Genomic DNA, 72089 nt, shown 5'->3' on the forward strand with positions numbered 1-72089 from the left:
TGTTTTCATATACAATCCAGGACCACCTGTCTAGAGAAGGCACCACACACAGTGGGGTGAGCCTTCCTGCATCAATTGTTAATCAAGACGATATTCCATAGACTTGTCTTCAGGCAATCTTATGGAGGCATTTTCTCAATAAAGATCCTCTCTTCACAAATGCGTTTGGTTTGTGACAAGTTGACAAAAGCCAACTATCAAAAATACATATGCATACATAGAATGTAAGAATGTATATGTGTATATGTAAGTTTATGTGTGGGCATGTGTGTATGGCTAAGGTCCTGATTTCTGTCTTCATCCTATTTAGGTTCAGATCCTAGATCTGTCACTTACTAAGTGTATGACTTTAGGGAATTCGTTAGGTTCTCTAAACTTCTTTTATTTGTGAAATGGAGACAATGGTAATTCTTGTCTTATGAGGCTATTATATAATAAAATATTTCAAAATTGTAAACATGAGCATAACATAGTAATATCTAAAATTCATATCACTTCAGGGACCTCTAAATACTTTTCCAAGTATTTAACAAATTAGCACTCTTGACCCAGTCATCACATCTTTAGAAAATTCTAGGTATGGGTTTATGCTTTAGCTACTTAGACTTTAAACAATAAAACAGTCAGAGGCCTGGAGATGAGCCAAAATTATAAACACAGACAGACAGACTCACACACACACACACACACACACACACACACACACACACACACACACACATCCGGTTTCTTGAGACAGGGTTTCTCTGTGTATCTTTAGCTGTCCTTGTCTGTAGACCAGGTTGGCCTCAAACTCACAGAGATCCACTTGCCTCTGCCTCCTAGTGCTGGACCAAAGGCATGTGCCACCACTGCCCAGTGATAAATCATTGTTTGAGTAAGCTTATACAATAGCATGATTTCCTATGGCTTTCTCCAATTTTCTAATTCATCTTTTCATGTCATTGTCCTTCTTATGTTTATCTAATTACGTTTTGAGCTTCCTCATTACTGAGAAACCTTGCCTGTCCATTTTCTTTTTTGTTGGTTTTTTTTTTTTTGCCCTTTCTCTCATCTTCTACAAAATTCTTCCCCACTCCTTTTCCTTTCGTTTTCAGTTATTAACCTTACATCTCTTTTGTTTTCCCATCTGTGCCCCCTTCCTTCATCGAATTCCTTTGCTAGTTCCACATTTATTCTAAATAATTTTTAAATTCATAGCGCATTTCACATTAGCATCGTGATTTTCTATTTATTCTTATTGGTGACGGGTTGGTGGCTTTTAATTGGCTGTAAACTCATGTCTTAAATGGTTGGATGTTGCTGTTGTTTTAACAGTTCGGTTTTGACTCACCAAGTGGTAAGGATTCATCATGCTCTGAATAGGTATCTAGATAAGAATCCCAAGTATAACCAGATAAGAAAACCAAACCAGCGCATAAGCAGAGTGGAGTCCAGAAACACCAGAGGCACGAAGGGAAACAAAAGAACAACATAATTCCTCAATAAAGAAAAATGCGATGTCTCAGTTACTGAATTAAAAGATACCGAGGTAGGTAAGATACATGATGACTATTTCAAGCACTTACTAATAAAAATGATTGTTAACCTTAAAGAGGATATAAATACGCAGATGAATCTGCTACAAACCCCAGAGAGGAAAAGCAACAGCACAGGGGAGAGAATGAGCAAAGTGGACGAGCACGGCAACAACGTGGAATGAAATAGGCAAAGAATAATCTTGGTAAAGAAAACCAATGAAAATATAGGAAATAAAAAGTCTAATGAACCAAAACCCAACCAATTAAACAAAATAAATCCACAGTGGAAAACACCATCGCTTAACTTGGCCAAGCAGTTGAAAGATGACCAGGGACCGAACACAAAGAAAATGTAAACAGCAATAAGGAAAAAATAGGATTAGAACCTGCTGGAACTCTGGGATACAATCAAGAAGCCACGAGGACTGAGCTGAGATGAAAAAAAAAAGGCCAAATAATACATTCAAGATGCCAAAGATACAAACCAAGGAAAGATTATTAAAAGTTGTTTGAGCAAAAAGTGCCAACTCATCCACACAGGCGAGCACGTCACAATGGAACAAGAGTTTACCCTGCCAACCCTAACATCCAAAAAAGCATAGAATGACATAGATCAAGGACTGAAAGAAAACAATTGCAAACCAAGATTGCTGAGTCCAAAAATCGTTCTTCCAATAGTTGTCAACATGAGCAGAGACTCAGTTCGTGGCGACCAAACCAACGTGGCAGGAGAGAGTGAAAGCAATTCTACAAAGAGTGTAGGAAAGACAGTCGAGGTCACGAGTCCTGATAGAAACTCTACAGAGAGTGCAGGAAGACAGTCGCGATCACAAGTCCTGATAGAAAGATACAACAGAGAGGTGAGAAGAAACTCGTCATCCTCAACAGTTAATAAGGAAAGCCCCAAACTGAACGAGGGAAGAACAAGGAACGATCCAACCAACCAGAAAAGTAATCAGTAGACGTCACAGACATTAAAACATCTCTTTATAATAATTGTGGTGGTTTGGATGAAGATGCACCCTTCCACTGGCTGATACATTTGAATGCATGTTCACTAGTTGGTAGAAATGTTTGAGAAGGATAAGGCAGTATAGCCTTCTTGGTGGAGTGTGGCCTTGTTGAAGAAGGTGTGTTACTGGGGATGGACTTTGAGGTTTTAAAAGCCTATGCCATTCCTTGTTCTCTGCCTCCTCCCCTTTCCCCTTCCTCCCCCTCTCCCTCTCCACCTCTCTCTCATGCTTGTGGATCAGATGTAAGCTTTCAACTACTGCTCCAGTAACACTCCATTCTGCCTGCCGCCATGCTCCCTACCACGATGATCACAGACTCTAAGCCTCTAGAAGTCTGGGTCCCAAATTAAGTGCTTCCTTTTATAAGTTGTATTGGCCATGGTGTTTTGTCATGGCAGTAGACAGTAAGAAAGTCAATAATCTTCGATATACATGGCATCAAATAATCAACAAATAGATGTATAGCAGTTGACTCAATTCAAGAATTAGATACAACTATCGGGTCCATAAGAAAAGCATGATGTTGACAACGGCACCTCTAGACTGGGATTTATCAATGGATGAAAGTCAATCTATGAAGCAAACAGAAGCCAAAATAAGCTGGGTTAGCTCCTTTCCTGTCTCATAAACTGGTATTCAACCCATAATTAGTTCAAAAAGATGAAGAAAGCTACATTTATTAATAAAGAAAAAAGATTAACTAAAGGATATAAAGACTATAAATATATATGCATCCGATGTTAGGGCTCCCGATTTATAAAACAAATATGAATGAGTATAAAAGGATCAGATGGTTCCTGGTTCAATGACCATGGGTAATTGCAATACCCCACTCACAGTTTTAAATAGGCTGTTTAAACAAACAAAAAAAAATCAAGGAAGAAACATCGGGTTTTAACTACACTACAGTTCAAATAAACCAAAGAGATGCCTAAGTTTACCCCATCCACCAGATACTTTTAGACCATCCCATCCGACAGATATAGAATATACATTCTTCTCGCCAAGTTTATGACCCCTTCTCTAAAACACATACATTCTAAATCACAGAGAAAACCTTAGTAGTTCAAAATAATTTAACCTATTTCTTACATTTTATTGAATAATAGAATAATATTAGAAAGCGATAGCAAGAGAAAGTAAAAAAATTATGCAAAGAGCAGAGACTGAACAATATATTCTTAAATGACCAGGGAATTACTGAAGAAATCAATAAAGAGATTAAGTGAACCCCAGAAGCAGATGAAACCAAAACACGCCTTACCAGCATCTGACCAGAAATCCCAGTAACACAAGGATTAGCTCCAAGGATTGACAAATGGGATCGCATGGAATTTAAAGCTTCTATGCAGAAAAAGATACTATCAGCAAAATGAACAGCTTACCCAATGGGGGAAATTCTTGGCAGATACACATTAGACAAAAGGGTCATATCTAAAATATATAGATAACTATAAAATTATACACCACTACCAGCCAATTAATGGGCTAGCGAACCCAACTGACAAATCTCAAAAGAGGAGACATAAACAGCCGATAAAAATTGTAAAGTGTTCACTATCCTCAGCCACCAGAAAAAATGCGAATTAAAACTACATCGAGACTCCATATCACAGCAGTCATCAAGACAACAAACAGTGCTTTTTCTGTCATCTCTCTCTGCCATCACCGTGGTGCGCATGAACGCCCTGGCCAGCTCTCAAGAGCTTCCGCAATGCCGGGAAGTAAAGCAAATGCCAGTCCCTCATCAGGCCACGCTCCAAATCCGTCGCTCCATTCCTGCGATGATGAAGCATGATCACACTGGAGAATTTGAAATCATTGACGATCACCCAGCTGGGAAGATCGTTGTGAACCTCACAGGCGGGCTGAACAACGGTGGGAAGATAGCACTACATTTGACGCGCTACCCAAACACCTAGAAAATTTGGCAGAAGAATCTGCACCCAGCCTGTCGGTTTGGCTTCGTTGTACTGACAACCTCAGCTGGACCATGAAGAAGCAAGATGAAAATATACAGGAGGGAAAATACTGGGGCTCTTTTTCTAGAGATGTAAAGACACATGTGTAATAGATACATGTGGCAAGGGGGGAGGGGACAGATGGTCACAAAGGCTGAAGAGGATGTGGGTCAGGAGGAAAACTTATTCACTGTGATTGGGAGTGGGAACTGGTGCAGACACTGTGGAAAGCAGTGTACAGTCTCCTCTGAAACTAAAAGCAGTTCTACCATATGACCCGGCTGTTACGGAGTTTGAGACCACTAGAAGATCACCAAACTGGATCCAGATTATAATCACCCAAAATTTATATTAAAACTGCAGCAGGGTTACAGTCTCTAAGCCAAATCAGAGACATACCCACACCAAAGTGTGTGGAAAAAGGCTTTCAAAGTCAAAAAAAGCATTTACTCCACTTCTGTGGAATTTACAGCTTTGGAACTGCCCCACTCCCCTCTGTACAGAGTAAAAAGTGCGTTTACAGAGGCCAGAGCAAGGAGGTTAATCATTTCACAACAGTTACACAGTTCTGGGGATGAGGAAGGGGTTAGTGGGTTCAAGAATTTAGGTCACAGGCCAACAGCTACTAAAGTGGGTGCCTGGTACAAAATGGAGTTTCTTTAGCCATCATACCGGCTGTGGTGTTTTGAAAGAAAATGGCCCCATAGGCTTATGGGAAGTGATACTATCAGGAGAAATGACCCTACTATAGTAGGTTTGGCCTTGTTGGAGGAAATGTGTGTCAGTCTCCTGCTCCCTGCTGATTGGGATGTAGAACTCTCAGTTCCTTCTCAGTACCATGTCTGCATCACACCACCATGTTTCCCACCATAACGGTCCCGCCATGGACTAAACCTCTGAACTGCATGCCGGCCCCAATTAATGTCATGGTGTGTCTTCACAGCAATAGAAACTAAATAAGACAGCAGCGACACCACTCTTAGACATTACCCAAGGGACTCTATCCTACTGAGGAGGTGTTTGCACATCTGTACTTCCTGCCGCAAAGACAGAATCAGTCTGGATGCTCATCAGCTAATGACTGGGTAATGAAAACACGGGCCATAGACACAATAGAATATTGTTCATGCACAACAAAAAAAACGAAGGTATGAAAAGTTCGGAAACATGGATGGAAGTGAGTGCTGTGGTTTGAATGTGAAGTGCTCTGCGTAGCCTGGTTTGTCTGAACACTGGTTCACAGTCAATGGGCACGCCAGGGAAGGCTAGGGAACTTAGAAGGCGGGCCTCTGGAGGAAATGCGTCACCTGGTTGAAGGCTTGAGGTTATAGCCTTGTTACACTTGTTCTCCCCTCCCCCTCCCTTTCCGTCTTCTTTTGTCTTCCTCCCTTTCTCCTTCCTGTGTGTGGATGAAATGTTACCTCTCTGCTTCCTGTTCCTGCTGCTATGCTGCTCCTCTCTTACTGTAGGCTTCTTACTCTAACCCCCTGGAAATATAAAAATAAATAAACTTCCATAAGTTGTTTTAGATATAGTGTTTTAGCACAGCACCAGAAAAGTGACTTAACACAGAGATCTGACTCAAAATAAAGTGTGTACCATGTATTCATTTTTAAGGATCCTCGAAAAATACATCAGGGTTTCACAGGACTGAATCTTCTTAAAAGTTAAAAGACAGAATTTCCAAATCCAGAAAAGTACAAACCAATTAAAAACTGTTCAAAACCTAAAAATTGAATAAAATACAGCTTTGTTTTATATTATTAACATTTCTTCTGCCAAGCAAAAAGGTCACTGAGAGGCCTAATTGCTACTAAACTCATGTTTTTTGAAAAGATGGGGATTTTTTTTCTATAGCCCAAGAGAATGGAGACTCGTGTAGAAATTCAGAGAATTAAGTGCATGGCATCCATTACTGCCTTCTCTTATGCAGAGGAAAATAACATTAACCATTCCAAACGCAGAGATTCCCTTTCTCATGCAGAGAGGAAAACAGAAACAAAACCCGATTGTCTTAACTGAACGTAGTTCTCCTTTCCTGAGGAAGTTCGATATCATTTTCTCCTATTGAAAAAAAAAAGCATTCATTTCTTCTTCTTTTGCCAGGGAAATTCCATCTCATTAATCTAAGTGGGAATTTATGTCCTAATAATTTTCAAAATTAAAACAGAGAAAAAAATCTCATTCAGAAAAATAGGCTGATGTTAACTAAGCAAGGAGTGAGTGCAGTTCCAGGAGACGCTGGGGCACAAGATGCCCCCCTTTGACAGCACCGCAGAGGCAGCTGGGTCCCACCTCTCTACCCTACCATAGTCACAGAAGAAGAGCACAGACTCCAGTCCAGTGGTCGAACAACCCTTTCCCAGGGGTCCCATATCGAATATTTACATTACAACTCATACCTGAAGTAAAATGACAGGAAGTAGCAATGAAAATAACTTTATGGTGGGGGTAGCCACAAGAGGAACTGTGTTAGGGGTGTCACTGCATCAGCGAGGCTGGGAACCGCTGCCTTAACAACTCATACTATGCAGCCTTTTGTCAACATCCTGGGTGTTAAGAAGATTCAGTCCTGCGATCTTTTATTAGTACATTAATTCTCAGGAAATGGACTATTTTGTGATTTATCATTCATCAGATATGTATTTTTAAGTGTGTGTGTGTGTGTGTGTGTGTGTGTGTGAGTGTGTGTGTGTGTGTGCGCACATATGTGCCTGCTTATGTGTTCATGGAGGTCAGAGATCAACTCCAAGTATCTTCCCTTAGGGCTTCTCACAGTACGTTTTTAGAGACAGCATGTCTCACTGAACCTGGTACTCAATATTAGGCTCACCTGCCTGGCCCAAAAGCCCTTTGAGGCCTGCCTCTCTCACACTGCTCTTGGTACTCAGGTTACAGATTTCTGGCACTGTATCTGGTTTTTATGAGAATTCTGGGGCTTTGAACTCAGGACCTAATGCTTACACAGCGAGCACTCTTCCCATGTATTAGTTCATGTATTAGGGTACTCCAGAGAACTAGATCTGAGAAGGCTAGGCTAACTCCATGACAGGCTTCAAACTGGCAGTTCAGGAAACTAGGCCTAAGAACTGAGCAAGTTCAGGCAAGCCCAGGCAAGCCAATTACTATAACACACACACACACACACACACACACACACACACACACACACACACACACACAGGCTTCAGGCAGCTAGTCAGAAATTGCCCTGCCATCAGAAGCTACCCCACCACCTGGTCTTAAGCAAGGACAATGTGTCAACAACAGTTTCCAAACCTCCCCAGTGACAGTTTCCAGCCCCTATGTCCCGCTGATGGTTCTGGAATGTTCCCTAGAGATGGAGCAAGATAAATGTCACTTACCCCAGAATTCCCCTAATGTGCTTTAAATCAGGCCTGCGACCTCACTTCTCCATCTTGGAATGAGCGATCCCAGCATTCTGGACTTCTGCAGAACGCAACACTCTTCGCATTTACATACTATGTGAGTCCAGGGTATCATTCTTCAGTGAACCATGGACCCTTACAGATCAATATGCGAGATGTACAGCCATGCACTGTATAGTGGCTGCATCTCATGGTGGTTCCACAAGATTATGCTGTTGTTAAATCATAGGCTACTTAACATACACAAATGGAGTTTATTAGTGGAACTGACTCACACGGTCAGGGAGGCTAGGAAGTCCCCTGGCAAGGCTGCCAGTCAGCTGGAGCCCTTGGATGCTAGCAGTTTGGCTCAGTGTCACACCAAAGGTCTCCAAACCAAGAAAGCTAATGATATGATTCTCAGTCTGAAGCCAAAAGCCCGGGACTCCAGAAATGAGGCTACTAGAGTAAGCGTCAGTGTCCAAAAACCAGAATCCTTGGTTCTAAAATCCAAAGATGCACTTTGAGAAATACCCCTCAGATGACAGAAATCCTTACACACCTTCAACAGGAAGCGAATACTAAAATAGTCACAGCAGCACTGCTTTTAACAGTAAAAGCTGCAAGCCACACAAAGAACCATGGACATGAGGCTGCCTACGTAAGTTGTGTTGCATTTGCACAATGGAATAGTTACTGCACAATGGAACGGAGATGTGGCTTAGTGGGTAAGAGCGCTTGCTGTGTAAGCTTGAGGATCTGAGCTCAATTCCTCGGCACCCACATAAAAAGTCAGATATGGCTGCAAGCACCTGTCCCCTTGGCATGGGGGAAAGACACAGGTAGAAACCCATTGGCTAGTCCATCAAGTGTCAGGACTCTGTAAGAGACTGTCTCAAGGGAATAAGGTGGAGTGTGGATACTAAAGGACAATATCTGATATTGTCCTCCAGCCTCCGCATGTGCTTGTGTGGACGTGTCCACCTGCACACTCACATGTATGCATGTACAAAACATGCTTGCACACAGATGTCGAGTGCTGAATGTTCCTGTGTCCTCATGAGTGAATGTCTAACACATAATGCTGATGAATGTAATAAAAATTACATAAACTTCATTTCTACATCTATAAAATACAAAATCACATAAAAAAATACCTGTAAACACCTCCCTTCCAAGTACTAACTAGACCCACTTAGCTTCTGAAATCCCACTAGAGCCATTGTGTTCAGAGTAGGAGGACCATAGATAAAACCCATAAATGTATTACTTAGGGGTTAGGGATACATTTAAAAAAAATTAAAGTCCTACCCCAGGTGAGATGGCTCAGCCAGTAGGAGCACTTGCTGTCATGATTGACAACCGGAGCTCCATCTGAAAACCCTACAGGGTGGAAAGAGAGAACTGACTCATGCAAACTCTCCTCTGACCTCCACAGGCGCGCCATGGCTGACAGGCGCTTCTGAAATAAATAAATACGTGTAAAAATGAGTTAAATCCTTACACGTAATTGAAGACAGTGGTTACTGGGGCTAAAGAAAGCAGAACGCAAGGAGACAAATGGTGATACTAAGTCAGGTGTATGGGAGAGGACGTCAGCAATATGGTAGAGTTCTATTTTTTTTAACATTTCATTTTACTGTAGTAAGAACTTTATTGTGCTTTGATAAGACTTTTTGCTCTTATTTCAAAAAGTGAACACAAGCAGGTTTATTTTAATTTTTACCTATGCTGAATATGATTGTGCATTCGTGTGTGCATGTATGCATGCGTGCATGCGCATGTGTGTGTGTTCTGTTGACAAAGTCAGAATTAAGTTCGCTGTTGCTGTGTGTCATAGACGTTAAGCGAATTACTACATATCTGGCTTACATCCCGATTGGACAGTGGGCCTGCATACCTGTTCTGTCCAGGTGCTGACCTGCTCTAGTCACTGGAAAGACAGTACTGGCCTGGTTCCAGCCACCATATGTGAGAAGAAATCTGTTCTTGATGTCTCTATCTTCATTTATACAAAATTTAACCCAGATTGCACGGAGTTAGCTGTCAACAGGGAATGTAGAAAGCTGGGATCTGCCTGCAGAAATTGAAGGCTGACACTGTGAGTTAATTGGGAGAGTTCCATTCTGCTTCCGGTTGTGTGCTAATGCCTTACATGTGTACAATTTCGGAATGGCATTGAAAAAAATACTCCCTTCTCTTTGTTTACCCCCACTCTCCCCACATTAATTAGCTTTAGGAACATATGGCATTTCCAAGAACAAGCCAAGTGAATATCTGAGACATTAATATGCCATACTGCTATCATGACAAGAATAAAGAAAACCGGGAACTCGGCAATCTCCTAACACAACAACTGTTGCTGCCAATTCCCGTATCCAGTACAGATCATCACTTCGGAGAAGGAGGGCCTCTCAGTGACTAAGCAGACAGATGGCAGGTGCGAGTCAAAACACTCTGGGGCGCTGGTTCCATTCAAAGCATTCTGCCTTACTCACTGCTGGAGAGACCGTATGTACAAAGTCCCATCACCAATTGAACAAGGAGATAAGACCAGAAACCCGGAGTTGGGGATTTAGCTCAGTGGTAGAGCGCTTGCCTAGGAAGCGCAAGGCCCTGGGTTCGGTCCCCAGCTCCGAAAAAAAAAAAAAAAAAAAAAAAGACCAGAAACCCATCTAATCAAAGTGTAAATGGAAGACACCGGAAGTTAAGAACCAAATTCTGTAGGGCCGATCTTCGATCTTTCTCTGGTCCATCTGGTTTAGCCTCTCCCACGACTGATCCACTGAGACACACAGGAGGCGATTGGTTTTTGCACTTTACTGCCCCCTGAGCGGCGACCACCCGTTTTGAAGGTCACCTGGCTGCATTCCTGCATAGCAGTGATCCAAGGCAAAGAACTGAGGCATTAACCACATCCTTACCTGGCGAGCAAGCTGCCCTGGTTTACCACCTCACCGTTCAGTCCCTAGGAGGGAATGACGGAATCTAATTTTTACATGCTAGACAGTAACTGGGGGAGGGGGAGAGAAGATCCACTCCTGAGTGTTCTCCTATTTGCATAACTGCTTTACGTATTGCAATCAAACAGACTGAAATCACTGCGATGAATACGCGTGTAATTGTAGAGACGGGCCCTAGGTGGAGCCTTAGCACTGGTGGCGATCAATTGTTGAACAAATTGAAAAGAAATCAAGTCCTCCGAAATTTTCATAAGCAATCGTAGCATCTTACAGAGTGATCTGTTTGTCATTGCTCCAGCGCAGGGGACAGTGAGCTATAGAACAAGTGCTTTGTTTGTTAGGGATGATTCTCAAGAGAGCATGCTCCGTTGTTGCCGATGAAGAAACGTGATGCCATTCCGACCGTCTTTGATGCTTTTTTTTTTTTTTAAACCATGCAGTGTGAATGGGTGAGAATGGCCCTAAGCATCTCTCTTTCCTATGGGGACATGCACTGATTTATTTATTAGCATATAGAGTATGTCCCCTCACAAAAGAGATAATCAGAATGATTTTAAAATTACTTATCTGTATTAATCATAAACACAGTGACCCTTAGTAAAATTTTCTTTTCCCATTCCTATTATGTTTCATTAGTCATCACCGACAAAAATGTCAATTTTTTTCACTTATATTGGGATAGAATTCACAAGCAAAAATTACGTATACTCAAGAAGTATGACAATATGGTTTAGGATAAATTGATACCTGTAGACACGGTGAAATTATTACCAACATCAAACTAATTAGGATAGCCATCTGTAGACACCATGTTTTTGTCATTGTATGCCTTAGATTTTTGAAACTTCATTTTAAGAAATTTATATTTCTTAAATCTATTTATATTTTAAGATATATATAAGATATATAATATATTTGAGTTATATTTTAACATATATAAGAGAAATATATGATATATATTAAAATATAAATCTTATATAATAATACACAAACATATGTAATAACAAAAACTTAATTATATCCATTGTCCTGTGTAAGCATAAAATTAAGACTCTGATGACTTTGCACAAACAATGCTCAATGGGAAGGAGGAAGAGTGAGAAGGTCTTACAGAATCTGGAGCAGTTCCGGATCCTTTGAGTGTGAAGTTAGACTCCAAGGCATTCATATGGAGTTTTAATTTAGTTATTTTGCCTTTTCTGTCACATATTACTTTTCCCTTTTATTTTAGAAAAATACTATGGTGTTAAAATATTATGGTGTCCGAGTGTGGTGGTGCAAGCCTACAGTTCCAGCTCGTCAGGAAACTGAACCAGAGGATCACGAGAGCTTAAGAGTTCAGAACCAGCCTGGGAAGCATAGTATATGCTGTTTCAAATAAGAACAAACCATTATTGACGTTAACAAATTTTGAGCGTTTCTCGAAGTTTGCTCTTAAAGTGGCTGCTTCAGTCACCCAAGCCTGTCCTCTCTACTGGCTGCGATTGCCTCTATTTGGAACAGCATTTGCTCCAACTTCGAATTTAGGTAACGAACTACAACAGTCTAAGTATCACATCGGCTTTTCCTATGGTGGTCATTAGCTGTTCCTTGTGCCGATATGAGAAATTAATTGCTTTCTCATGATGTATGGCAAACACAGAGAAACATCACTTACATAAATCACTACTTCCTAACTTAATTATTCTGTCTGCAATATACCTGTTTCAAATTTGTTGAATGATTTGTAGTACGGTTCAATGTAGTTGGTTTCTGTGATACTCACTCTTACATGACTCATTTCATTCACTTAAATGCATCAATCCCAGCATAGATGTCCACAGCATCACACTCTGCTGAGTGGTCCATAGTGCAGAGAGATAACCATTGTGGGATAAGTGCCCTCACTCCTGATCTCCTGCTCAGGAGAACCAAAATCAAATCAAGACATAGTGACACTCACAAAAAGTACTTAGACAGGTAAATATTAAGTTTACTTATCACTATACCCAAAGATAAGACTAGCTTTCATCCCTTGTCTTTTTACAGGAAATAGAGACGATTACAGAAATTCACAACTAGTCATAACTTGTAGAACAACTGACGGTGGATTCCCAGGCCTGGCTGGTACGTCTACGGCATAGCCCTATACGTAAGGCTCAAGACCATTGCAGAGGAAGCAGAAGATTGAAAAAGTCAGAAGACCAGGGTGTCTGCCATGAAATAGTGTCTTCTACGTATGATGGGGAACCTGCACCCAGAAAATCTCAAAAGCAATATGTGTACACACACACACACACACACACACACACACACACACACACACTACATATATAAAGTGAGATAAGCTATTTCTTCCTTTAAGATGTAGTTTATTATTATTATTATTATTATTATTATATAATTACCATTGCTCTTGGTTGCCCACCAGAAATTAAGACCTTATTGCTGAACACACATCACATGTCAGTAAAAAGAATTGGATAACTCAAGCTGCAGCTGAGCTAGAAGCTCTCTTCCTACCCATTAGCCTTCATGGTGCCAGAGGGTGCTATGTAGGATGCTGGAGGACAAAAGTCACCAATAGTCTTACCTAGTTATGGATTCAGTGACCTATGTAATGACTTGCCAGGCAAATGTACCCTCTAGTGTATGTAGTAATAGCATGACCGTCCTGAGGGAGCCAACCCTTTTTGATTGGACTTGAGGTCCACTCTATAAGAGGAAATTCATTCCTGGTTCTGTGAACCTGATCGAGAGCCTATGGCTAGGGAGGCCATAGGCCCTCTTGGAGAACCTACTATTATCGCTTTGTTAAATGTTCATGGTGTCAAACTATCATCAAAACATTTTTACCTGCAGATTAATGCTGTGCCAAACCTTCATTAGCCAAGTTTCCTACTGTAGAGGGTGGTGTGGTTAATGCAGAAATCTCTATCTGGCCAAAATCACCAGCCTCTATTATAGTAGAGAGCTCAGCCGTAAGTAGGACAGCAGTCTCACTCCTCACCCCCCACCAAGGCTCAGGAACCATGGCAGGGGAGGGTGGGGAGAGCCAGAGGATGGGGATGGGGAGATGTGCGGCAAAGGATGTCGTCTGGGCAGACATAGCTGACGCGCTCCTGAACTCACTCCAGATGTGCTCCTCTACACAAGACTGAGTCATGATGAGGCCCCTCGACACCCAGTGCCCATCTACAGAGGTGTCACACTGTCCCGTTCGTTCACATCATCCATGGTCTTACTATGTCTGACTGATCCATCCATTCTCGTGGGAAGTGTGTCCCAGATTATGTGGGTGTGCTTATTATATTTTCTTATAATTGTGTCATTTGTATAATGTATTTTTAAGCTAAAAAGATAGGTTTGAAGTCAGGTGGGAGACAGGAAAATTATGACTTCATGGAAAGCTAAGAGGAAGAGAGGGAAGGAAGGAGGGGCCATAGATGCTTGTGTATTTAGAATGCTCGACTTTTCCGTGCAGTGTACTTCTTTATGTTGCATGATATGCAGTCGTGAGTTGTTCTTTACCCACTTTAGCTTTAGATGTATTTATTTGCATTTTTATATATGAATGTTTTGTCTGTATGTCTACCTGTGCACCACATGCCATGCCCAGTGCCCTCAGAGGCCAGAAGAAGCCATCGGACCCCTTGAACTGGAGTTATAGACAGTTGTGAGGCACCATGTGGGTTTTGGGAACCAAACCCAAGTCCTCTGCAAGAGCAGATAGTGCTCTTAACTGCTGAGCTGTCTCTCCAGCCCCTTCCCACGTTGTTCCTGGTTTCCTGGGGCAGGGGTGGGAGATTAATGCTGATCTTCCTCACCCTCAAATATGTTTCTTAGAGAAGAAATCATTTGGAGATTCTTCAGATCATGCCTTTTTACTTGAAACTACCCTTTTGTATATTATCAATACAAATTTAACAGCTATGTTTTGCATTTTTTTATTTCATTATAACTTGACCCTTTGTTTCAGAAAATACCCATGTAGCTGAATTGTTAACGGTTTTCTTATATGTATTCCCAACGTGCCTGTGTGTAATTGGACTACGTTCATTTGCAATCATTCTGTGACTGTGTTTGGATTCCTCTCCAGGATCTTCCACTTCACTCAGCCCACATTTACACAGCCGATTTTTAATTTTTTCAGATCTCTCAAATATTTATATTTCTACCTAAGGGAATAAAAATTCTATTTCTTCCTTCCTAGGTTGAAGCACAACTACGTAACAGAGCTAAGACTAATCCAGCAGCATGACAGCCTCTCCTCTGAACAATGCAGGGCTTCTAATATCTTAGCTCCGAGCACCTTTTACTGCAAGCTATCTTTGTCTAGCTTGGGATTACATTTAAAAACACTTTCCATATTGGTCATCGGAAATGGTTTTGTTTTATGAGTCATTTGTTGAGGTTTGAACACAGTCGAACACCCTTTTGGAATGTAAATCTTTCTGACTCTCACTGAGTTTCTCTGAATCCAGTTCCCTTCTTCCCACCATACATCTTTTAGATGTGCATCCATGAGAATTTTTTTTTGTCAACGCTCTTAGATTTTGCTCACAATCACTGCTGTTCTTGGTAGCGGAGGTGAGCAGACATGTTTCTATGCGTGGCCCTTCTTCACACTTGAAGGATGGTTTATTTGACATCTGGCTTCGTTAGTTGCTATGGAAACATCAGCTCCAGGTCCAATCAATGTCTACTTTCTTCACCCGTTTTAAAGACATTTTATTTATTCACTTTTCATTTTTGTTTTGTTTTTTATTAAACCAATTTTATTGAGGTCAAATGTGCATATAGCAACATGTCCTCATGCAAAGTATGTATGTTGACAAGCTTCGAAAATTCATAAGTCCATGAAGCTATCACCACAACTGTAGTCTATAATCTGCTCATAATCCAGATGTTTATCTATTGTTCTTTCTAACGCATCTCACACTCCAAACCTCATTTCTCCCTCTACAAACCTGAACACTTTCCTAGACTTTTCCATAAGCTTATGTAATTGTTAAATGTGTCTTTAAGTTCTTTTACTGGGCACAGAATATATTTGAGAGTCATTCTTGTTATTGCATATACCAAAGTACATTTTCTTGTAAAGTTTCTAATTTTATCTTTTATATTTCTGAGCATTTGATGTAACAGAATAATTTCTCTCTGTGTCTGTCTCTTTCTGTGTCTCTGTCATCTTCGTCTCCACTATTTGCCGCCTCTTATCTAGCATCATTGTAGAGAAAATCAAAAGCAAAATTATCTTGTTCCATTAAATTCCTTGGGAACTGACCATATAACTTTGTGGTTTTAGCATTCTATTCTACTCCACTGATTCATGTATTTAGTCCTAAGCCTTTTACTGTAGATTTATAGTAAATCTTCATCGGGAAGTATAGTTTCTTATCCCCACACATATCTTAGGGTTGCTGTTGCTATGACAAAACACCATGACCAAAGCAACTTGGGGAGGAAAAGGTTTAGTTACACTTCTACCTCACAGTTCACCATCAAAGGAAGCCAGGACAGGAACTAAAGCAGGTTGGAAACCTGAAGGCAGGTGTTGATGCAGAATCCACGGAGGAGTACTGCTTACTGGCTTGCTCCCCATGGCTTTCTCAACTTGCTTTCTTATAGAACCCAGGGCCACCAGCTCAGGGATGGCACCACCCACAATGGACTGGGCCTTCTCCCGTCAATCACCAATTAAGAAAATGCCCTGCCTACAGCCCAATCTTGTGGAGATATTTTCTTAACTAGGGTTCCTTCCTCTCAGTTGTCTCTAACGTGTGTCAAGTTGACATAAAACTATCCACCACAGCGAAAGGAGCACTTCCACAAAACTGTGACCAACCTTTCATTTCTGCCTTCTAAACGTCATCTAAGTTGGTGCATTAGATGGCCTCTAATTTGGTGGAGTGAATTTGCTTATAGAACTTTACCAAACACAGTGAATCATAACGACGTAGCTTAGCTCTCCAGTATTTTCAAGACAAGGGGAAAAGTGATAGAAATCCGGTGGTCAACCCCAGCATGGCCACTGATTGCCCTTTATGGAAGGTTTATTCAGTAAAAGTAGTGTAGATCAAGTTGTTTGATTAGTACAGTGAGAAAATGCTACCAGCCATCTCATGTCTTCAACAGAGGCAATGTCTACCTGGTGATACACAATTTTGCTGCTAGGGTAGGGTGTACCCTCCACTAAACATGGCTGTAGACAGAACGTGACATGGGCTTCTGTACAGACTTCACAGCTGCTGCTCATCCTTGCTTTTTCCAACGTAATAGCTCAGAAAGAACTCAGAGGCAGAGTTTGTGAGCTTGCTGTCTCAACTCTCTAAGAGCTGGTTTGTTTGTTTGTTTTTTCACATCTCAATAAACCCCTTAGTTGAAAGAAAATTACTTTCAAAGTCTTAAACTTGTATCATCTCAAATTAGGCTGACTTAGGTAGGATGTTAATTATTTTAACTCAAGCCAAAACCAGGTGCGAAATGATATCAGAAAGGTCTTTCGGAGGAGATGGCTTAGTGGCTAAAGTGTTTGCTGTGTAATCTAAATTGAGATCCTCATCGCCCATGTAAGGGTTGGGAGTGATAGTTCATGCCTGTAATCTCAGAATTTGGGTAGGTAGAAACAGGATCCCAAAGTTAGGTAGTCTTGTCGAACCAGTGAACTTTGAACTCTATGAAGAAGCCTGAGACAGTTAATTTGGTTGTCAATTTGAATACAGTTAGGCACAAGTGTGTGCAAATTTTCTTGGTAGGGTTATTTGAGGTTGAAGACACCCTAAATCAGGATCACTTGAGGTCAGAAGACCCACCCCCAAATCTGAGCCTCATTTGGTGGCAACCCATATAAAAAGATACAGAAAAAGGAAGTTTTTGGCTTTTTACCTGCTTTCCCATACTCTCATCCTCAGACATCCTCTTGCTGGTGTTAGAACCTACTTCTTCAGGATTCTATTGTAGACTGAAAACCAGCAGCTCTCTAGGACTTTCCTGGGACTGCAGTGACAACTTGGTGCTGGTGAGACATCCAGTCTCAGGGACTAAACAACTTTCAGGTCCTTGGCCTTTCTGTAAGGAGACAGCCATTGTAGAGAACTCTGACTAACACAGACATTGTCTCAAAAAATAAATCAGAGAGTGAGAGGAAGACACTCAGTGCTTATTTCTGATCTTCATATGTGAGTGAGTTCACATATACACTTAACACAAACATGAATGCACATACATCAGAGAGAGAGAGAGAGAGAGAGAGAGAGAGAGAGAGAGAGAGAGAGAGAGAGAGTCTGGACATTAGCCTTGCTCACTGGAGATTGGCAATTAGAACTTAGATGAACCTGACTAAACAAATTCCTGAGTAAACCTCATCATCTGGCAGCTTCTACTTCCCCATAGAATCTCACAGCACCATCATAGTTTTACCAGAGTTACAGACTAGAATTCTGACTCTGAGAGGTTCCAACAAGCAAGATTGTGTCACTTCCATTCTCAGGGCTCCAAAAAGACAGAAAGGGGATGGTAGTGTAGGACAGATATTTATCCATATAGCGACACCCAGGTGGAGCAGGATGACCGGCAGCATAATCCTGACTTCTAGCATACAGACTGGAGCTTGAGATGTTATAGGGGAAGGATGAAGGCACTTAGTCCCATTGTCTTGTAAAATTGTATCTAAAGTTTATAACACAGTGTTTGCTAACTCTGAAGGCTTATGGCCATGAGGACAAGGAGAAAGGCCAACTAGGTAGCAGGGAACTTTCTACAAAGCATCTCTCAAAGGTTCCTAGACCTGCCACCTTGACCAGAGAAGTCATGGAGACCCAAGGCTGGACTCCACTAGTGTACAATCAGCAAAGAAAGGAGTCGACACTCAAGGAAATGCCCTCCATGCTGCTAAGGGAAGCCCAGTCAGAAAGACCCTGAGTCATTCCAGTAGATGGTAGAAATGAGAAAAGGAAATCTAAAAGACGGGTCCCTCCCACATCCAAAGTCATTTCTGAAGACAACAGACTCAACTGAGCTTGGCAAGAAAAAGGAAAGGGTGTCCCTGGCATGGTCTTCAAAACCCAACAGGAAAGCAAAGCCAAAGATAAAATGACTTACAGTCTTTTAACAGCCTGAGGAATCATATTCCCCAGACTTTACACTTCAGTCCATCTAAAGTGTCACATGAAAAACCATTTCTCACCAATGACTTTTTTCCCTTGCAGTAAACTGCTGTCCAGATACAAAACACCATAACTTGGCTCAATTTCAATACTGTAGCACCTACATTGGGACCTACCTGGAGAGAGAGGTCAATTATTGGCCTAACTTGGAGATTAAATGCTGTTTAAATCTCTTCTTTTTTCTCATGTCTCTAGAACCCACCTGGGGATGTGTAGGACTGTAACAGCCCAGGGTTGTGAAGGAAGGGTCTCAAAGAGAGCCTCTACCCTGGATACCGCAAATGAGGGTGACAGGAGTTGGCTCCCTTCCCCTCCCAATCAGGCATCACTAAATTGACTGTCCCACCATCAACCTAGTAAAAATTTATGCTCCCTCAGGAGCCCTATATGCCGTGCTTTTGCCGCCATCTTGTCTCTAGAGATCACTGAGAAGTTCCAGCATATTTTGCAAGGACTCAACACCAACATGGACAGGCAGTGGAAAATAGCTTTGCCATCACTGCCATGAAGGGTGTGAGCGGATGAGGTGTTGAGGAAAGCAGACACTGACCTCACCAAGAGGGCTGGAGAACCCACGGAGGATGAGGTACAATATGATCACCATCGTGCAGGATCCATGACAGCACAAGATCCCAGACTGGCTCTTGAACACACAGAAGGATGCGAAGGATGAAAGTACAGCCAGGTTCTGGCCAAGGATCTAAACAACAAGCTGCGTGAGGACCTGGGGAGGCTGAAGAAGATTAGAGCCCAGAGAGGGTTGTGCCACTTTGGGGTCAGCACACCAAGACCAATGGCCACGAGGGTTGTACTGTGGGTGTATCCAAGAAGAAATGAGTCTCTGGTCCTTTGCTGTTAATAGTTTATATAGTTATAAACAGAATTTATTATCCTGACGTTTATTAGTCTTTACTCCTTGTTGACCTTCTAAGGTCATGTCATGCCCCCCCCATAGCTCTGAGTATGCAAATGAAGTATCTTCCAACCTCCCTACCCTGGCCAATCGTACACAGCCACACAAATTTTGCCCCAGAGATCCCGGCCCCCTCCTCAAGGGCACACACTCCTTTCTCCCAACTCCCATTAAACTGAACCAGTAGTTCAAAGCTGTTCCTGGGAGTATGTTCTTTGTTGATGCACTCACCTCGGACCAAGATCCTGCCTGCACCCACCCATGTCCCGCTAAGCCTCTCTCCTTCCAGTCCAGCCCAGTGTACAAGGGACCTGGCTATCCTAAAGGGGAGAAGCAGACACAGGCCAGCAGAGAGGGCCAACAGGAAGGAACTTCAAACACTGTGGTCCCAGCCACTTCACCAGCTCTCCCTGTGCCTGAAAGAAAACTCTGGGTTCATCACCCTCGGGACCAGACAAGGATAAATCTGGGGAGAAGACCAATAAGCCAGACACAGATGGATGCCCTTGTGAGACTACAGAGCAATTCTAAAGAGCTGGACATTTTTAAATGTTTTTTTCTTCTGGGTTCTCCTGTTTCTCAGCCCAGGGTTGTACTGCTAACCTTTTCTATGATCTCCTTTCTGCTCCTGGGAGGATGGACTCATTATCTCTGCCAAAGGGCTTGATTTCACTTCCCCTGCTTATTCTCAAGCTTTTAATCCTCCCACACATCTGTATCCAGGCAAAGACTGCATTCCCCACCACCACCCTTCGTCTGGCCTTTGTACAAATGGAACCACTGCAGCATTTCTGAGGTCCCTTAGATGGAACCAGTATATGTGTGTGTGTGTGTGTGTGTGTGTGTGTGTGTGTGTGTGTGTGTGTGTGATCCAACAACCACACCAGAATACCCAACTCAGCTCAAAGAAGCCAGATCAGCCATTGCACAATTCCATAAAGGTGGTAATGGATGGGGAGAATTGTAACAAGAGACAGCATCAGAACCAGGACCTGAAAAACAGACAGTTTTGATTCTCTGGCTAGAAATGTCAGAAACATTCCAGGCAGAGACCGTGATTTATATACGGGTTTTGGGTTTGCCCTGGACAGCGGTCAGACATGCCAGAAACGTTCCAGCCAGAGGCTCTATGTGTGCCACAGCCCATTGCTATCTTAAAGCACAGGGACACTTTGTCAGTGGGTTAGCATCCCTGGATAATTGACAGCCCAGAGTCACCTAGAAAGAGGGAAGCTCAACTGAAGAATCGCCTCCATCGAACTGGTGTGGCCCTGTCTGTAGGACGTCTTTCTTGATTGCTAATTTATGAAGTGGGGTCCAGATCATCATGAGAAGTGTCCTCCCAAAGCAGGTGGGTAGCTGAACTGAAGCAAGGAGCAAGCCAGAGAGCAGCTCTCCTCCATGACCTCTGCTTCTCCTGCCTCCAGGCTCCACTCTTGAGCTCCTGCCCTGGCTTCCCTAGACGATCGACTACAACCTTAGAGAAACTCTTTCCTCCCGTGTGGCTTTTGGTCATGGTGTTTATTACAGCAACAGAGAGCAAACTGACAGTGGGCCAATTGGAATGACTAGCTCACGCCATGCCTCAAACATTTCTACCGTAAGTCCTGTGAAAGGTTCTCCAGCTCTGAATCCTGCTTCTGCTATATTGGTGCCCCTCCCCTTCCCTCCCCCTTCCCCTCCCCCTCTCTCTGGCTCGCTCGCGTGTGTGTGCTCTCTCTCTCTCTGTCTCTCCCTCTCTGTCTCTCTCTCTCTCTCTGTCTCTCTCTCTGTCTCTCTCTCTGTCTCTCTCTGTCTCTCTCTCTCTGTCTCTCTCTCTGTCTCTCTCTCTGTCTCTCTCTCTGTCTCTCTCTCTGTCTCTCTCTCTCTCTGTCTCTCTCTCTCTGTCTCTCTCTCTGTCTCTCTCTCTGTCTCTCTCTCTCTGTCTCTCTCTCTCTCTGTCTCTCTCTCTCTCTCTCTCTCTCGTCCACACACTTTCTCACTCTTTCTCCCACTCACTCACAATCTTAACTTTCCATCAACAAACCTCTACTAAATTCCTTTCTAGAAGCTCACCCTCCCTGTGGTGCTTGAAATTCATTTGTCTGATTTGTGAGGCAAGACCTCAGAACAATGGGAAGTTTTGTGTGACCATGGGCTTTCAACACGCTACCTCCTCCTGAGTTAAGCCCATCTGAGGCTAGAAAGGTTCTGTGACTCGGACTGCATTTTTTCTCAGCGTTACTAGGGTGACCATGACCAGTCTGCACTGGAGCTTCTTGGACTTAGAGTTAGAAACACGGCAGAGCAGGTTAGAACCATCTTAATCAGACACAGTTCTGGGTATCCAGGAAGATATATTTTTATCTAAATCCCCCAATTGGTCCTGACAAAATTACCAAGATCCTCAATGGTTGAAAGTGTCGTAAAAGAATTCACCTGATGATGCCTTTGATGAAGTACTTAAGATTGCCCATTCTTCGTTCACGTTTTCAGACGGATTCTTTATCACAGCATGTGAGACAGGTGGAGCAGGAAGTACCATTCCAGTTTACAGATGATAAATTGAACAGGTTAAGGTCCATGCGTCAATGTCAGAGCTGGAGAGCTATCACAGGCCTCTGCCAGGAGCCCGGTATGCTCTCTCTCACGTACCATGTCGCTCCTACAATAGACCTCCATCTCCATAGGTATTAAGCTAGGGCAGCAAGAAGGCTTGTATTCAGAAGGTGGATGGATTCAGTAAGGAAGGATTGCAGTTGGTCCTGTGTAGTCCCATCACTCCCTTACCTGTCCTCCTCCCTTCCTGAGCTCCTTCTTCCGAAGGATGGGGGAGAGGACGATGTAAATTTGTTACTCGCCGTGTATCCCCACCATTCAGACCAAAGATCCACTCCCGTCTGAGCTATGCTGTTTAAAGTAAAGAACACACCTCTCAAAGGTTCCTGCCACAAAGCCTCCCTTAACACTCTGTCCTTCCGAGTTTTCCACAGGCCCCCATTACTATCGTCAGCATTTTTCTACCTATTCAATTCTATTGTGATTACAGTAATCCCTTTCTGAGGGAGCTTATCTGAGAGAAAATTATATGGCATGGAAATTGCTCTATATCTTTTCAAAAACCGAGAGAAATTTTAGTATAAAGGAGCTATTTATTTGAAAGGATGTAAGAATGAGAGAATGCAGCCATTGAAGATAGAGGTTGCCTATGAGGCCAGAACGGCTCTAACATTAGCTTTCCATTCCTGTGACTGCTATTTCTGTCTCTCCTGGAGACTCACAAGGATCATGGAGCATGGGAAAATGTGATATTAAAAAAAGAAAAGGAAACTAGGACTGTTGACTTCAATCAAGTAAAACAATTTTATCTTATTAAAAATTGGAAGGAAAGAGTTAGTAAGTGGGTTTTGTGCTGATAACTTCTCATAAAGACACTTATGGGAAGAGCGAATCTCAACTGAGAAATCACCTCCATCAGACTGGTCTGTGAGCTTGTCTGTGGGCCATTTTCTTGATTGCTAGTTGTGGTGGCCTCCAGAGGCTCATAGATAAGAATACTTGGCTCCCAGTCAGTGGACTGTTTCTGGCAGAATTAGGAGGTGTGCCCTTGTTGGAGGAGGTGCGTCACTGGGGGTAGGCTTTGAACTTTCAAAATCCCTGCACTGTCTCTCTGCCTGTTCCTTTGGATAAGGATGTAAGCTCTCAGTTACTGCTCCAGCACCCTGCCTGCCTGCTGCCTGCTGCCTGCTGCCTGCTGCCTGCTGCCTGCTGCCTGCTGCCTGCTGCCTGCTGCCTGCTGCCTGCTGCCTGCTGCCTGCTGCCTGCTGCCTGCTGCCTGCTGCCTGCTGCCTGCCTGCTGCCTGCTGCCTGCCTGCTGCCTGCCTGCTGCCTGCTGCCTGCCTGCTGCCTGCCTCCTTGCCTGTCAGCCAACATGTTCCTGATGATGATCATGATGATCATGGACTAACCCTCTGAAACTGTAAACCAGCCCCCAATTAAGTGCTTTCTTCTGTAAATTGCCTTGGTCGTGATGTCTCTTCACAGTAACAGAACAGTAACTAAGACACTGATGTGGGAGCTCCCAACCATCTAGGAGTGCTACCACTCCTAGGCAAGTAGGAAATACATAAAAGGAGATTGAATGGGAGCAAGAACCTGAGCCAGTAAGCATTAATCTTCAAAAGTCTCTGCTTCCCTTCTGGCTACCAAGTTCCTGCTCTGACCCCACCCCACCCCTTTATTCCCTCCCCTCCTCCATTTTCAGGGCTGGGTAACCACTAGATTTTCACATGCTAGGCGAATGTTCTATGACTGACCTACATTCTCCTGTCCTGAAGTTAGTATTTGCACACAGCATATGTAAAACCTTCATATGTTAAAAGTTTGAATTTAATGAAACTGATAAATCTAACAAATTGTTTGCCATCTTAATGATAAATTTGTGGAAATGGACAAATGGAGTTTGGATGAGTAACATTAAACTGTGGGATGGTGACAATGTAATTAACACGTGGGCGGGACTTATAAAAGATGAGGATTATTCTAGTATGATTGCTTGTATAGGTTTGTCTTCATTCCTCTTCTATTGCTATGTTAAGGCACCACGATCAAAGAAACATATGGAAGAATTTATTGGGGGGGGGGTGCTGGCTGGTTTAGTGTCAACTTGGTACAAGCTAGAATCATAAGAGAGGAAGAAGCCTCAGTTGAAGAAATGCCTCCATGAGATTCAGCTGTAAGGCATTTTCTTAATTAGTGATCACTGAGGGGAGCCTTTGTGGGTGGTACCATCCCTGGGCTGGTAGTTCTGGGTTCAGTTAAGCAAGCAGGCTGAGCAAGCTAGGCAAGCTAGGCAGTCAGCAGCACCCCTTCACGGCCTCTGCATCAGCTCCTACCTCCAAGCCCTGTCCTGTTTGAGTTACTATCTGACGTCCTTTGGTGATTAACGACAATGTGGAAGTGTAAGTCAAATAAACCCTTCTCTCCCCCAGTTTACTTTTTGGCCATGGTGTTTCATCAGAGCAATAGAAACCCGAACTAAGACAGGAGGCTTACAGTTTAGAAAGGTTATAGTCCACGACCATCGTGTCACGGGGCACGGCAATAATTCTCAAGCATGGCTCTGTAGTCGGAGCTAAGAGCCTACATCTTAATCTGTAAGGACAAGGTACAGCGAGCTAACTCTGTCATGGGCGTCTGAAGCCTCAAAGTCTGCCTCTAGTGACAGACATCCTCCAAAAAGCTACATATCCTAATCCTTCCCAAACATTTTTACCAATTGGTGATCAAGTATTCAAGCATATGAACCTATGGGGTCATTCTCGTTAAAATTCACCTCAGTGCCAACTCCCGTGCCTGAGAAGGCTATCAGTAAGATTACATTCTCTCCCCGGATTTACCCTCTCCTTCAAGTATATCTTTGAGGGCCCCATTCTATATCTGTTGTTCGGTCTCTCTCAGCTCAGAATAATCAGCTTACTACAGGGATAGATTCCGAGATGATGTGATTTGACACCCTTCACCAATTAATCACTTAGAACGCACAAAACTCCCAGATACAAATCATACAAATCATATGAAGATAAAAATAAGTTCTTTGCTTTCACATAAATATCGTAAGGTTAAGTGCACTGAATCGTTCTCTTATCCATAAATAAAGAAAAGATTTGGCCGTTGGTGGTTTTGGGTAATTCTCAGACTCATGTCTGAGAAGAAGCCAGGACCAAGCTTTCTTAGCAGCCATCGTAGTTGACAGTTGATGGTTCCAAAGCCATATTGCTGGGGTCGGGGAGGACAGGTCTGATGAGATGCTAGCAGGCCTCAGAATGTCTGAGAAGTGAAAAGAAATTACAACGGGAAGGCAGTGAACACTGACCCATCTCTCCAACCCTATGATTTATTATAACACATTGGCAGAATCGAAGAGGGTCAGGCTACAGAAAGCACTTTAAGCAGCCAAGAAAGAGTCAACATTTTTTAATGCCTTTATTAAGAACATTTTAAGTATATGTGGTAAATAAAAAGTTAGTCATAACCGTAAAATAACACTTTCAATGGTAAAATGTAGCAGGACTTCTGTTTTTGTTTTGTTCATTTTTGTACTATAAAGTACTTTTGTATCTGTAATTCTCTTTAGAATTTTTCCTGAATCTCTCTAAAAACATTTAGCCATAATGATACTTGAATTGCACTTTTGCTTTTATGTTATCACTACAGTGAATTTGAATGCACATTGAATGAACCAGTATTAGAGTTAGAATTAGACTCTGATACTATACATCAAATAATAAAAACAGTTTTAGACATTTAGTCCCAGCTGAACTGTTGATTTCTAAGACAGCTAGAATTCTTCTCCGTGTTCTAAATCATGAAATTGCACGGTAAGAATAGAGGTATACTGAGAGAATTTTATGGTGTCAAGATGTTTGAACTTATCAATACATTGTGGTTACCATTGAATTTAAATAATTCAAGATTATTCCCCAAGTTCTTTAAAATGGAAGACACTTTTCATACTTATTCTTCTATTTCCCCTTATTGTTATTCAAATTATCTTCTGAATTGTTTCATATTAAAGTTGGAGCTTCATTTATTTAATATGCACTTTGTGAAGACTTCCTACTCAAACGTCCAGTTGATAATCACCAACAACAGTAACCACATGGCTAACTTCCACGAGTCAAACTCATGACCTCAAAGGTCTCCCACATCAGCGTCTCTATGCATAGCCCCGGAATGGTCTGCCTTACAGAGATGACTCAACTTCACTCTTTTAACCCGTTGGTGGTAGAGAGGATGTGTACATGCAAAAAGTGAAGGTAAAACAGAACGCCTTCTTATTTACTGGAGCACATAGTGCAAGCACAGACGGGGATGTGGCCGGAGAACCCGGTGAGAACATCAGGTTAGGGCAGCACTTGAGCCAACTTAGAATTTTGAACTTGGAACTGAAAGTCATGGGTAATCCCAGTGAATGCTTCTCACAACTATACGAAGTAAATGCTGTTAGTAGTTCCGCTTCAGACACAAAGACACTGAGGCTGAGAGGTGAGTGAGCTTCTCTAGCTGGTCAGAGGGAAGATGAGGTGGGCCACACCTCTCTTGTGGATTACAAGCTCAAAAGCCATCAAGCAGACAAGCAGAGGAGCCTGTGTGTGACAGGAAATAGCAGGTTATAAGCCAGACACTAACAGGGGACACCAGTATCTATTTATATCCACTTCTAGGGGAGAATGGAAGCCCAGTATTCCTGATGTTGATGAAAAGACACAACTCTCACCTCAAAAGAGATGAGATAATTTACTCTGGAGTCAAATATGACTGACCAGGAACAAAGATTTAGGTTACTCCAAAGTCCATATTGCAACATGGAAGCCGTTTCATGAAGTTTTTTTAGTAACAGAACAAAAATTAAGCCACTTTTTTTTTAAAGATTTATTCATTTATTATATATAAGTACACTGTAGCTGTCTTCAGACACACCAGAAGAGGGCATCAGATCTCTTTACAGATGGTTGTGAGCCACCATGTGGTTGCTGGGATTTGAACTCATGACCTCTGGAAGAGCAGTAGGGTGCTCTTAACCGCTGAGCCATCTCTCCAGCCCTAAGCCACTTTTAAAATGCATTGATGAAAACACTTAGGGACAATTTCGGCTCAGAAAAAAAAAGCAACTGTAGATGCTATCTGATGGCTCATAGACTTTTGGGTTGGTAGAAAACTATTGTTAATACATCCTGAGAGTTTGCTTTGCTTTTGGTGTTAGTCACAGCTTAGTAGATCTGACACAGATGGGCAAACAATGGCTATTTAGTGGGTAAAGATAGATCAAAATAAATTAAATTAGGCTCTGGATCTACAGTATGCACTCCTCTCCTTAGCACTGCAGTTCTAAGCAGCCAATCAGCCTCGACAGACACAGTTTCTTTCCAGGAATCCTTGTTCATACTGGATACTTTGATTTTTTTCACAAAAACTAAAATATTACCAGAAATATTATTTATATTGATAGCGACTAATGGAAACTTAAAAACACTACTATAGAGTTATCTTTTTGGATGCACACTGATCCTAGCAGTCCTATAGATGCCCAAATCTGCAGATGCTCAAGTACCTTTCAAAAAACAGCGTCACAATAGCATGTAACATATGCACACTCCCTATATATATTAAATTATATTTAGGTTACAGACGATACTTTATACAAAGTAAATGCTATGTAGACAGTTGTTATACTCTACTGTTTAAGGAAAGGAAACCTTCCCCTGTTTAGCATGCTCACTTTGATTTTGTATGTAGTTGATTCTACAGATACTCAATGTCTGGAGATGAAGGATCCATAGGACTCTCATTGAAGTGTATTCACTTCTCAGACTAGAGTCAGCCAATGAGTTCTAAAATTAAAGTAGTGAAAATGCTAAAAAAATCTAAGAAGGGACGTATGTCATGGTAACACACAAAACGATCTCACAGAGGCTCAAAACTAAACAGATACTCCTCATTAGAGGGTTGGGGTGGCATGGGGGAGAGGTAATGCAAGCCTGTTTTACTCCTTCTGTGGATCGGGTCCTTCCCATCTGTTTCCTACCTTGACAGGTAGAAGTTGAAGCAGGAAGAGCTGAAGCAACAGAAGATTAAGCCTAGAGTCTTCAGGTGGCAATTCCATGAGCAGACACTATGAACGTTGGAATAGCATACTCAGAGTGAATAACAAAACAATCTAGAGATCAGCAGGAGACTGAAGAGCGCCAGGCAGTCTCCAGCCTGGTATGGAGATGGTTGGGAGAGAAAAAATATTTCATAGCGGAGAGTGCAATTCAATCTTCAGTCCCTTTTCATGGAAACTGTATAGTCTGAGAAACCTGAAGTAGCCAACTTGGAGTCACAGTGGCCTGGGACTAAAGCAAGCGAATGCCCCTTTATAATGACATGAAAACTCCAAGACAAACAGAGCCATTCACAATCAGTTATCCCAAGTGCAAATGTGATCAATCTGGGAAGAAAAACTAAGTCACAGAATCAAAGCCTAAAACCACAAACATTGGAAATCATTAAACACGACCTAGGAAATATGCTTTATGTATTGGAAGAAGCAATGGAGAAGTCTAAAACGATTAATACTATACTTGGCATTTTTAACAAATTTTTGGATAGGTCATAGAATTAGAAAATTAGAACAAAATTGTTCAGCTGGAAGACAATTATGAACATACTGCCCCAAAGTGCTATCCTATGTCATATCCTTTCTCTACAGTTATTGTCCCCTGGCTGGAAATGTGTAGAACTTGGCATTCTAAGCTCATTCAACTGGTGGTTGAGTTTCACTCAGATGATAGTAAACAAGATGTTTCTCTTTTCCTGCAGTGGTCCTTCCCAACTGAGAAAGTTCTCTGTCCCCTACTTTGGGTACTGGCTGGAGGAGCAGCGACTGTGTTCTTTTAGGTTGGGCCTTGTGCCAGGTCTTGGTGCTCCCACAAGAATAGGCACACCGGGGTCATGTGGGGTCAGGCATCTCCGTGGATGACTCAGTGAAGACAGTCAGCAGATGTGTGCAGAAGCCACAGAGTCATTTAGGAGTTCTACAAGAGCCACGGAGCTGTCTAGGGAAGGAGAGTCTGGGTTCAGGAACTGCACAAATTGTGTCCAGAATGATAGGACATCCACAGGGACAATATGACATTTGCTCCCTAAAACCACTCCTGGAAGAATGCAAACTGAACGGAATAGAAAACTCTTTTTAAAGAAATACACTTCCCTCCAGAAGAGAGAGGATTCTTAAATATGTCTTCAAACTACAGAATGCAGACCTAGCACTTTATAAGATAGGCTTTAGGAATCTACTGCCCATCCAAAGACTACACACACAAACTTTGGGTAAAATTTTGCTACACATGTAACTGGTTACATAAAGGTGAGGATACATAAAAATGTTTTTGTTTATAAGTCAGCTAGGAAAGAAATAATTCAATAGGAAAATGGACAGTATATGAATAGTACCTCAGGGAATAAGGCAAATGTCTTGTGAATATATTTTAAAATTCTCAGACTTAACATCTGAAATCAGTTAATGAAGTACAACGCAGTATAAAATATAGGACAAAGAACAGATGATTGTTTCAGTAGACACAGAAAAACCATTTGCTTAAGTTCACCTCCCCTTCATGACAGAAACACTCAATATATTAGAAACAGAAGGACAATTCTACAATCTGATTAAAAATATTTATGAAAAAAATTACAGTTTCTGCCTAGTTGCTTTCTCCTTATCAAAGACAAGAAAAAGAGCTTTGCCATTTCTATTCGACATTGTGCTCAATTATCTAGCCAGGGCAAATGACACCAAGAGAGTCAAAGGCTGAAAAGGAAGAAGTAAAGTACTATTTTTTTAGATGCATTTATTTTACATGTAGAAATATATATAATGATAACACTAAAGAATAAATTGACAGAAGTTTGAAACTTAAGCTCTGGAAGTTACAAAGGTTTTTGAAACAAACTGAAGATCTAAATAAGTAGAAAAAACAGTGTGTGTTTTTCACGGACTGAAAGACTTAATACTGTAAAGATGATAGACAGTAATTAATCCACAATAAATGAAACTACGGACTTAATGCAATACCCATCAAAATCCCAGATGGCTTCATTACAGTAGGCACAACAGTCTTGAAAACCAAGAAAGAGTAGAGGAGTCATACTTTTGAATAATATGCAGAAATTCAGAACTGTGGTACAGCACAAGAAACAGATCACTGGAATTAAGTATCCAGAAGTAAACTTTCACGTTCAAGTTGGACTGATTTTCAACAAGGCTACCAGAACAATTCAATAGGGAGAAAACTGTATATTTTTCAAGAAATGGTGCTGGGGATGGGGACAGCATATATAATGAACAACTAGGAAGTCAGACCACATGCAAATTTAACCCAAGGAGGATCAACTGTGAGCAGAAAACAGTGAGTCCTCTCAACCTTGACAGAGCCAGTGACTTCTAGGACCGAAGCACAAGCAATAGAAGCAAGAAGAGAAACACCACAAAGTGAAAAATGTTTGCACATCAAAGAAGGGAAAAGGAAAGGCCACTAAACGGTAGGGTCTTACTTTATGCTTCTGCAACTTCTGTATCTGAAAATAGACATATGTAGAATATAAGACAAAGTCTTCCTATGGCATCATTTTAAAATAGGCAAATAAGCTAACCTTAACACGAACAAGTGATCGGAATGAACATTTCTCATCTCCGAAGATACACAAAGGTGACACCCAGCATCGTTAGTCACAGGAAAATGCAAATAAAAACCAAACTGAAATCCTGCTTTACATCTCTAAGGACTACAAAAGGAAGACACATAACACACCAGTCAAAACATGGAGAAATTGTAACCTTCACCCCTGGGGTGTGTAAAAGAGTTCAGCACCCCTGCAAAACAGCCTGGCAGCTTCGTCATACGATGAGCGAGGCCCTACCACATGGCTCAGTATTTCTGCTCTTAGGTACTATGGTGGTTTGAATGAGAATGTCCCACATAGGCTTATGTATTTGAAACTTGGTCCCTAGTTGGCAATAGTATTTGGGCAGGTTATGGAACTTGTAGTGTAAGGCTCCAGAGATCGCCGAAGGAGGACCCCGGACTCAGATAGTACGCAGACACATCCAGCATGCGGGGCCAACCATTCTGCAAAATGGCGACCCAGACAAAAGCACATAGGCTTTCTTACAGGGAACGGGGAACTCTTTAGAAGGATTAGGTAATCTAGAACTTCATTGGTGAGTGCTAGGAGGTCACAGGTCATCAGCAGTCTGCATTCCTAGGTCATGAATGTTTAACCAGGGGATAAAATAGGGCTGCCCATCCTGAGATAAGATATTTCCCCATTTTTGTGATTATCCCCAGTTCTTTGGGAGGGGGTTTTATGACCTTGTTTCTGGATTTTATGGTCTGTTCCTGGAGCCTGTGCCGTATGGCCTAGTTCTTAGGACTTAGGATCTGGTCCTGGAGCCGTTACCTTATGGCCTTCTTTTCAAAATCAGGCCTGGTCCTTAAATGGAGACAAATGGGGTTTATGTCATACTTTCACTAGGAGGCAGTGTCTTCCTTGAGGAAGTACATCACTGGGCTCAGGTTTTGATGGTTTATAGCTTTGCCTCACTTCTTGTTCCAGATCTCTGTTTCCTATATGTAGAAGAAATGTGGTCTCTCTGCTTCCTGCTCTGCCAGGATGGTCTTTTACCCTCTCGAACTGTAAGCCAACACAAACTCTTCCTTGTTTCTTGTCATGGCATTAATCAAAGCAACAGAAGTGTAACAAATACAACTATACGCCCAAGAAATAAAGTGTATGTCCATCAGAAAGTGCGTGTCTGAATATTCATGGGAACATTGTTTATAACGGTCAACAGATGGAAACAACACAGTTGTTGCTAGTAGATGGGCAAATGGAGTGGCATAATCCTATCACATGTAAGATTATTCACCAATATAAAAAATGTATTAATATATACACCACACTGGGGATAAACTTTGAAAATGTAAGTAGAAGAAGCCACCTACAAAGGACCTCATTATTCGAATCTGGGTATAAAAAACAGCAAAAAGGAAGTAACATGCGGCACAAAAAGTCACCAGGGCTGAGGCACTTTGCGGGAGATGATGAATGACTGACTGCCAGTGGTGGGTCCTGGGTTTCTTGTGGGGAAATATCCTGAACTTTCTTGTGATCATGGCACAGCTCTGTGCTTAAATGGAAAACCACTGACTTCTGTAATTTAAGTGGCTAAATAGTAAGGCATGTAAATTAAGCATAAATGAAAATTTCTTAAAAGCGTTAAAAGTGCTCGGCTCCATTCCACATCAGCTAGGTGCAAATTAGAGTCAGATTTATAAATAATTCTGCTCTGGGAAGATGGAATATTTTTAAATTTTGGAAAACAGAACCCACAAGCACGATTGCTGAACGAGAGTGCTCGTTTGCGGCCTTGGAAGTGGGAGTTGGAGGTGTGCATTGAAGAACACTGACAACAACTCATAAACCAACCCAGAAATCCCTCTCGTGGTTTAGCACCAGCGGACGAGAAGCAATGCAGAGATTCCCATGGAGCAGGAGGTAGGGTTCTCTAAATGTTCACCAACTACGGAATAGATTTCACCCTTAGGAACAGAGCAAACATCTTACAGATCGTCCTATCAAACTTACCTCCAACGGGAGAGGATATTCTGGAAATAAAAACTAGGTGGAGGGCTGGAGAGATGGCTCAGCGGTTAAGAGTGCTAACTCCTCTTCCAGAGGTCCTGAGTTCAATTCCCCAGTAACCACATGGTGGCTCACAACCATCTGTAATGGGATCCGATGCCCTCTTCTGGTGTGCCTGAAGACAGCTGCTCATATAAATAAATAAATAAATAAATAAATAAGTAAGTAAATAAATAAATTAATTAATTAATAGGTGAAAGGAGGACAAGGAGGAAAAAGAGGAGGAGAAGGAGGAGAACAAGAAAAAAAGAACAACAAGAAGAAAAACAAGAACAGATCAAGAAGAACAGGAACAAGATGAAGTAGGAGAACAAGAAGGGCCCCAAGCAATTACCACCACAAAATCAGCTCTCTCTACGCACAATTTGTTGCTTGTTTTGCTCAGTTTGTTCAGACCCTTCAAAATTAGCCTGCCCTCAGCCCATATTCATAGGAACAAAGAAAGACAAAATGGGAGTTAAGTGATGAAATATCTTCCCAAAACAGTTTAAGAAAGAAACAGTTTGGGCTGTGGTGGTAATGCACACCTTAAACTCCAGCTCTTGGGAGGCAGAGGCAAGGAATTGTCTGTCCTGACAATTTTGCCATTTTGGTTTCTTCAAAAGACACAGAAATGTTATGGGAATATGTTTTTGTTTTAACCCGACCTGTAGAACATAGGGCTGCTTCAGACTGTTCCCTACAGCTGACTAAGGTTTGCCTCACACTCCAGCAGGGTTGTGGCTTTGCTAGCTGCAGATAGTTGCTGTGATTGTGTGATGTTTGGAGTTCTGGGGACGTTTCAGAGGGTAGATAAATCCTAGGACTCCAAGAGGTGGGTTGAGTCGTTGTTGGTTGCTCTTGGTCAGTTTGTTAAATAATCATGCACAAAGAAGAAACAAGGAGATTTTAGATATCCTGATGGCGAAGATCAAACTTGCCCCAAGGAACCTGAAGTCCCTAATCAGCAGGAAGTATTAATGATACCGTCATCCCCTTTCCCGTCATCCCCTTTCCCTGCTATCCTTTTTTTTTCCCCTCTCCTATCTAGTGTTAGGGGTTTGCAAGGGTGGAGAAAGGGTAGAGAAGGAAGAAAAAAGTACCCCTCCCTCCATAATAGCAAAAGACCAGCTAGAGTCTCTATGAGTTCAAGACTAGGCTGATCTACAAGACCAGGTTCCAGGACAGCCTAGGATACATACTGAGATCCTGTCTCAAATAAGAAAAAGAAGAAGAAGAAGAAGAAGAAGAAGAAGAAGAAGAAGAAGAAGAAGAAGAAGAAGAAGAAGAAGAAGAAGAAGAAGAAGAAGAAGAAAACAAGGAAGAAGCAGAAGGGGGGTTGGCTCACAGTTTTAAGTGGGTGAGCGCATTTGTTGGGGGGGGGGGCTACAGCATCAGGACTGTGAGGCAGCTGGTTTCCCTATGCCTGTAGTCAGGAAGCAGAGAGAAGAATGGTGGTGTTATCTCTCTTTCTCCTTTTTCATTTTCATTTAGTTTAGGACACTAACCCATGGTGTGGTGCCACTATTCCAGGTGAATCTTTCTTCAGGCACATCCAGAGGTGTGTCTCCAAGGTCATTCCAAATCCAGTCAGGTTGACAGTGACGATTAACCATCACCCTCCTGACTGGCCTGTGTGGAGAAGGACCTTCTACTCCTTGCTATCACTTAGGAAGTGTAAGGGGTAGACAGAAGGTACATTGTTCTCCATTTGTGCCCTAGTCAAACTCTCTTGACCCAGACAAAGCAGTCAGGTACTAGAGAATTAGAGAGCCACCGGATCCTCTACTCTCAAACTAGATCAGAATCTGCATTCATCCTCATTAGTCTCCACCCACCAGCTCACCATGGGCCAGGAAGGAAAATCAAATTCAGCCACCTGCCTCCTACATCTGGTCCTCCTTAGATAAAGGAGCTAGAAGCTGTCCTTTTCCTTTATTGCTGGAAAAATACTTTCATCTGAAATAGGCTCTTAGCTGCAACTAAATTATTTATCAAGTGTGACATTTTCCAATTGTCCCTTCTATTAATAAACCTACTCATGTCTCGCCATCCTCCCAGGTGACACTGATGTCACTCATTTGCTGCTTCCCCGCAGTCACACACCTTTTAAGTCTCGGGTGTCCTTCCCAAAGCTCTCCCCACCATCCCTGACAGTCAGCCTCAGTGTCAGCCGAAGGCTTTCATGTCCTGGATCTGCAAATGTGGGTTATGTGACAAGAGTGTTTGTCTAAGGTGGTAAAACCCACGAGTCAAGACTTTTATAGGTTTTTCTTCTTTGTAAAAGGGCAGCAGGGAATCTGTACGCCACAAAGAGAAAGGTAAATTGGGCTTGCAAGAATATTCTAGGGGAGGGGGTCCGTTCAAAACAAAGTTAAGCTATTTTACTGAGAATTGTGAAAAATCTCTAAGCAGTACATGTTTCAAGGTATTTAATGAGACTACATGTTATATATAATATATATTATTACACATTACATAATATACATATAACATACACTATATATTATATATTATTATATATTTTTAGGGTTTTGTTTGTTTCTGTTTTAGGTCACTATTCCTGTCATTATTAACAGAGTTATCATTTTTATAGTCCACATCATTCTTGCTACAGAATTACTGAAATATTATTTTCCTATAAGGCTTTCATATTATTTTGGTTAGTATATTATGTGTTATCTGCCTCTGTGAAGCATTCAAGATACCTTATAATATAATAAATATAAAATATATCATATATAAAAATAAATATAAAATATAAACTAATATAAAATTTACAACTACAATATGCTACTACAATAACGAAGGGAAAAATACATGGCCCATATATGTTGCTGTGGTAAAATACTCTGACAAAAAGCAGCTTAGAGGAGAAAGAAAGTTTATCCATCTATTTGTTTGCTATATCTATTTGTTTGTATCCATATATTTGTGTGATACTGTTCCTGGGGAGATGTGAACAAATGTCTATTCACCCTAGACAAGGAAATGACAACAGAAAGAAGTACGGATACCACCAAAGTGATGAGCCAATGAGTTTTATTAGAATTACAAGAACATGGATGAGAAGTTACCTACAAGAGCGGAAATGACTCAAAGACAGCTGACTCACCAAAGCCCACCCCACCGTGGTTAACCATTCACAGAAGCCCAGACACCTGGAATGGACTACACAACCTGCAGGATCCTTCCCAGGAAGTTCAGCTGCACTAAGACTCTGACAGGCAGTCTCTGCTTCCTTCAGGAAGCACAGCTTGTCTAAGCGTGTTTCTCTTTTTCAGAGCTGGGGACCGAACCCAGGGCCTTGCGTTTGCTAGGCAAGCGCTCTACCACTGAGCTAAATCCCCAACCCATCTAAGCGTGTTTCTCAACACTACTTACAGTCACCATAGGCTTAGGGATGGGTATCCGACCAGTTTCCTGAACTCCCTGAAGCCTTTTGAGTTGTTTACTACACTTCCTGAGCTTAAAGGGTATCCCTGAAGGATAGGATGTTTCACTTCCCCTTAGAATGTCCTATTGTTTCACTTCCTTTCTAACACCGTGTATTTTAATGATCTTCCCTCTCAGATGGAAATTTTTAATCTAAGACAGAAGTGCTACGTAACACAATTCCAGGTCACAACCATCATTAAAGCGAAATCAGGCAGGAATCCAAGCAGCTGGGGACAGCACAGCCAAGAGCAAAAAGCCAGTACACAAGCTTCTCGGTTGTTCTCAGCTAGCTTTCTTCTCTCTGTATTTCCCTGAACCCTCTTCTGAAGGAATGATGTTGCCTCAATGGAAACATTTTTTAAACGGGCAATGGGCTGAATCCCACTCCTCTCTCTTCAGTCTTCTATACAATATGACCAGCTGCTTCCTGTTCTTGCTGCCATAATGTTGCGTCCATGAATGTTTTTGAAAGCATGAAAGATACAAGAGTGAAAGGATCATGAAGGTTTGTGCCAAGGTCAGAAAGATGCTTCAGACAGGAAATGTGTGGGACAGGGTTAGTGTCCCTGAAAGGAAGCTTTTGTGTTAATCCATAAAAGCCAAAGTTGCAATGGAGAGCCCAGGATGTGAAGAGATATGCCAGCACCATAGGATGTTGTGGTGATTTGAAGAGGAATAACCCACCAGACTCAAGTGTTTGAATGCTTGGCCCATTTCAAGTGACACCATTCGTAGGCGTGGCCTTGTTGGGAGTTAACTGTGGCCTTGTTGGAGGAAGATACAGAACTCTTGGCCTCTTCTCCAGCACCACGTCTGCCTGCACACTACCATGTTCCCTGCCATGACGATAAAGGACTGAACCTCTGAAACTGTAAGCCAGCCCCAAATTAAATCTTTTCCTTTTTAAAAGTTGCCCTAGTCATAGTGTCTTCTCGTGGCAATAAAACTCTAAGACAGAAATCGTCTGGGGAAAGATGTTGACAAACAGTGGAGTTGCACCAAGAGAGAGGCTCTGCGTGTTACCAGTAATGGAGCTGGAAGGACAGAACAACCCAAAGCCTTGGGAGCCCAGATGATTCCAGTGGACGCTTCGTGTTCTGGACAGAGAGTTACAGAGTTTAGTGTCTGTCCTGATGGGTTTCAGACTTGCTCTGTCTGATCTTTCTTTACCATGCCCCAATTTCTCTCAGCTGGAGTAGGAATATTTATTTTGTGCCTGGTATGGTGGTGAATGCCTTTAATCCCAGCACTCCAGAGGCAGAGGCATATCTGTCTCTGAGAGTCCAAGCTAGCATGATCTACAGAGTAGAGGACGAGGAGGAAGAGGAGGAGGAAGTGGAGGAGGAGGAGGAGGAGGGAGCATTCTCATAGAGTCTTAGAGGAAACTTGAACTTTGGACTTGTAAATGGTGTTGGAACTGTTAAACAATGTTGGAGATCGATTCTAATGCTTTGATTCAATCAGAAATCTGTATGTCTAGATGCTGATGGTTCTTGTCTCTAATTGGTTTTTGATTGATCAGTAAAGATGCCAATTGCCAGTGGCTAGGCACTGGGCAGGAAACTTAGAATCGTGTGGGACAGGAAGCAGAGAGGAACAGGAGAGAATCATCATGACTCAGGGAAGAAGGATGGGACACAGTAGTGGTAGGAGATAAAGCCAACCAGCCCTGTGAGATGTTGGATAAGTAGCCACTGGCCACTTCCCTGATTGGACCCAGCCTTTGAGGTAGCCAAGGCATTTAAAAATAAACTTGTGTATGTGTGTGTGTGTGTGTGTGTGTGTGTGTGTGTGTGTGTGTGTGTGTGTCTTTCATTCATGGATCCAAAGGTAGTTCCTGGGTGGGTGCATGTGTGGAATACTCTGGGAGCAAAAGCAGTGTAGCAAAAACTCACCATACAAAACACTAGAGAGATTTTGGAGTTAGAACAAGCACATTTTGAATTACGAGAGGACCATGAGCTGTGAGGGCAAGGGGTGAAATGTTATAATTTGAAGTGATGTTTTGAGTGTTGAGTGTACAGTTGTGATGGTCAATCTTAATTGTTAACTTGACTAGATTTAGAATCATTATGGAAATCACCTCCGGATATGTCTGCTTATGTACTTCCAAGTAAGAGTGAACTGAAGAGGGATAGCCCACCCCAAACTTGGGGTAACCAGCCCATGGGCTAGGGATCTGCATTGAATAGAAAGGAGAAAGTGGGCTGAGCCCCAGCAATTAATTCTCCTTGCTTCCTGACTGCAGCGTGTGTGATGTGAGCAGGTGCCTCCTCCAGCTCCTGCCACCATGACGCTCCTGCCTTGACAGTTGGCGTCCTCAATGTGTAACCCAAAATCAACACTTCACTCCTGAAGTTGCTTCTGTCAAGTTAGAAGATCAGTGGACACACATATTAACACCTCTAATTAGCAAAGTGGTTCTTACCTTGTTTTCTTTTGAAACCAAGTTCTAGAAGTTGATCAGAAAGGAAACACTCATTCACACGTTTGAAAAGCATTTACTGAATACTTACAGTCATCCAAATTGTACAGAGGACACTGAGATACAGTGTCAAACATTTCAAAACCGACTTTACCTTTTAGCGTTTGGTATTTTCTGGGAGAGACAAAAGTAATTAATTATTAACTAATATGGACTATATAATTAATTGATAGAATAACTGAGGACTGGGAAGACCTCTTGGACAAGATGGCATTTAAAAACCAGGTAAGAGATGAAATGCCGTTCCCTCCCTGAGGTCTGACTGGGAGGTGTAGGGTTCCCACAATGCTCTTACACAAGACTTGACTTTGAAGTGCAGAGCCCAGAATATTCCTTTGTCAGAAAACTTGCTGAGTAAGGCCATAGACGGAAACAAAGACACAGCTTTGTAATCAATGCCTCAGTTTGTAATCAGTGATCCCTGAGGAGGCTCTAGGTGAGAGAGTCAAGAAAGGCGTTAAAGACGAGTGTAGCTGGAGGTTGGATTTTTCTCAAGAAGGCAACAGCTGCTTCTAATCTTTAACAGTGTGCATACCTACTTGGATCCCTGTGACCTTGCCTCTGCTCAAAGGGTAAGAAAATTAGTCTCGCTTGGGTAAAATTTGGCTTTATAATTACCACACATATTTTACTTAAGTAAAAGAAAGACAAGTAAAATATGCAGTTATGTGATCAAAACGGTGCAGCTTGATATTTAAGATTTGAATAGTTTCCAGACTGTAAGCAGGGAAAGAGTTATTGAGAATCTATTTATTTGTTCTTTAGCCATCAGTGATCTGAAAGGGTGAGGTACAAAAGAGGAATTAGAAGGAGAGAGAGAAAGAGAGAAGGAGAGAGAGGGAAAGGGGGGAAGAGAGAGAGAGAGAGAGAGAGAACATAAAACGGGTATGATGTTGAAAAAAACTGACAGGCAGAAACAAGCTTAAATCTTGTTGTTATGGAAACTCTGTACCCTCTGTGTTCTACCCAACAATCAACACCGAACGGTTATATGACCTAGTAGTCAGCTAAATATTAAAGTGGCCCTAACAGTGGAAGGGGTTGATTTGTTGTTTCTGAAAATGGAATCTCAAAGTCAGAATGAAGTACTGTAAACCCCTCTTTACGTCTAGTCTGAGAGCAATTTCCTTTGAGGGTCTCAAAAAAAAAAAAAAAAAAAAAAAAAAGAAGTCTCACGAAGGCATTGGTTTCCCAACCCTGCAAAGTACTGTTTCTATTTACCTCATAACTAGGCGATGTCACAACGCTTGATGCATTAATATGCTTCCGATTGCGATTGATTTAGCATTAAGCCAAAGGCGATCTGAGACAAAGGCTGTCCTGGACAGGGCAGGGAGACCCGCACTGATTAAAGGCAAACCTAATTTTCCTCAAACGTAGGAATGCGCAATCTACTCTCCTGTCACAGGAAAGAGAACACTTTAAACCCACACCGCTCACTAGAAACAGAATCTTCTAGACCAAGTTCACAGGAATTGTGATAAGAATTGTGGAATCATGCCTGACAGAAAGCTCAGCCGTTGCCCAGAAATATGACATGTTAGAACTGCCAGCCCCAAATAAACAGCTCCCAAGCCATAATAAACTAGAACTGGGTAGGTATGGGATTTTAGCAGTTTCAACCAGACCTCTTCCCAGTCTCCCTAGAGAATGTACTTTGAAGATCCCTTCAATACCAACCATTTCGAACCCTGTTTGTGGACATGGATATCACTGAGGCATCTCAAGGATTCATGTGTCTAAATATTGTTTTAGCTTCCCCACGGGGTATTACATGTCTTCTCTATCTCAGGTACTATCCAACCTGGAAAAGTCTAAACTTCCTTAACGTCCTTCGATGTCCATGTGGAGAAGACAAGTAGCCTAAAAAGTTCACCAGCTTCCCAAGAGAAAGTGCTTCTGAGCCATTCCTTTGAAGGCTTCGTCTCTTTCTTTTGTACCCGGGTGATGACTAGACCCTAGACTTTGAGCAGGCACTGTTCCAGAATAAGCCTTGGTGGGAGGTGGTGACCAGTGTTGCTCTAAATGAAAGGAACAGGACTTAGCAGAGAGGGAGTAGTTTCAAAAGGAGGCTTTGCTGGGGTTTCATATCCCATAGGCCTTTTGCAACATGATTTTCCTCTTTTCTCCTCAAGAGATGGACTCTCTTTTCTCACTCTTTGAATTGGGTTGGCTTAGTAAGTTGCTTAGATGACTAAAAGGAGGCATCAACAATGTAGATCCCAAGGCTTTGGTGTCATAGGTTCTAAAGCACTGTTTTCAATCTTGGAGTGATTCTTCTAAGAATGTTAGTTTATGAGATCTGGTGGCTCTAATTCCAGGCTAAGTCAAGAAGAACACAAATCTCAAGCCTGCTGAGGCCACAGAGTGAGCATAAGGCCAGCCTGGGTACCTTGGTAAGAACTGGTCTCAAAGTAAATAGGACTCGGGATGTGCCTCAGTAATACTGCCTTGCTCAGCATGCTTCAGGTCCTGAGTTCAAGTCCCAGTAACTCCTGCCTCAGAACAAAGACAAACCCAAGAAGTATAACAGAAAACCAGGACACTGCTTAAGACCCCACACTACCAGCTAGTTCTGGTTTTCTAGGGATGGATACATCGTCTATCACCACACTGGGGCTCACAGCCCCAGCTAGCCCAGGTCCCAATCAGCCACAGGGATGGAACTACTACTGGTGCTGAGAGAGATCAACAGAAGAATCCTCCAGACAATGACAGAGTTGTAGGGGAAATAGCCATTCGTGGGGCTCTCAATGAAAATTTTCATGGTCTGGTCCCAGTCCTGTCAGAGTTCAGCCTTTTATTCCTGTCCTTGAAATTGCATCCTGAAGTAGTTAGACAATATTATTATGATCATGACTTTTTAAACCCAGCACTCAGGATGTGGAAGCAAGATCTCTGGATTCAAAGCCAGCCTGGCCTACATAGCAAGTTCCACAATAGCCAGGGCTACGTAGCAAGACTCTGTCGCAAAAAAACAAAAAAATATTTTAAAAATCATAATTTTTATCACAGTGTTATCTGAGTCATTTTGGATTTTCAAAGTTATGGTAAATATGTAATATTCATAGTTACTTTAAAATAGGAGTTAATCCGATGAATAGTACCTAAATTCAAATTTTAGGTTCCTATATAAAATGTATTGGGATTCCAGAAACCAAATAGGCAGTTCTCCTATACAGGAGCTGCTGCATAATAGTCTGTGGTGGATCCTCAACACAGGAAGTAAAAGTTTAAGTCTCACAAAGATCTTCAACATGTGTCATCACCTTAGTCAGTCTGATTAGATAAATGATACATTATCCCCGTGGAGTGATTAAGAAACAAAACACATGCCAGGAGGATTTATAGTCACCAGGAAACAAATTTCACCTGGACAGAGAATCCATATATATATATGTATGTATGTATATATATATATATATAAAATCAGGATATATATATATCAGGATATATATATATATATATCAGGATATATATATATATATCAGGATATATATATCAGGATATATATATATATATATATATATATATATATATATATACCAGGATATATATATTATCAGATATATATATTACTTCTGTTACTTTCTCCTGGGTGTTCATTTACAGCATATTTAAATCCCAGATCGGAAGCACCCAGGGGCTGGCTTAAAATAAACAGCAGAGGGTTCAGTTGATAAAGGCATTTTTGGCTTAGCCTAACAGCTCAAGTTTGGTCCACAAGATAGGAAGGGAAAAACAGGCTCCCTGCAAGTCGTCCTCTGACCTCCACATGTGCCCTGGGGCACAGCTGTGAATAAATGTAAAGGAAATAAATGTAAAGAGTAATAAATAAAATAAGCAATGATGTATTGACATCTTGTTATCATTTGTAGACTAATGAGAGACTGGTGGGCCATGAGAGCCTGAGAACGGATACCTAGGGTGCACATGTGGCCAGAAGTGGAAGTCAGGCAGAACGGCTAGTTAGTGGAAGTTACAAACCATCCGGCCTATGTCAGCCTTTCTACTGAAGGAAAGGAAAAGTCTAGTGTGTTTAGAATTCCTGGTGTGACTAAGGAAAAATGCCTCCACACTACCAGTAGGGTAGGGTAGTGAGAAACAGCTTTTGTTTTCCCTCTTTGCGGTAACGTATATATTTACTTTTGTATACCTATCTCTTTTGTGTTGTCAGGTCTCTGGGAAACTTATGCTTTCATGTTCAGTGTTAGATGTCCTTTCTGGTAGAATCTAGACCTTTCTGTTGTCACAATTACATTTACAGTACATTTCTGCCACAACAATGAACACAGCTGGCTCCTGATTCCAGGGCTGACACTGGTGTTTCCTCACAGAAAAACAACCTGGCCTCTTGGTGCCTGGTTCACTGAAAGTCTTTTCAGAAACCACATTAATAATAATAATAATAATAATAACAATCATAATAATCATAAAAATAGTTTTATATAATTATCATAATAGTAGTAAATAATAGTAAAAATAATAAATATAACTGTAATGTATAATAAATGCAATAAATATAAAATGAATACAATCATTATTAATTACAAAATAACAATGATCATATAACATATTGTTATATAATTGTGGCATAATATAATTTTGTTATTATGATGATGTCACAGGTTACTGTGACAAGAGCATTTGATCTTTACCATTTTAGAAATCAGAAACCTACATTTTTCCTTTTCAGTTGATACTATAGTTTTGTTATTTAAGCCCAGGAGGACTTAGATAAGTTTTTATCAGTTGACAATTTTGTCATTTATTTTGTATGCTACAATTCTACTAAAAATATACATTTTTAAAACATTGTAGCAATGCATCCTTTCAATTTAAAAAAATCTATTTTTGCTGTTTTGTATCCATTATTTTTAGAACTAAGCATAAGACTTCAGTTTAAAGAAGGACATAAACAATTTCTTTCTGGTTGTTTAAAAACAAAACACACTCTGCCTCTTCAATAGAACTGAAACAAACACCATCCCAGTGTATTTTTTGGAATCTGTTGGATCTTTCCAGGGGACTCATTGTTAACTTTACTATGTGACTCCAATTTATCTCTTTCCTCCCTATGGGTGTGTGAAAATGAACCCTTTGCACATGGGCCTGGTGGCTTCTAGTTGCATTGTGGTCTCTGCCCATGACTTTTGGCTCAGCTGAAATTCCTTCAACTTCAACTACCTGCCTGTGAAGGTTTGAGAAGGAATGGCCCTTGTAGGCTCATATTTTACTGCATAATCATCAGGGAGTGGAACTATTTGAAAGGATTATAAGGATTAAGAGGTGCGGCCTTGTTGGAGAAAGTGTGTCACTTGGGGTGGACTTTGAGGTTTTCAAAAGCCTGCAGATCAGGATGTAGCTCTCAGCTACTGCTCCAGCGCCATGCATGCCACCGTCTCCCTGACATGGTGACAATAGAGTAAACTTCCTAAAGTGTCGCCAAGGAAATGCTCTCTATTGTAAGAGTTGCTGTGGTCATGGTGTCTCTTCACAGCAATAGAACAGTAACTAAGACTGCTCTGATGACTGTGGCTTTGAACTCCAGGAGCATAGCTCAGGCTTTGCTGGTCAGTAGGAAAGAATTAGAAAATCAGCAACTGCCTGTAGAGAGAATCTCTTATAAACATCACCTGTCAATAAAAAAGCCAATGGCCAATGACCTGAGGCAGGAAATTGGGAGAGAGGATTCTGGGAAATAGTAAGAGATAAAAGAGAGATGTAGGGAGAGTCACGAGAGATTGGACAGGACTGACCAGAGAGACAGACATTAACCAGCAAGTAGATGAACTCAAGGAGACACTGAGAGCGACTCAGAGGAGACAGGAAGGAAGGAGGAGGCAGGGGCTGAAAGAGAGGTAACTAACCAAGTGGTAGACATAGAACAGTTTAAATAAGTTAAGAGCTCGTCAGGGAATGAGCCAACGTTTATGGCCTACCCAATTAATAATTCTAGAAGCAGGGGCTGGAAAGGAAAGAAGAATTTAAAAGTTATTTCAGCAACCATCAGACAGAGCCAAGGGTGGGCTGCAGAGCCTACTGAATTAGGCTTCAAACTACCCTGCTGTGCTTCTGAATTACCAGACAGAAGACAGACTTCTCCTTTCTGAACTGCAAGTGGCTCTTCCTATGTTTTTAAACTTTTTCTTTTATTGACCATAGATGCTTTCCTCATACAATGTATCCTGCTCATAGCTTCCCCTCCCTCCACTCTCATCTTACCATGTTTATTATCACTCTACCCAGTCTTTAAACCAGCCGAGCATTTACTGTCGAATACAGCCAATCCTTCCCCTCCAAAATGCCTCATTCTGACACTGTGAGAGCGGTGGCACCCGGGACACTGCATGCTCTAGTGTTTGCTCTATTACCAGGAGAAGTACAAACAGAAGCTACCATGTGTCCCTTTTGGGATAGTTAGCAATGGCACCAGGACCACCTCCTCAGTACCTTTTGCTCTTTCAGTCTCTGGATTTCTGCCTGGTTGCTCATGAATGGAAATCCGTCTTTCTGCAGAGTGGGTTCAGTGTTAGCTTCCTGCAGATAGAAACACCCTTAGCTTGTGCTGTACAAAGGGATGGTCACATTACACCTGTTCTAAGAAGTTCTGACTGAATGTGACCTAGAGATTCTCTCAAAGAAAATTGCAGCTTTAACCTAGGGTCCTGACACCGGGTATTGTGACCATAGTTATATAAATATTTATACAATGCCTCAGTAGTTATTATTCTGGGGGGATGTCTAACATATAAACATATGTGTGTGTGCATGTGCGTGTGTGTGTGTGTGTGTGTGTGCGTGTATGTGTGTGTACTCATGCGCACCCACACACGTGCACACACGCGCGTGCACGCACTCACACTGCTTGAAAATTCAGCCCAGGGGTTGGGGATTTAGCTCAGTGGTAGAGCGCTTGCCTAGAAAGCGCAAGGCACTGGGTTTGGTCCTCAGCTCCAAAAAGAAAGAAAGAAGGAAAGAAAGAAAGGAAAGAAGGAAGGAAGGAAGGGAGAGAGAGAGAGAGAGAGGGGGAGAGAGAGAGAGACAGAAAGAAAGAAAGAAAGAAAGAAAGAAAGGAAGGAAGGAAGGAAGGAAGGAAGAAAGAAAGAAAGAAAATTCAGCCCAGGAGGATGACTTCTCACCTTGGATATATCTTAGAAGTACATGGAATGCTTGGGGTTTGTTTGTTTGTCTGTTTTCCTCAGTATTGGGTATTGAGCTCCCAGGATGCAATGCCAGTGGCTCTCCCCCTGACATATATCCACAACTTCACCCCCTTTCCATTTTCTTTTCAGACAGGAGCTCTCTAAGTTGTCCAGTCTAGCCTAGAACTCACCCTGTAGCTCAGGCAGGCAAAGAAGTCATGACTGTCCTACCTCAGCTTCCTAAGTAGCATGGATTGCAGGTCTGTGCAATTGCAGGTCTGGATTGTGGGTCCAGTTTGGAGTGTTTGCTCAAACCACAGATGTCACCCCTACTTAGATTCCTTCATTACAAATTCGGACTCATTAGACAATAGATTCCAGTACCGTGTGGCCAATGCAATGGTATCATACCTGTTGGGTCTCAATACACTGTCCTCATAGAATGCTGATATGCAGAGGCCAGTGCTAAAAGGGGGGCAGAACCAATTCTCGCCCCATGCAGAATGGCTGGGGAGGCTGAGGGCGCAGCATTCCATGGGCTTAACACTGTGCTTCCTGTCAGGGCTGGAATAGGGAAAAGTGAGGATCAGGTCAATTGTTTATGCTGAGCATGCGTTGACTAACAGAATTTTCCATTCTGTGATAAGCACCTTTCCGTGTAGGACATGTGATTTTAGCACACCCGTTTGTGGCTGTTTACTGATTGTCACTGTAGTTAGCTTGCATTGGCTAGAAAATGAAAGTTCTGTTGGGGCAAAATAAAAGTATGTGTAAAAGGAGGGGATCGGTGCTGGTAATATCTGAAAAGTCTCCCTTTACCTAGTGAGGTCACTGCTGATGCAGCTGAGTGATTGACTAGAAGAGGAAAGGTCATATCCAGGACTGGCATGAATTCAAGAATTTGTCTTCGCTTAGCAGACTTGGGTCTAGATCCGCATCTGTGCTGACCTCTCCCCTAGATGGTCTCCTGCCAGGTCTTCTCCCCACTGTCAGGAGCTTTCCCAGTCAGAGAAGTTTGCCTTTGTTCCTTGCTTTTTCTGCTGCAAACGTCTGTCTGGCTTTATCATCCCTGGTAAACACGCACGGATACAGCATCAGAACTATCAGAGTTAGCAGATTTTTTTCTGACAATTATTAATGGTTCATTCCCGCACAGTTGATCTAACAGACACATCGACGATCCAAGCGAGCCCCATAGCTCCATTCCTCTCATTGGTCAGGATTTCAGACGCAGAACCGGTCACATGTCATCCTGACTGTCGGTTTTCCAAAGACAGTGTTGATTTCTTCTAATGCGGCAAATATACTGTGGACACAGAGCTAGACTAGGCCGGCTAACAGCTTATCCACTTATTGACTGAGGAAGGCAGGCCACTCAAGGACCATTTCCCTTGGATTGCAGCAAACGGAAGTGCGATTGCATTTCTGCACACACACGGAAAGTGCATTTCTAATATCAAATTAGAGGACTGTAGAAATATCATTATCCAATCTGTCTTAGAAAAAATGCTTGCTTTCCCAGACCCTGGCTTTACATTTGCTTCTTCAAAGATTGCAAGGCATTTTGCTGACATTCGTATTTTACAGAGAAGTGGGGAAGGGCAGGATGATACAGTTCTTTGTTGTAAAGGGTGAAAAACCCCAAAGCAGCAAATTGGGAAGATAAAATAGAAATCAGACTGAGGCTGCAAGTTCAAGACCTCTGTTAATTAGTTAAACCAGGCTGGATGTCCATTTAACCCATGGGCTCATCATTTGCCTTAATCCCACGTTTCTTCAATTCTATGTGTTTCTTAAAAATGCACAGATTAAAAATGGAAGATAATTTTTTTTAATTAGAAAGGCTAGAGAGATGCCTCAGTGATTATGAGTCCTTGTTGCTCTTACAGAGGACCTGAGTTTAGGTCCTGGCGCTCACACTGGACCGCTCACAACTTCCTGGAACTCCAGCTCTATGGGGACCTGATGAACCTGGCCTCCACAAGCACTGTATTCATACTCAAATACTACCACACTGACACACACACACACACACACACACACACACACACACACACACTATATATATATATATGTATATATAGTATATATAATTATACTATATATCATTAAAAATAATAAAAATGAATCTTTAAAGTGTGTAGAGTCTTACAGCCTCACAAATTAAGGGTATCATGAGCTCACTGCTTCAGCTGGGAGAGACAGCAGCCTTGAAGCCAATGGGACAGCTGCAACCTAAGCCTGCCTGGTGCACAGTGGGCTCTGCTCCTCGTCTTCAGGAAAACTCACAGTAGATCAAAAATCATGCACGTGGCAAATGTGGCCCATTGTTACAAACCCCGATGCTTCTCATTAGCCTTATTAATGTCGTTAAGATAAATCATCCTTGCGTTCAGCGAGGACTGACATCCAAAGGTTTGGAATTCATTTCTCGAGAGAGAAATCAGTCCGACCGTAACTTAGCATGGCGGTTTCCACACTCACAGGTAGGATCGGGCCTCAGCTGATGCTCTGGCTCTGCCCATCCCCTCTGGCTTCAGGGCAAACTGAACGTTTCTCTTACGGTGATCCATATCTGGTTTAGGTCTCCTGTGCTGACTGCTTACTCTGTCCTACCTCCTTCTGTTCAGGATCTGTGTGAGGAGTGAAGACCTGGCTACCTATAGATCATAGATAGTCACGTGAGAATTATCTGTTCAATTGAGTCTATATTTTAGCTTGGATTCACACCTCATTAGATGACATGTGAGTCTAGAGGTCAATGTTCTCAACCCATTTCTCCCCATGTAAACGTAGGGCCATTCGGATGAGTCACCTTAAACAGGTTCCAACCCATTGTTTTATCTTAGTTTTAGCCTCAACTTGGATCCAAAACCGAGTTTTCCTAAGTGAGGCCCCACCCCTCCCCCACCTGCTCCATGAAAGTGTGGTACAGATCCTCTCTACTGGTTGTCCTCATCTGTAGAGGTTAACAGCAGTGAGATTCGTCTGTGGCTTAAGTGAACTGAGGATCTGAGACACCTAGAAAACAGTCCGAAGGCACTCAACAAATGACACCCATTGCTGTATTCTCTGTTAGGTGACAGTTTTTCCCTTAATTGCTCAATCAATTTGCCTCCAATTAACTGTAGTAAATAACCTAAATCTTGAGTCTAAAAATAGTTGTTATAGACTTAAATATTGAGCAGCCCCAAATTCCAGGGACAGTGTAGCTATTCCTGTGTGGCCCTGAATGGGTCACATGATTATTCAGAACCTCAGTATCCCCATCTTTTAAAATATAAAGCATTTTACTGGGGAGATGCATCAGTGGGTAGGTAACATCATTTGCCATGACAGCCCGATGACCTGACTTCAGATTCTCAGAACCCACACACAATCAGGCATTACAGCGTAAGCGCCTGTAGCCTCAGTGTATCGGCCCAGCTGGTCTGGTTTCTACAGTGCAAAGAGACCCTGTCTTAAAGTGGAAACACAAGGACTATCACAGACAGGCTGTCTGTCTTCTGACCTCTACACACGTGACACAGCATGTAGGTGCTCTCACACACACATGAACACACACTTGCATATTGCAAATGTACACCAAAAAAAAATTTTTTTTTTCCGGAGCTGGGGACCAAACCCAGGGCCTTGCGCTCGCTAGGCAAGTGCTCTACCGCTGAGCTAAATCCCCAACCCCAAAAAATTTTAATTAAGTGCATCATTTTTGTATCTTTGGTTCTCCATAAGGTCATTAGTATAGGTATAGAATTTGCCAAAGAAATGCCCCAAAGAAACCGAAACATCATAAATTCAGTGTTAGACCAAGTGAAACCGGGGGTTTTATAACTTCATCTCTGGGGAAGAATATGTTTGTTTGCCCTATTAAATGCTATTTTCCTATTTGTAGCATGTAATGACTTTTGCCAGGATTCTCCACAATAATGTTATTCTCCCACCCCACCTTGGCCCGAGAACTCTCAGTTTGTCAGGGATCTGATAAGTGGGTGGAAACATGTTTCACGAGATAGGACAGTCACTGGAGGCCCTTCCAGCGATGATGCCGTGAAACACAAGTCCCCGTGTAATGGAGACCAACACACAACACAGAATCTCATTGTACTTCAAACTGAACTTACTGTCTCACTGTATGGTTTCTATTGCTGTGCTAAAACACCATGACCAAAAGTGATTTGGGGAGGGCAGGTTTTATTTGAGCTTACACACCACAGGCCATCCTCCATCACTGACAGAAGTAAGGTAGGAACCCAGAGACAGGAGCTGGAGTAGAGACTACGGAAAATGCTACTCTGGGTTTGCTCAGCCTGCGTCCATATACAACTCAGGCACACTTGCTGAAGGCAGCACTCACTGCTTCCCAAGGGCTGGGCTCGCCCACATCAATTATTTAAAAGAAAAAAAGCCTACACACTTGCCCACAGGCAATCTGATGGAGGTGCTTTCTTTATTCTTTTCTTTTAAGCTTTTAATTGATTCTTCGTGACTTCCATGTCATACACACCAATGCCACACATCCCCCTGTCCCTTTGTATCTGCCCTCTGCCCTTGCAACCTTACCCCCAAAATGAAATGAAATAAGATTTTTTAAAACATCTTGTCATGGACCCTCACTGTGTCCCACAGTTTACCCTCCTGTGTGCACACCTTTCCTTGCAGATGTTCCTTGCAATGAGTCGTCCGTCTGTTTCGAGGCCTCTGGCTTCTGCTACACTGTCAACAGGATCCTCATGGCGACTCCTCTTGGATATCTTGCTGCTGCTCAGTGTCGTGGAGAACCTGCAGGTTTGGATCTCTAGGGCCAGCCTTCTTACCTGCTCCAGCAGAACACAGAGGAAGTAAATGTTGGGAGGGCCAACCCAAAGCCTTGGATCTTGGCCTGGGTGTAGCTGAGTTGGTCAGCCCACCAGCTCTCGTGCACCTACACATCAGGATGAGCTCTGGAGCACTGCCCCAGCGAGCTCACCCATTGCCACAACTGTCCTGCTCTCATGTCCTTGAGCAGGCTCACCTGTGCCTGAGCCACCAGAGCCAGCTCTACAATGCTGCCCAGGCAGGCCCAAAGGCCAAGTGCTCCCAAGTGCTGCAGCCAGTGAAGGGCAGGGCCAGCCTTCCAGCTTTCATGATCTCAGGGCCCGCTCACCCTCCTGTCCCAGGCATCGAGGAGGGAAGGGCAGGGGCAGGGCATCTCTCCTTCACCCCAAGGCAGAGGAGGGGTGGGGCTTCCCCTCTCATTCTCACACCTGGAGGCATTTTTTTTTTTTCCGGAGCTGGGGACCGAACCCAGGGCCTTGCGCTTGCTAGGCAAGCGCTCTACCGCTGAGCTAAATCCCCAACCCTGGAGGCATTTTCTTAATTGAGGCTCCTGTCTCAGAAAACTCTACCTTCTGTCAGGTTGACAATAAACTAACTGGCCCACTCAAGATGTTTAGCAACAAATGTCCCCTCTAAGTGCTACTTAAGGTAAAAAACAGTTCCCATTACTTGAGCTCATATCATCAGAAAGCAGGAAGAGGCACCCCAAAATCTACTTGGTTTCAGAGAAGTCCACTTTGTTCAGTGTTGTTCAACAAATCCTCTAACACAAATCCTCTAACAATCCCCAAAATGTATAGACCCAGTATTTGTCTAGTCACTGGGTGGGAAATGCTGCAGGATACTGAGTCTATGAGTTTAGCAGACACTGGCCAGCCCCATCCAAATGCATCCTTCCCGACTACCAAAGGTCTGGGATTAGACCTCATTAGACCTCATTGCTGATTCCTCATTTCTCATCCTGATTCGAATTGTTTTGGCTGCAAATATGTTTTCCACTACAAAGGTGCCCAAGATAAACAAGTTATGAGGAGGAAAGGTTTACTTTGACTCTTAGTTGTAGACATGTCAGTTTAGCATTGGTCATCCCTGCTGTTCTGGGCATTTCATGGTGGGAGTGGGAGGCACTTGTCTCATGACTAGGATGTAAAAAGGAGAAAGAGGATGTACCCGGCATCTCCTTTACCCTGTTCAAGGACTTGTCCACAGTAAAGGCCTCTCCCTAGATCCTATTCTTAAATTTCCTACAACCTTCCCAGGCCTGGGAACAAATCTCTAATACATGTGCCTTTGGGGGACATTTAAAGTACAACTCATGGCACTTGTGAGTAGAGGTTCTGACAGCCTGTGGACAGCCAGTCTGTCTGGGACTTTTCTTAACTGAGACACAGGGGGAGGAAAGCTTGGCAGAGCTGGTTAACCACCAAAGCAAGCAACATGCAGCTGATGAAAGACAAAACCAGACCATATCTTTCAGAACCAGAAATGAAAGTAATCTGTGGTTCAAAATGAAGCAAGTTTTGAAGTTCCTCTTCATTTTTATCCTAGAACCAAACCCTGAATCAAAGTCTATCTGTTCAAGTATCTGAAATTTCAATCTTAAGATGCTTGAAAAGCACAGGCTCGTTTTAAACCATTATCCAATTGTTTATAGTATATCTTACGGATTTTCATTGGGAGGGGCAGACTTCAAGGGAACTGTGTGGAAGGGGGATTAAAGTCATTCGTTCTCTGCATCTGACACTATTTGCTCCCAGTGATAAGGCTCTTTTGTAAACTTGAGACAATGTTTGCGTGGACTTTGGAACACCTACTTGCAGTTACTCCTGGGTAGAGGGGGGAGATTTGGATTTCGCCTTTCCCTGAAGAAACACCATTCTGAACATTTAAGTGATGTGAGACAGGGTCCTCTCTTACCTGAGCTTTAACTCCAGAGAGGTGGTTGGGAAAGAATTGTGTTGGGCACCTCAATGAGAGGGCAGGAGACTTCGGTGGTACCCAGGGAAGATGCTCTATGCATATGTGATACCGTGGTTGAGCATCACCCCAGTTTATAGCTTATGGTTTTTCCTCTGTAAGCATTCTCTGTGCTCTCCCAAGTCTCCAACATCATCGTTGCTCCAGGGAGATATGGGACACGATGGGCAGTCAAACCCTTGGAAGAGGAGCTGGTGATAAGGACAGGCAGATGACTAGGGGACATGTGAGGGAGAGCCACCCAATCAGAAAGAGCCAGCCTTTCCTGGGTCTTAACACAAGAGGACAATGAACACAGTTGGCCCTACTAGAATTCTGTGTTAAGGATGGGGCCATGCCTCAAGAGTGCTTCCTATAAGGACACTTCAGGTTGAGCAAAGAACATGTGGCAGGTGTAGAGTCAACAGACTTCCCCCACCGTGGAGTTCCTAGAACACTGTGGACTGAGTACCCATGTCTTAGGAAACCTGGCCTTTAGGAAGTGTCTTAGTTAGGGTTTTACTGCTGTGAACAGATGCCATGACCAAGGCAAATCTGATAAAGGACATTTGATTGGGTCTGGCTTATGGGTTCAGAGGTTCAGTCAAAGTGGTAGCATGGCAGCATCTAGGGAGGCATGGTGCAGGAGGAGCTGAGAGTTCTACATCTTCATCTAACAGCTGCTAGTGGAAGACTGACTTCCAGGCAGCTAGGATGAGGGTCTTAAAGCCCACACCCACAGTGACACACCTACTCCAACAAGGCCAGGCATATACAAACAATCCAGGAAGCAATCAGGCATAAAAAGGGTGTGGATAAACACTCTTGGTGATTAGATTATGATCTTGAGAGATAAGATTTGAAATTGTGCTTCCTGCAGGAGTCAAATGCAGGAACTTAGCAAAACTAGAACTTCATTTCAGTACGTCTTACTACCACACTATTAGTTTATAATAATTGTGACTTTAAGGAGGACTAGTTTTCTCATGATACACAACAGGAAGGGAACCGTCTACAGATTGTAGTATGATTTTGGAAAAAAAATAATTCTTTCTCTTTTTCTCCCCTCCCATTTTTGTTTATGTATGTTTGGTGGTGGTGGTGGTGGTGGTGGTGGTGGTGATTGTGGTGAGGGGTGGTGGTGGGGATGCTACACATGCATACAAAGGCCAATGTTGATGCAGGCTTTCTTCCTCAATCCCTCTTCACCTTATTTACTTATTTGAGTCAGGGTTGGCCTCTGAATCTGAAACATGCCAATTTGCCTGAACTGGCTGGTAGCAGGCAAGCCCCAGAGATCCATCTATCTCTGCTTTCCAGTGCTGAGATTGCAGGCCTGAGTCTCCACAGCTCCTGTTTATGTGAGAGATGGGAATCCAGACTCAGGACCTCATACTGGTGTGGCAAGCACTTTACAGACCAAGCCACCTTACCACTCGACTTTCTCCTCCTCTTACCCCTCGTGATGGTTTGAATACGTATGCCCTCCATAGACTCATATGTTTGAAAGATTGGTCAATAGGGAGTGGTACTATTAGGGGTGGCCTTGTTGGAGGAAGTGTGTCACTGTGGGGGTAGACTTTGAGGTCTCCTATGCCTAAGCTACATCCAGTATGGTACACAGTCTTCCTCTGCTCTCTATGGATGAAGACGTAGAACTCTCAACTCCTCCAGCACCATATTTGCCTGATGCTGCCATGCTTCCTGTCATGATGATAAGGAATGAGCTTCTAAAACTGTAAGCCAGCCCCAATGAAATGTTTTCCCTTATAAGAGTTGCTTTGTCTCTTCACAGCAATAAAATCCTAAGACATGCTCCAGCCCCCGCTTTACCTTTCCTTCTTGCCTTGGAATAGCTGTATTTGACAAGGAGCTTCTGCTCACAGGGCATGTTCAGACCCTGAAGGACTTCTTTAGCCCCAGCAGACAAAGATACTGAACTAGACACCATGTCACTCGAGAAGTGTGGCGCCTGTTATTGTCCTATCATGAACTCTTGAATCGAGGAAGTACAGCCTAAAACTGCTTCATTAGCAGGATCTGAAGTTGCTAGACATTGGTGTGGATCTCTTTTCCTTAAAATATCATTTCCTGCTCATTCTCAACTTTAGATTTGAAAAGAAGCGCCCCAAACATTCTACATGATTTTGTCTTAGAGCTGGAAGTTCTTTGAGAAGAGTTTTAAGTGTTTCCACCAGCAAGAAAAACATTCAATAGGATCCCCCCTCATGCCAAGACTAAACCCTAATCTCTATATGTTCTCTTGTTTGCTGTTTATCATCCTTTTAAAAACTACATTTGTATTTATTTTGTGCATATGAAGTGGGGGCTGGGCCCATATGCCAGAGAATGCCCGTGAAGGTTCCAGAACACCTTGGTAGATTCAAGTTATTTCCTTCCACCAAGTGGTCTCAGAGGTCAAACTCAGGTCACCAGGCTTGGTGTCAGGCACTTTTACCTGCTGAGTAATCTCATGAGCCCCTGATTGCTGCTCATACTAAGTCATATTTTACTATTTGCTTTGACCCGTTGAGTTAGGTCCAAGCTAAAAAATGCTATCCAAGTTACAATTCAATTTAAATCACTTGTTCAGAGTCACACAGAAACAGTTATAGAAAAATGAATGAGGAAAAGCAAGAACTAGAACTCAGGCCTTCAAATTGACTTTCATGGTGTGGTTCAATTATTGGATCCACAGTGATAAATCATTAAAGAAGCCTCTTTGGAATAGACAGTGTTTGATGGAGCCAAACTGACCAATCAGGAGTTCCTTATTTTTTTCAAACCAGTGTAGAAGTAGTCATTCCTTCTCCAACTCATGCTATTGGAGGGTAAAGCCAGGGTAACATTTATCCACCATATTCATCCATCCATCCATCCATCCATCCATCTGTCTGTCCATCCATTCACTCAATCCCTTCCATCTACTTAATAGACCTAATGTTGAAGGGAATGAACTTGGATGTATAAAGATAATTAAATCTAATATTTGTAGTAAAGGAGATCCTACTCCAATAATTTATGATATAAGAATCGTGGGCTCAGAGCTAGCATGGGCTTTCAGGGTGCCACAGAAGAGGATAGTTTGCAACTTTAATTTTTTTCAAAGCCTATTTTTAATGACGGTTCTTAAATGCTTCAACCTCTCTTTTAGTTCACCACCCACCAGAAGTCGAGGAAAAGAAAGGATATGAGGGTAGGGACAGGGAGGTTCTTTGGAGCAATTCCCATCTGTGTTGTCTAGAAATTGGCAGTTCAGTTCACAGGTTAGCAGTAGCAGCTTGATCCACTTGCAAACATAGGTATACCAGAAGTCTAGTTCAGTAGAGTTGGAAGAGCAAACACAAATCAGCAGCGATGGCCCTACCTAGCAGAGACAGCCAGGCCTCAGCCTCAGCACAAGTCAGCAGCAGGGACCAGGACCAACAGGAACACCAGGAGCAAGCCAAGCTCTGCCTCCATCACTGTCCATTGAGTCCTGTTTATATCTCTTCAAACATCAGTGTACTCCACCGGTCTTACGTCAGCACATGCCTTGCCTCATCATATATGTCTGTCTCCGCTGACATCATCTGCCAATCAACTCGAAGTCTGAGGAAGTGGCAAGAAACCGCAGCACACCCCCAGAAGTTTTTTGGTGTGTTTCTCTCTATGGAGTCCTGACAAACGGAGGTCAATGACGAAATGTAAAGTGGACCAATAAATGATGTCATTAGCAGAGAATCCCTCATCACGTGCCCTTTTCACATGCTTGCTTTAGCAGAACATCCTTTCTCCTGTGTCTGTTTCAACAAAACATTTCTTCACAGGTCTGCCTTAGCCCTTCACCTGTGTCCACTTTGGCTAAGCATTCCTTCACGTGTTTGCCCCAGCAAAACACAACTGACTTTCCAAAGAACTGTTAAGTTTCCACTTCAATAGTTAAATAAACTTGATGAATCTAGGAAGATTTCCCACAGTTGAGTGCTGAAGAAAGTCCCTTGACATAGTTTAGGCCAGCTTTTCTCAACCTGGGTCTAAGAACCCTTCAGAGATCGAATGACCCATTCACAGGGGTCACCTAAGACCACAGGAGAACATAAATACTTACATCGTGATTCATAACAGCAGCAAAATTACAGCTATGAAGTAGCAACAAAGATAATTTTATGGTTGGGGATCACCACAACACGAGGAGCTGTATTAAAGGGTCACAGTGTTGGGAAGGTGGAGAACCAGAGCTGTAGGCAAAACCATAAAAAATAAAGAAAAGAAACAATTCCAAAAAAGTGAGGAAGTAAGATAGAGTGGAGAGAGGCACTGGGGGCGTGGGGTGGAGAATGAGATTAGTAAAGTTAAAATATAAAACCCCATGTACTGAGGAACACATTCTGCCTTACAAACACAAATGCCCTATCATCTTTGAAAGCACAGGACAAACCTTCCAAATCTGTTTATGCTTCAAACTGTCTTGTGAAAGGAGAAAGTTTCATCCCTCAGAGGGCTGTCATGAGGATTAAGTGTGAACACACCAGCAGAGTGCCTCTTCTAGCTTCTGACACTCATTAAACATTTGACAAATTATTTTTAACTTTGGAAGCCTTTGGCTCTTCCTGTGTGGGCTGTAGCTCGCGGTTACACTAAATGTCACATTTTTCTGGGTTTGTATTTTCTGATATTTTGTATTTGCATAGGGGAAAAAATCTGTTTTCTAAACATCCCCAATGTCTTCGGGGTTTTATCTGATGGTTATGTGGACTGCAGCCACCTCCTTCTGTTGTGCTTGGAAAGCAGCAGGGCCCTGAACAGCTGTTGGTGACATTTTTTTCCCTCAGCAGAACGACCCAGCATGGCTCCCATCAGATGGCAAAGCCTGAACAACCCAGGAAAAGCAGGAGCTCATTTGCACGACAGTCCTGCACATGGCATGACTCCTGAGTACTCACTCCATAAAGAAGGATGCAGAAAAGGTTATCTGTAGGAAAAGCACCGAGGCAGAAAACACAGGGAGGCTGCGGAGGCCCTGGGGGCCAGTAACAAGGCCAGGCAGTGTGGCAGTCGGATCTCCTCTGAGTCCTTTGTACACATTTTTTTTTCTCCCCCTCAGTTTATTCTCACAATGGCTGTGTGAGAATCGTTCGCCATCCTTGTTAACTGATGAGGAAGATGCGTCTTAGTGACATTAACTGCCTTGCTCAAGATGTGCAGAAAAGCCTTGCATCTGTGTCTCCCTCTTTCTGGAGCTCTGTCTCCCAGGAAGAACAAAGCCTCAAGGAAGCTAGGCCTGACTCTCTAACAACCTCTGTGTTCGGGGCCTAGCTGTCCTCGCTCATGGCATTCTGGAGTAAGAGAATATGGTCTCCACACCCCCTTCCACCTCTTGTGTGCTCCCTGGTCACATTGGGGAGCTCTGTTTGATTTTTCAGAAAAGAAAAAAGAAAATGCATGGACTGTTTATGTGGTTCTCAGCCTGTAAGTCATGACACATTTGTGGTTGAATAACCCTTTCACAGGGGTCGCCTAAGACCATCTGCGAATCAGATATTTATTTATATTATGACTGTAACAGTAGCAAGGACAGTAATTTTATGGTTAGGGGTCACTACAACACGAGGAACTGTATTAAAGAGTAGCAGCATTGGGAAGGTTGAGAACCACTGGTCTGTTTGTTAGAGACCAGATATCTCTGTCTCTACTTTGTATGTGAATTTTCACTGAACTTTTGATCATAAAAACATCACTTTGATTTAATAGTTAATACTTTGCCATTTTTTGATTCTTTGGTATGTATGCATTAACAACTAGGTTCATTTTTTTTACATCAAGTAATAGACGCCTTGGAACTTCACCCCTGCAAATTTCATCATGAGTACTAATAGACGCCAACAAGCTGCTTTTGCTCTACGCCGTTGATGCCTCCCTAGGGCCCACACAGTCACCAAAGCACGAGGAAAGCCTGGCATGGATGTCTTCATTTTTGTGTGTCTTCCTTGTTTCAGATCAGACTCCTGCTTAATTTTGATCAGGCTTGTCAATCACCAAGGTGTGTCCATTTTAAAACAGGCAATACCTACCTTGTGCCATTTCTTTTCGGTACTGACAAGTTTCGAGTCCTTGTTCAAAACCTACACCCCCCCTTAGAGTTCAAAAACTCCAAATCCTTGCAAGATAGATCACCCCTAAAAATGAGTTAAATTTTCTCCGATGAAGAGGCAAAACCCTAGAGCAGAAGTGACATCTCACCGGAACCAGATTCTTCCTCCTGCTAGTTCACCCAGTGAGAAGATCACTACTACAATTTTGAGCCATATTTGGAACAAGCTTTCATTAAACACTGACCAGGGCGACAGACTCTAGCCAGGTCCATTCCTGGGATCCCACAAAATGACAATGAATCACATTTTGCTGAGGCTTACAAAGGCAAACCCATAAGGCCATATTTCCCACCCAGTCCAATCAGGGGCAAGCATATATCCTGACGTACTTCCTGCCTGCGAACTATCCACCTACTTGTGGTCAAGCACATCCAGTGTTGTTGGGTCAAACAAACTTGTTTGTGGGAGCAGAAAACCTGTGACTTGTTATCTTCTATGAATAGCCTCCAGCATCTCAGGAAGTGTCCTTGGGCAAGGGGCTTCCAGACGACGGCATTTTTTGTTTTATGGATCCCTTAGGCACAGTAATTAAAACTGAAACTCTAACTCTGGCTCTGACACTCCCAAGGGAGGGCAGTGAGAACACCTTCTTTGGACCACTTTGATGACCAAACCCAGAGATAACCAGAAGCGTTTTAACGAAGGCTGCTTGTAATTCTTCATCTTTAAATCTGAAGCTTATGTCAGGATCTCACAGATAGGCGGAATCTCCTTACCTGCTCGTCTTGATTTTGCATAGATCACACCTAGAAAACACCATTAATTCTTTGTTTTCCATCATTAAACCACTGTTTCCTTTTTATCACCTTCATGAGTGTTTTTAACAGTGCATGCCTCTCCTTCAGTTACCGCGTCAGGGTTCAGCAGCCCTGTACCCTTGCTAGTCTCTGAACAAAGCAGTTCCGCCTGTATCGCTTTGCTGTAGGCCTTTTGCTTTTATTTATCCCCTCTAGTCCTCTCAGACAGCTGAGGTCTGGACCAACTAAGGCTTTCCAGATGAGCTGAGCAGGCAATGTCCGGTACAGCTGAGGCCTACAGGATGCCTGCTGACAGCCCCACTTGCCCTTGGAGGAGATACAGGCAGATAAGGACCCGGCTGCCGCCACTGCTCTCCTATCAGATCATTTCAACCACAGTGCTGGGCCCTATTAAGATGGAAAGATGGAGGAAGGTGGGGGCTTTGATGCAGCCTCTAGTAGGCACAAGTTACTGCTTGGATTTTATGGAAAGTGAGGAAGAATTACTCTGTATGAAAACTCCCGTTTTCAAAGCAAATGTTTCCTATTTCTCAGACTAGGATTCGGCGTGTGCTCGTCCGATCGCTCTCGGATGGTTTTTCCATGCTCCTCTCCAAAGCCCACAGCACACAACTCCCCCCGCTTTCCTCTTCCTGTCTTTGGGTTTCTTTTTGTTTTATTTTTTCCTCTTTTAAGTAGGGAAGCGTGATTTTATTGTTTTATTACAAGTGGAAGAAATTGATGTTTGGCGAGAGTCGATAGCTTTCTCAAATTCATAGTCACAGAGCTTGTAAACAAAGATATTTGAAAAAGATTAAGCAAGGCAACAAACGCAGTGGAACCCAAAGACTGTGCTGCTCTTAAAGAGGACCCTGTACTCCCACATTGCTCTGGCTAGGGCGTGGGTTCTCCTCCAAGGGTTCATGTGCTGGTATTCAGGGTGGCCGTGTTGAGGGACAGACTGGTAGGAGACTGGGCTGGGGATGTAGGTCAGCGGTAGAGCTCTTGGGCACCTGCGTTATGAAGGGATGGTGAACCTCCAGTCTTTCCGGGACCTGTTTTAGCATGCATTCAATCTCTTGTTCTCCTGTGGTTGTCTGCTACAGTGGCACCATCCACCATGAGGCCTTATCAGAATTGGTGCAATTGCCGTGGACCCTCTAGACCTGTGAGCTTAATATCGCCCTTCTCCTTCTAGTTACCCAGCCTCAGGGATTTCACAGTAGACACAAACAACGGACCAATGGAACCTCAGTCACTAACTCATCTTAGACACTCACTGTAATGATAAGAGTTGAGTCCCCCACGCCCTCCTTTACGAGTTGAATTTGCAGCACCTTTGCTGAGACTGTGTTTAGAGAGGGGACTGTTAAAGTTACAGGTTAAGCTAAGTCCTGTGTGCATGCAGAAGGGAGGTTGAGGTCCAGTCTTGGATATAGCTTCTCTGGAGGTATGGTTTTCATTTTTTTGTATTTTGAGAAAAGGAGGAGGAAGAGGAGTGATAGTAGTTGGCCTTTGGGCAGCTAGTGAGCCCCCACATCTATGTACGGTCAAAGTGATAGAATCCTGACGAGATTCTACCATGAGGCAGGCAGGGAACAGGCCTTCCTTCACTGGACACCTAGGCTGCTGTTGCTTTGATGGGGACTTTCCAGCCTGCAGAACTGTGGGAAATATGTCCCTGCTCTTTGCATGTTCTTGGACACATTGTTCCTATTTTTTTTTAATAAAAACTAAATGTCACTACTGTTGCTGGAAGCTTGTCAGGTTTAGCTAGGTCAAGTTGACTTGAAGCAGAGGTGGATGGGGGAACAGAGAAGCCTGTCTTTAAGACTGACAGGTTGCTACTCAGTACTGAAAAATGCCATCTCAGACATTGGCTATCTCCTGAACTTAACTCCGTGGCAGGCAAGCAGGCAGGCAGGTAGGCAGGCAGGCACACACACTCGAACACACACACCCCTAAGTAAAATGTGGCAAACAGAGGAAGCAAACACTGGGGATGTTTTAACTATCCAAACTATGACTTTTCTACTGGTCACTTTGCTCATACTACAACAATGTTTTTCAAGGGACTCACATACAGTGTTCACTTTAAATAAGAAGGCAGAAACATTATTAACATTTTCCTGGACTTGAAAATTATTAAAAATTGCCGAAGAGAGGAATTTGATGGGTCACTAATGGGGAGCGTGTCTTCAACAAATAATTTGAATGAAATCAAACGGGCTGATCTATTTCCAGCAAATGTAAGCTTCGAATAAAATGACAAATCATTTATTTCCCTATGTTGCTCTCTGAAGAAGAATTTAATGAATTTTTCAAACATGTCAGATTTACAACAAGAGAGAGATTAACACCAGATGGCCTACCCTCCATTAATGAGTACTTTATCTTGTCAAGGACTTAATGGCACCTGGATGAGATCAGAGGCTCAGAACACAGGTAAACTATGCTCAGAGAGAAGCATTCCTCAGACTTCAGTGTTAAGGGAATTCCACGTGGTGCAGGAGGATGCAACTTTAACCCCAAAACTCTGGTTGTGATGTAGTGTTGGGTGCTGCACTCCAATAGGACTCTGATTGGCTGGGGAGGAATGATGAGCTCCTATCAAGTTGTTCCTTGTCCTAATTTACCCTTTGGTTTTACTTTCAGGAAAGAGTTGAAGAATTAAAAGAAAGCCCTGTTACTCTTTGCAAAATCGTGTGTCTTCTGGTATTAAAAATCAGGGAAACCGTTGAAGGAATCAGAGAAAGACCTGGAAGAGCTTGAAGGTGCTCGAGACCCCAAAAGTACAACAATGTCAAGCAACCAGAGCTTCCAGGGACTAAGCCACTACCTAAAGACTATACATGGACTGACCCTGGACTCTGTCCCCATAGGTAGCAATGAATATCCTAGTAAGAGCACCAGTGGAAGGGGAAGCCCTGGGTCCTGCTAAGACTGAACCCCCAGTGAACTAGACTATGCGGGGAGGGTGGCAATGGGGGGAGGGTTGGGAGGGGAACACCCATAAGGAAGGGGAGGGGGGAGGGTGATGTTTGTCCGGAAACCGGGAAAGGGAATAACACTCGAAATGTATATAAGAAATACTCAAGTTAATAAAAAAAAAAAAAATCAGGGAAAAAGCCAGGTACAGTGGTACTTGTCTGAAATGCTAGCACTGGGAAGAGTGGAAATAAGAGGATAAGTTTGAAGTCAGCCCAGGCTATATGTTGTCTTTAACAACAACAACAACAACAACAACAACAACAACAACTAACACCAAATGTGCGAATTTTTCAGTTAGCAGGTCTTTCAAAACTTCAGGAAAAAAAAACGATAAAAATATAATTGCTACAACAATTCGATTTTCTATAATTACGTATATAAACATCTTCTTATACTTTTGCTGTTGCAATTGTCATAAATGGCCTTTATAAGCTTGGCATAATGAGAAATTAAATTGAATTCAGGAAAGCCATTAAGAATGTACTTCTGAGGAATAGAAAATAGTTTCTGAATTCAGCTAGAACCTAAATGTAAAACGTTATGTTTATTGTAACACGGTAATTGTTTACAAGATAGCAGACTAGTAACTAAAATTTAGAGCATTAGAAATTTCTATAATCTGTGTCACCTAGAACTACTTAAGCAATAACCTGTTTTAAGGGACTACTTTTATGTCTTGTTATGTGTATCTGTATGTCTGTGTGTGGGCATGTGCATATGTAAGTGCCTAATGAAGACAGAGGAAGGTGGAGTTACAGACAGATGGTTTAGTCTCCAAGCATCAGTAAAGATCAAGATGACTTTGAAAAAATGAGAATATTCAAACAAGTAGGTAAATTAGATGTTCTGTGCAGCCTACTCTGCTCCTCATGCTGGAGGGCACTAATGCTATATGAATATATGTCCCCCTGAGCCCTGCCTCTGTCACTAGAAGAATTCCAAAGAAGCATTACTAATTGTCCATGCTTTCCTGGGTGTTCTGTTCCACTTCAGCTGGAGGGACCTCCTTACACCAGTGCAAGATAAAAGGGAGGGGTTAGGAAGCAGCAACTTCTGGGTAGGGCTGACAGACATGGATCTGTGAAAATAAAGACTGGGAATGAGGCCACGGAGGCAGCAGTCTCTTAGCTTGTCTTTCTCCCTTTGACACAGCATCTCCCACCCTACGCCAGCTTCCTCTCCTCACCCACCATTTTAAATCTCTTATTGCCCCGACTTACACAGGGCGTCTTGCTCTCTTCTCACAACATCACAGCATCCTCCATCACAGTTCACTACCTTTTCAGGATCGCTACTGTAACATCCCGAATGAGGAACTTGCTGGACCACGATGTATTGTCAAGCTCTCTCCCATTCACGCCATAAGCTGCGTTAGGCCATCTTGGACCAAGACAGGGCTCAAACACTCCTGACTACACAGACTAAGAGGCTCAAGTGTGATGCGAAGTGACCAGACCGAATTGACACCAAACAAGTGTAAGTTTATTGCAGCCCTAGGGCAATGTTCACCCATTCTAGGTCATGGAGACTCTGGGGCCAGAGAAATCTCTAGAAGGACCAAAGATGGATGGCTCTTACGGTCCCAGGCAAGTGGAAGAGTGATGTGTCAAGCAAGAGCTGCCTTTTTTCCCATATATGGACCTTGGTTGAGTGTCTGATGGTTGCTTAGGAGGGGCTTGTGCCACCGGAACTCGGTTTTGGCACCATCCATCCGGTTAAGCGGTGTTACAATGTGGGCGGGGCTGTAGGGAGCGGCTAGGTTTTCCAGCTTCTAGCGCAACCCAGATGAATAGTGTAGTATCTGTTGCTTTTAGTTATTGGCTAGCCCTTAGCTATTATCACGTTTCTGAAACCTAAACCTTTTGGATCCTGTGCTACTGTCTTCTCACTTCTATACTGTTCTGATTGTCCCCCATCCCATCCTTTTCCAATGCCATGTTCTTTCTCCAATTCTCCTGTCTCCTCGTATACTTTCTTCCTTTGCTAAATCTTGGCTTCTACACATTTGGATACAGCCAGACACCAGGACTGCTCAACCTAGGTTTCCTGGAGCCTCTTCCCATCCCAGCCTAAAGGCCTTATAGGTGCAAGTTAGAAGGTTCATGAACATGACTGAAAGAAAAGACCACGTCCTTGCTTTGTCCTTGAATACTAACTAAAGGACACCTGTGCCTTGTCTTAAGCATTTGAGCACTCTGCAGTAGCAACACTTGTGGTTTTGTTACCAAGTCACCATATTTTTATGTTTTCAGATTATCATAAATGTCTTAAAATTTTTTCCCCATTATTACTTCAAACCCATGTGGCTACCTGATTGGTCAGCAGAACTTCTTCCTGAATGCAGGTACGAGGAAGCATACACCTATACCAATGTGTGCTTAAGATTCTGATAACCTTTTGCGATAGTAGCCCTTCCTCTGTACTCTGAGTTTGGTTTTTTAAAACAACCTTAAGTACATTTCTTTTGGAGAAAGGATCCAGGGTCCCCTGGTTTTCTCCTTGAAATGCTAAAGATGTTGGCAGATGGTCTAGTGTGAGTCCTGGAGGAGATCAAGCCTAATGTGACGAGGTTGCAGTTCTGAATCTCTTGGCCTCCTGAATCTGGTCATCAAGCTTGACCTGCCAGCTTGATCTATCCAGAGATCAGGATCTCAGGAGCTCCAAGGTACCCCTCCAGTTTGTTCTCTATCTCGGTCTCTGCTTTCCTCACTTGGTTCCTGGATTGAGCATATATTTTGTCTTGCATATAATCTCTAGAAATCAATTTTTTTTAAAATCAGAGGTAGAAAAAAAAGCCCCAGAGTTATTATCTCAATAATCTTTAATTTGTCCTTGGACTATTACAGATTAAGTATGAAATTGTTTGGGTTCTTTGTGCAAAACAAAAGCCACTTGTGATGGCTTAATCGAGTCAGAGAATTTATGATATAGACAGAGGTGTGTCACCCCACTCCAGTCTGTGTTAGCAGAACAGGCTAAACCAGAAATGGGTTGGCAAATTTTCTCTGTAAAGGGCAAGGAGATAGAGCATCAGACCAGGAGGACTGTGGCGTCTTTCATATTCTGCCCTAAGCAATATGGAATGTGTGCCAATAAAACTTTATTTGTAAATATGGGCAGAGGGCCAACATGACAGGTTGTAGGGTGAGAACCCCTTAACTCACAGCGTTGCCAGGGTTGTTGGTGCAGCTGTCAGTCCCCATCTGCCTTACTGTCCTCCTCTTACTGGCTTGCTCCTTTAGCTTTCTGGGTCTTATAAAGCAGACAACAAGACCTGGCTTCGATTTTGTGAACATCTCCCAACGGCTCATGCACTGAAGCCTTGGTTTCCAGTCTGTGGGGGCTCTACTGGGATGCAGTGGGACTTTTAGGAAGTGAGGCCTAATAGAAAAAAGGCTAAGTCACTACAGACATGACCTTGGAGGCACACCATTGAGATCCACTCCTTTTCTCTTTCTTTGCTCTCTGGTGCCATGAAGTATGTGGTCTCACCTCCTCCAGCCTTGGTCTCCCAAGTGGTGGGATCACAGACCTGTGCTACCTCACCTGGCTGACCTTCCCCTCTTTAAGTTGTCCCAGGTGATCTGTCACAGCAACAGGAAGATGACTGACACAGTTCCCCAAAGCTGTGAGTTCTGTCACAGCTTCATGCTGCCTGACTTCCCCAGCCCCAGTTCCAATTTGCTGACTGAGGAAATGACTTAGTCAATTCCTTTTATCCATTCTGCTCAGAGTGCTTCCGAGTTCGGCTGTTAGGCTGTTAATCTCCATTGCTATATTAATTCTATATTGCCGGAAAATGGTTCCTTTTGTAAAGACCCACATTTATACAGGAAATAATGTATCTACTTCTGTGAAAATTACTTCACATTTCATATGCCTTCGTTTCCATGTTTGCGATAGCAAAGGTTAAAGAAATTTACAGTGTTATAGCTACAGCAGAACTAATATTTAGGTTTTTAACATTAAAAAGAAATAAAGACCTGCCAGGATTATATACTCTCATTTTACTAAATTTAAAGAGGCCTATGACAAAAGTGGATTAAGATAAGCAATGAAGGGGCCAGTGAGATGGCTCAATGGGTAAAGACACTTGCTGCTAATCCTGGCCCACAGGGTGGAAGGAGAAACTCCTACAAGTTGTCCCACAACGTCTACAAGTATGCTGTGCTGAATGGATCTACACAAACAAAATACACACACACACACACACACACACACACACACACACACACACACAACTGTTTAAAACAGAAGCAACAGGAAAGTTTGGAAACTTGAAATATTAGTAAGCCTAAAAAACAAAATCCTTTAAGAAACCATTTGTCCCAGAAACTTGCCAACGTGGGCGACTTCCTTCTCTCTAGAATTAATTAACAGCGTTCCCAGAACGCTGCTAAAGTCCCCTGCTGAAATGAAGAAAGTAAGTACAGTAATGTGAGGAAAACTGGTTCACTTCTACAAAACTATGAGCGGCTTGAGCCTTAGCCAAGCCAATACAACCTGCTAAAGCACTATTCGTAACCTCTTAGCCACTTTGTGAAAGCTTTCTCTTTAATGGTATTCTCCTGGGATACAGCGCTGGAATGCACAGAGGCTTCGAAAAAGGCAGAGATTTGGCTCAACTGTAAATATCAGTAGGGACACAAAGGCAAAGGCATTGTGAGGGGTAGGGGGTGGGGTGGGTGGGTTCTGATTCCCAGTGTTGATAGGAGGATTTTCATTTCTATCGGTACTTTTTTTCTACTACAATTACAGTTTTGCAACGAAAAATAAAATATCGGTTTTGTTCTCATTTGGGTTTGCAATTTTCAGTGTCTTTAGAATAAAGGTGAAAACCGGTTTCATTTACCTAAGAGATTCCCTTTGCAAACTAGGCATGGTGATACCTACTAGGGAGGCTGAAGGAAGAAAGTGAGTTCCAGGCCAGCCTGGGCTACACAAGAAAACCACTTCCAGGAAAAACAACAACAACAACCACCACCCTTTTCCCACGGTTGTTCAGGGTTGCAGGAAAAAACAAAGCTCAAACCACTGTCATGCCTGTCTAAGCCCCTGAGCTGCTAAGGTCTCTGGGGCGTGCCTGTGCACGTATCTAAAACAGTGGGTCTCCGCAGCTCTGTGACTATTTCTTTTTTTTTTTTTTTTTTTTTTTTTTTTTTTTTTTTTGGTTCTTTTTTTCGGAGCTGGGGACCGAACCCAGGGCCTTGCGCTTCCTAGGTAAGCGCTGTACCACTGAGCTAAATCCCCAGCCCCGACTATTTCTTATGGAGCATGCTCCACCCGTCTCCACCGCAAACAAAACCCAAGCTTTGGTTGGACTATGCACCACCCAGCCTTTGTCTAGTTTGCTGCTTCCTCGTAAGCTGGCTTCCCGCCACATAGCTTCTCCGCCTCCGGGTCCTTCCTAAACCACCTGCGTGTACGATTAATTTACCAAAAGCAAGCGTGGGGTGGAAGGGGCGCAGTGCCTGGTCACTCTAGGCGCCACGGAAACTACAACTCCCGTCAGTCTCCGCGGCCGCCTGGCCCCACCCGCCTCCCGCTCAGCCCGCGGCGGAGGCGCTGGGCTTTCATCCGCGGAGCGGCGGGAGCCAGACGTGTCTCTGCGGTCTTTCCCGACGGTCGCTCGGGAGTCGGCAGCAGCCTCAGTCGCGTTCAGCTTCTGTGTCCGTGTCAACAACGATCCCTGACGCAGCGAGAGGATGGTGGTCCGCGTGTTCGTCGCCTCATGCTCAGGCTTCGTGGCGGTGAGCCGGGCGGGCGGGATCGCGGGAGACGCGCGGCGCGTGCGCCCGTAGAAGACGCGCGGGCAGGTGACCGCCGGGCTCGGACCCGGTTGACGCGCTGGGGTCACACTGCCCGCGCTGGCCGCTGGCGAGGGGAACCATGGGAGCTAGTCCCCTGCCGCAGGTGTTGGCTCCAGCGGCCCTTTGCTGAGTTTAGAGGTTCCAGACTTGGAACACCCCGTCGGCTTCTGTTTTTTATGGGAGTTTAGACTACTTTGATTTGCTGACCTGACGTCTGGAGGAAACACTTTTTTTTATTTTAATTGCTCCTCATCTTCTCGATCCCAGCAACTCTTTTTTAGTTTTACACCTGAGCAAAGAGTAAACCACCTGAGTAAACCACACTTGTCCTGTTAAAGCAGTTATTTGATTTCTTTGTCGCTTTTTAGCCTAGGGTGTTACAGATACTTTTTTACATTTGCCCTTTCCCTTGTTCTTCAGCTATGGTAAATTTCCTTTTAAGAATAAATAGTGTTTTCTATCTTTAGCTACTCTGTTTGTCGAGCGTTGACTTCTTTGGGGAATATTGTTCTTTAAAAGAAGTTAAATCACTAGAGATGTCACACTTTAAGAATTAATGGACATGTGTGATGGAAAGTCCACTGAGACACACGTAATGCATGTGTAGGGGGTCAGTCATGTTTTACTTAATTATTAAGACTTGATTGCCTTAGTTAAGAGTTAAACTGTATCTCTAAAAGTCTCCTTTGTCAGATACTTAATCAGATGTGGAAGAAAGTACAAGAATGATTGTTGTAAAGTTTAGTCTGGCTAGTTGCCTGCCCAGTAGGCAGATTGTGTTAGAATTTAAGTGGGTGGGGTAGAGGGCAGAATAAAATACTACTTAGAAAATCCCCGTAAACCACTGAAACTCTTAGCCCAATCTTTTTACTAGAAGGACCAAGTTTTTACTGGACACGGTAGCTGGGGAAACCCTGCCTTACCTGTCTGTGCGGGCAGGTTTCGGCTCTCAAACTCCTCGATTTTTTGCTATTGCTTAGTCATAGGTGCCTCTTAAACATTTTTTCCCTGTTAAAGCCGAGCCCAGTGGAATGTACTGTCTCCCACATAGATTTATTTAAATGGATCACCATAGAGCTTTTGGTCCCACCAAGAACCTACCTGCTTCGGTAATTATTTCAAAAGCAGTTTATTGATTTCAGAGGTGACTCTTTCGTTGTGTTGGGAAAGTCAGAGGTGAATTACCTGTCTTCCCCATCATGTATCCAGACCTGCATCCTGTGACTTGGATTCATCAATTCCATTAACACACGAGTATTTGGTGTCTGCCTACTGTGGGACTTGAGTCTGGGTTTAATGTTTTGTACATGGAACTTAATTGAAGAAGTAAGTTCTAGTGTGCTGCCCAGTGTGGGGACCAGCGCCGCCCAAGCTCTGCCCTTCTCTCTCTCCTGGGCCATGAAGGCTTTTGAGGCCTGCAGAATTGTGCTGTCCTTTCAAAATGCTTTCATCCTGTCAGTTGAGTGAATGTGGGTGAAGCTCATGCCAGCTTGTTTCATTTGAACTGTAGACTGGTTAGCTTCAAAGTGGAGTTCTTCCACTTTGGTTTTTTAACTGAGTCTCAGATCCCCGTGGTCTGATGTGGTTTTTCAGATTGGGAGGTTACCCCCAGTTACCACATAGACACAGCCTGTAAACACTAATTATGCACTTTGGTCTGCTGTTTGAAAACGTACTCTTTTCAGGTCTTAGAAACACTCATCTAGTCTCCCCATTTTGTAATATAATCTCTTATTTCATGTACAGTTTTTCTGTGCAGCAGTATTGATATTTTAGGTTATATAAAGTTTATGCTTATCTGCAAGAATATTGACTTCTTAGCCATAAGGAACTCTTAGTTGAGGAGGCTAATGGTACTTACAATATTAATCTATATTAAGGTTTTGTGGGAAGGCTGTGATTTTCTTCTGCTGGTGTTGGTTGACTGGTGGCACTTTTTTTTTTATCCTGTACCCGTCTGTGAAAGAACAAACAGTGTTAATTCCCATCTCAGATTGGTTTTAGCTAAAGTATGTTAAACTGCAAGGAAGGAATGTGACGGGAATTAGACCTAGCTAAGTAAACCCAGGCAGCAGGACATTTACACAGAGTGTTTAGGGAAAGTCCTCCTCTCCTCTGGTTCTCATGAGCTCTGGAGCTTCCACAGTAGGAATGACTAACATGAAGGGTCAGTGTCTTTTCAACCTCTCCAGCTTCAGGGAGAAGCCTGCTTGTACTAGGTAATAAAAACTACACCACATTATACCATGGGCATGTTTACCATTACAGGTCATTTAAAATATTAATTTATGATGTATGTGTACCTGACAGGGGAGGTCTTGGTAACTTTGTCCAGGAAATATATTAAAATATTTGTGACTTTAATTTTAAAAGGTTATTTTCACTCTTGTACTAAACAGAATTTGCTTTGGTCTGCCCCTACCCTGCCCAGCTCTGTCCTTGATCTTGACAGGGAAGCCTAAGAGATAGAGGTGTGGTCTCTGTTCTTGAGGCATCCACAGACCAGGTGAGGACATCAGCTAGAAAAGGTGCAACCTTCCGTAATGACTTGCAGCTCAAGGACATACCTCTTACGGGAATGGGAATATCCTATAGAAATGCCACAGGCAGCGGAGGGATATATTGCTGGATGTAAGATTCGGAAAGAATACGCTAGGATCATAAAATATGCACGTGGCGGCAGCCTGCAGGGAGAGTGCTCTGGAGCTCGCTTTCTCAGGCTGGAGGTGGAGGTGCATGGGAGGAGGGTGAGCTGCAGATGCCCCTGTGGACATCTTCAGATGACAAGGTGGACTCTTCACGTTCCCAAAGGAAGCCTGTGGATTCAGACTCCACAGTGCTCTGCAGCTCGGAGATGTTTTTAGCATCTGCAGCCTGTCTGCTCCTTGGTGCCTTTTGTCCTTCAGACAGCAGGGTTCTGCCCTTCAAGGGGAGACTTCAGGCATGGGATTTTCAGAAGGCTGCTTTCCTCCTTGCCTGGGACTAAAATTTATCAACAAGCAAATAAAGTCTTCATTGACGCAAGAGGTATGCTTTTTGCATGGCCATCTTTTGACCATTTATTAAAGTTCTGTGGCTCCGTTGAGAGTTAGCAGGAAGCCCAGATCTACAGAAGTGAAATTCAACCACAACAGTTTCACACAGAAGGGAGCTTGGGCATAGAGGCGAAGTGATTTGCCCTAATGTCATTTATGAAGTCAGTGCACAGTAAGATGCAAATGGAAGCCAGATTCTTGCGTTGATTGATTGATGCATGTGCTTATTTTAAACATCGAAACCTCAGTACCAGGCTCGCTCTCACTCTGTGTGTGTGCGTGCGCGCGTGCACGTTGTAGAGGCCAGAAGAGGATATCAGACGTTCTGTTTTATCGTTCCCCACTTTATTTCTTTGAGACAGGGTCTTTTCCTAGAACCTGGAGCTTGGCTGCTGGCCAGCAACCCTCCTGCCTCTACTGCCCATAGCACTGGGGTTACAGGTGTGTGCAAG

At 42.9% G+C, this 72089-nt stretch overlaps 1 protein-coding gene and 2 pseudogenes across 4 annotated transcripts in view; all 3 read left to right on the top strand.

Annotated features, from left to right (window-relative positions):
- The first annotated feature begins 2206 nt into the window (after window positions 1–2206).
- Window positions 2207–10536, top strand: LOC134479960 (uncharacterized; annotated as a pseudogene).
- A 2102-nt stretch (window positions 10537–12638) lies between these two features.
- Window positions 12639–23490, top strand: Rps18-ps9 (ribosomal protein S18, pseudogene 9; annotated as a pseudogene).
- Window positions 23491–68304: 44814 nt separating this feature from the next.
- Sh3bgrl2 (SH3 domain binding glutamate-rich protein like 2) overlaps window positions 68305–72089 on the top strand; it is a 92040-nt gene continuing 88255 nt past the window's right edge. For 2 of the 4 annotated variants that reach the window (NM_001389251.1, NM_001389250.1), the window contains exon 1: window positions 68350–68542. In NM_001389251.1, coding sequence (NP_001376180.1) covers window positions 68498–68542 — 45 coding nt within the window. In that variant the 5' untranslated portion in view covers window positions 68350–68497. Of the gene's footprint in view, window positions 68543–72089 lie in introns of all 4 variants that reach the window. The other 2 variants (XM_039081966.2, XR_010054016.1) reach the window with 2 other exon arrangements.

The sequence above is a fragment of the Rattus norvegicus genome, chromosome 8, assembly GCF_036323735.1.
Source record: "Rattus norvegicus strain BN/NHsdMcwi chromosome 8, GRCr8, whole genome shotgun sequence".
NCBI lineage: Eukaryota > Metazoa > Chordata > Mammalia > Rodentia > Muridae > Rattus > Rattus norvegicus.